Genomic DNA, 69,409 nt, shown 5'->3' on the forward strand with positions numbered 1-69,409 from the left:
AAAAGCTTGTTCCCAGATGTCCTGGATAAAGCCATCTCCTTCAGCAGAGGAAGGACTGATGGTTTGCAGATATTCCCTGAAATCTAAATTATCTTTTGAGTGAATGGAAAAAGAAATAGAACCATGGAACTGTTCAAGATCCCACCCCTTTTGAACACCTGTTAATATTAAATCAATCTGGGCTGTCAAGATCCAAACTTTTCTAAATGATGAATAGTTCTGATTTCTAGGACCCATCACAAACATAACAATTCTCAGCCAAGCAATGCTCAAACATTCCCCATAGATGACAATGGTGTTGGTTTTATCATCTGTAAAAGCTTCACAAATATTTACGGCTATAATCAGCATTCCTTGGAAGTTACTCATATTTGGTTGTTGTGGGATCTTTTGTGTGAAGGATGAACAAATTCCATTCTCAGATAGCAGAGACTCCATGGTTTGTAGGAAATGCTCTCCACTATCACCATCCATCACAAAAATCCCAACCCAGGTCCATCCAAAGTGTAGAAGCAAATGGACAATTCCTTTGTGTTGATGGGCTTCACTGGTGACCATGCGATAAAACAAAGGGACCTCAGCTGAGGAAATCTCCTCTGGGGCCACAGAGCCATAAGTGAGCTAAAAGAAAGATGGGAATAATAACAAGTAGCTTTCCTTCTTGGAAGGATCATGGCTTGAGAGAAATAGCTGGACCCTAAGCTACGGCTATTCTCCTCTATTGAAATAAATATGATAATGCATGGCAATAGTCAATCTTGATGCCTTTACTTAGCTTAGCATGCAACTGATGACACCTTTTCTGCACAGAGAGGAATAATATTCCAGTTCTCTTTAACCACTGGAGCCTTTCATAGCCACTTCTACAATCAAAGAGAGACTTCAACAACTGTCATGTGAAGTGTCAGTCTAAAAAACCCAGAAGAATGACCCCTGATCTTGAAAAAGCAATCCAGGGCCATGTATGGATAGCACTTTCCGTAGACAGGAGCTCACAAAGAAATCTCAGAGCACAGCAATGACCCACCGCTACACTGATGTGCCCATTCCACCAAGAACTGAGTGTGTGTTCAGGGAGCCTTTCTTTCCACTGGGTCAAAAATATTGTGGGGGATACGAGTCTGACAGATTGAAATAAGCATCTCTGCAATCCTATCATCTATCACCTCAACAGGGGAAATCTTTGACCCATCAGAGGGAACAAAATCTGTATTATGAGCTTTTTTTTCTCCTGTTGGGCCCAATACAGTAAAAGATATTGTTAGAAGAGAAGCGTAGATTCAGGAGATTGAGTGGCTATTCCATCAGAACTTTCTGCTTCTGGATTGAAAAGAGGAGGCTCTTTTTAAACCAAGCTATTTTTATTGGTTGCCTTCCTTTCTCCTGATGCGTACCTTTACAATAAGAATGTCAAGGGGTGAAAGTTATGTCTGAGAAATCTTGGCTTCTTACTTGTGGAATCTTATAAAGACTCAGAATGTCTGCAATATGGTAGGAGGTATCAGTTCCAAGTCCCCCAATGACACCCAGGAGGGTTTTCTTGGTGTCACATTTATAGTTGGGGACAAATCTATCCGAACTGAAGAGCAGGTCCAAAGTGGTCCGATAGGTCATCATTCTATCATAGTAGCTGTCATAAATGTGGAACCCAAGGGTGACGTTGGGCAAGAATCGGGGATTCTCATTGATCTCCTTCACAGCATATACCAAGGCAAGAACATGCTGGTAGAATTTGGTGACTGCTCTGCTGACAAAGAGACTGAGATAAATTACGACTTAAGCAACAGACTTTTAAAAACATTTTGCTTCTGTCTGTTGGCATCATTTCCATCCTGTGGTCCACCGGCAAGTTTAAAATCACTTGTGTGCATCAGTAAATTATTAGTCTCAGAATAAGCCTAAGCATCAAAACCCAAATGCATTTAGTTTTGATGATTTATAGTTTTCATGGGAATCCTTTGGAATGCCTGCAAACCCAGAGCATAGCATCGATTGTTAAAAAGGATACATATTTGCAAAAGATATACCATACAATCCAAGCAATGAGTTGCCTAATAATGTGTGATTCTGTACAATCACTTTGTTCAATGGTCACGTAAGTTTGCCTCAATAGTCCCCACCTCACGGGGAGTACTCCAAAATGAACACAGATCGATAGGATGAATACATACCATAGTGTTATTACTGCCCTCAATATTTTATTACCCAGTTATTTTTTTAAAAAATGTGACTGCCTAACAATTGCCTAATTCTGCATTTTTATTTTCAACACTCTTACCATGAGACTAAGAATTTCTATGTTGCACAGAGGGGAAACCTTACATTGACATCTGAAACAATTTCTGGGAGGGATGCTCCTTAAAAGAAAGTTCTTCAGAATTATAAAGGAACTGAGAAGCAATCCCACCAATGAGGAAGTCACCAGGCTGGTACCACTGATGTGGAACAGGGAAGGGCTGAAGCACATGGCATTGATGGTCATTTCCTTTATAGCACCCAAGAGAGGAGAGAAGCAGCAACGCACAAAACACCCACATCCTGGCAATGAACTCTCCTCTCTTCAGGTAGATTGTGACCATCCATAGCATCTGCCTGACCTCAGGAAGCTGAAACACTACAGCAGATCTCTCTGTTCTTACACATTTTCCTTTCTTTTAGCCACAACAGAGGTGCAACCATCTGCCTAGAAGGCTGGTTATAATTATGAGGATTCCTATTTCAGGCCTGGAGAAAACTGGAAAATGGTGAATTCTGTTAGGCAGAGTCCTTTGGGAACATGATCTTTCTTTCATCTCTCAATAATGCCTGCAATTAGACATAACCACTTGCAGGTTTGGCTCTTCATGGTTTCAGAAAAATGATTAGCCACATGAGACAATGATACGAATTTGGGCAATTGCGTGGTGATAACGACCTCACTTCTGAGACTGAATCATCCTGCGTGACTTGTGGATATACATACAGACAAATATATTTATTAGTGATGTGGATAATTGCTTGGGGAAATAATTACTTTTTCTGAGTTTCAATCACCCCGAGTTACTTTTCGTAAAAAATATGTATGTATGTATGTATGTATGTATGTGTGTGTGTGTGTGTGTGTGTGTATGTGTGTGTGTATGTATGTATGTATGTATGTATGTATGTATATATATATATATATATATATATTGCTGTTTTTTTGGCTTCTGACTACATTGCAAACTACCAGCTATGGTGAAGAAACCCATGGTCCCATGATTCCCAAGAAATAATTCCAAAATTCTAACCTCATGTGAAACCATTATCGTGACTGGGGTCAAAAGGTCATCCTAATTCTTGAAAGCCAAACAAACGTCTCACTGAATTTGTAAGAGGTACTTCTCCTAACACATACAAACTAGCACACACATACATATATAAACCCAAACATAGAAAAAGACATAGATTTTTTTCCCTAAATTTTAATGCCTGCCCAACTATTGTTGTTTGAAGAAATGCGATTTAAGAAATCACACTTTCTCTCTCAGTCCAGTCTATCTAAATGAGTTGCTATTAGAAGGTAAAACGTAAGTAACTAGTTTAGACATGTTTCCCTGAGATCTAAGAGAACAGATTGGATATACAGCCAACAAATGTCAAATGTTCCACTGCTTACAACTCCTAGAATTTCTTCCCCAACATCTTTAGCCCAGCAAAGCCCTCAGAACATCTGACAGGTCCCCTTCTTTCTCTCTTTTAATCCAATCTGTGCTCCTATTTAGCAAGTTACACTTTCAGAATGTAATAGTTAGGGAAAGTCCAAAGTCACTGATAGGATCTTGAGGGGAAGTCCAACATGGAAAGTAGACTTCTCCATGAGGGCCTGCAAGTCTTATGCCATAGGTTTATGAACACAAAGTCATCTTTTCTATGTTGCTCTACAATGGGCAAATTAAAAATAATGACTACAGAAGTGTCTGGGCTGTTCGGATTTCTCCTAAAGCAGCCAATCTCTCTTTCGAACCCTGTTTCTGAGGGTTTCTTTATTGGTCGCCAGGCTTATGCAAATCCCCCCATGAAACGTTCCCCTTTAAAGGGAAGTCTGTCATGGTTTTTTCCAATTCTTGTCCCCAATATGTGTGGTGGAAATTAACAAGGGTAGGATGAATTTCTCGCTCTTTTTCTTTTCTTTGATAGTCCTGCCAAAAGGTGAGTATGCAGTTTTAAAGTATGTGACCATTACTCTCTTGTTGCATTATCTATGGAAGAATTTTATTTCCCCCCTGCTCTTTGAGGGTCCTTCTCTGATGTTCAATTTGTGTCATCTGGGCCAGAAATAGGGGGACCTGGAGAAAGTTTAAACCTACTCTGAAAAGTTACCGGTGTCTCCATCACTAGTAGTAGCTATTCGTGGCACTGGGTCCATCAGGGAAAGGGCTTGAATGGGTGGCCAGAATTGAGCCCTATGATGGGAGAAAATGGTATTTGCTTCTCTTCAAAGCTGCACCAGCATTGCTTTGGACAACTCCAAGAATGAGTCCTTCCTTCAGATGAACATGTCAGCTGCTGACACTGCCTCGAATTATTGTGTCCAACTGTCGTTCTTAACAAAACCAGGAAACTGATTCTGAATGTACATTTCAGTTCCATTCAAAGATTCAGTACTTAAGAGCAGAAAGAGTTTAGTGCTCCAACTATCAAATCATGCACTCGGATGAGTGTTTCTTCGATATTTTTTTTTTGAAAAACAATTATTTCATTTTGCCATTTCACATGCCAGTAAGGTAATGCTCAAGGTCCTGCAAGGTAGACTTCAGCAATTCATGGAGCGAGAATTGCCAGATGTACAAGCTGGGTTTAGAAAAGGCAGAGGAACTAGGGACCAAATTGCCAATATCTGCTGGATAATGGATATATTGTTGTTTATTTGTTCAGTCACTTCCGACTCTTCGTGACTTCATGAACCAGCCCACGCCAGAGCTTCCTGTCAGTCGTCGACACCAACAGCTCCCACAGGGATGAGTCCGTCACCTCTATCATCCATCCACCTTGCCCTTGGTCGGCCCCTCTTCCTTCTGCCTTCCACTCTCCCTAGCATCAGCATCTTCTCCAGGGTTTCTTGGCTTCTCATGATGTGGCCAAAGTATTTCAGTTTTGCCTTTAATATCATTGCCTCAAGTGAGCAGTCTGGCTTTATTTCCTGAGGATGGACTGGTTTGAACTTCCTGCAGTCCAAGGCACTCTCAGAATTTTCCTCCAACACCACACTTTTCTAGCTACAACTGACTTATGTACAGTCAGTACTTGATAGCGGAATAGAATGATATATCAAAATATGCCATTGCTTCTGACCCATCTTCAGAATTTTTGTGACATATATTTAATCCAAGCTGTAGTGATCTGAACTAAGGCAAAATTCCTCTTGACTGATATATATTTCCTGTATGAACTTACCAGTATGACATGGAAAAGGCATTATTTATTTATTTATCACATCCAGCAACCTTGGGCTTGTGTGGAGATAGGTATTCTCCCACAATCTTGTTTTTATTATCTTATTTATCTTATTCTTATTTAGTTTAAAAGTGTTTTAATAGTTGTGATATTGCTTTATGTATTGGTTGTAAGCTGCCCAAAGTCAAGTATAGTGAGATGGGCGGCTATTTAAATGTTTGAAATACATACATACGTACATACATACATACTGTACATAGATAATTCTTTTTATTAGTTGATCCCTATTGTTTATCTCAGGTTTCAGCACAACAATGACAGATTTAAGGAAAATGATACATCCAAGTAGAGCTGCAGTGGAAGCAAAGATGTAGAAGATCTCCACAGCCACCATGGCTTTTCGTTTTACACTCAGATAGGTTGGCACAAAGGAGCCCTACACACTGCAAAAGGCCAACATGCTGAAGGTGATGAGCTTAGCTTCATTGAAGCTGTCAGGTAAATTGTGTTCAAATAAAGCCACAATGATGCTTGTGAAGGCCAGGAGTATATACAGACTAGGACAGAATAAAATGTGAAAGTTGACACTCATTGCATGGTAGAATAATTTCTTGAAGAGCTGAACTCCAGTCTAACTTGGGAAAAGGAGGAGAGTTTGCCAGGAGTATATACAGACTAGGACCATACAAGTGCTTATTTGAAAAAGACAACCAAAAGACTTCCAGTGGAGTCTCTGGGAGAGTGGAGACAACAACCATGGCAAAGACTAACAAACTGGTGAGTAGACCAGTTGTTTGGAACCTCTCTGGACAAGGAGAGGCCAGGAGGTCACCCACATGTGCTACAGATGGCTGCTCCTCATGAAGAGACCACAGGACAGTGGTCCCCTGATGGGTTTGAGTATTGGCAGACAAAGGGATCATCAAGGTCACAAACATGGAGCTTTTTAAAGGACATGAAGTTGGCTAACCTTGCTTCTAATCACTTTCAGAAATTGCTTATCTAAGCATCTTAAAGCTCTCTTTGGAGATCTTTTGAATGACAAGTTTGAAAAACCACCTGGTGAGTCTATCTTCAATTCTGAACAAAAGAAAAATTACCTATGAGCTTAAGAAGTTAAGAATTTGAAAGCAACAGCAAAAAATGAAATAAGATATTGAATGAAGAAAGTAAAACACCAAATAAGGGTCCAGACAAATGTGGAATATTGAAACTTTTCCTAAAAGTCCTTAGAAGTAACTATACAAAAATAAACAGCATTCTGTGGGAACGAAAATTATTTTGTCTACTGTAAGTCATAACAATGATTAGAGATCTTATGATTTAAATTAGACTCTAGGTGGGACTAAAAATTCCAGGCAAAAAGAAGAAGACAGCCAAAAAAGACAAAAGGAAATGCCAGTTTCTTCCCCACCCATGTCCTCATCCTAGATCGTGGTTTGGTGGCCATGTATGCTACAACTCCAGTTTTACACTTTAGCTTTCCTGACACAAGGAGCAGGAGCAGGAGCAGGAGAAGAAGTAGAAGGAGGAGGAGAAGGGAAACTGCAGCACTAACAAGAACTGAAGCAGCGATCTGTTATCTCAAGCAGCAAATGAGTAATGACCGTGGGGGAACAGAATCTGATGACCAGAGGGAAGGGAGGGTTCGGCAATGGCTAAGTGTTGCTCAGCAGGTCACCAATCAAACCAGAACATTTGCATAGGAAGGGTGACTCCCTTTTCCCTTGGAAATCCCTACCTTGAGCTGGCTTTAGCCTACCTCAGCAGCAAGAAGGCAGCAAGATGGACTCTCTGTGTTACTTACTTACAAGGAGAAGGGACTTGTGATCAAAGGGCTGACAGCTCAAAAATCATCCCTCACTGAAGGACATCACTTACTCATATACGTACTGTATATCCAAAGATGATACTCAATTTCTCAGTCATTTCATGGCCTTTATTATGCTAATACTTTGCCACACAGATTGACTATTCCAACAGGAGGATGGAGGGGGAAGTGAGTATTTTAAGCCCACCACTTAATTTCCCATTTCTGCACCTTTTCCTCAAATTGAGAGAGACACTTTTTGCCATGGCTACTCAAAGCAAGAGCTCCATTTTTTATCTAAAGCCAGTTTTGGTTCAAGCCATGCCTCAAAGCAATGCTGTTTTGTATACAACTAGCCTGATTCAGGCTTTCCGTAGACCTAATCCCATCTCTTCAGCCCCCCCCTCCCACCTCTTTCTCTTTCATTTATTTGAACTAAAACTCTTAACATTTTTTTGAAAAATTTGAAGCTGTGAGGTTGGTGAAGAATCTGTTGATCTAGAACTCCCATATTATCTGTACCCCGAGCATAAAAAATGTGACTAGACTAACCCATATTTTTCCACTTGCTCAGACACAAGAAGCAGACGGGACTTTGTTCCCAAACCGCAAAATACTTGCCAGCAAAAAATGTTAACCCTTAAGAATTAACCAACTCCCCCTGGAATTGGTCAAATCCATGTAATTTCTTCAACTAGCCCAAGTCCCAATGGATTTACAAAAGACAGAATAAAGTGGTAAACATTCAGGCAACCAGTCTGAAAGCCTTTATAAATATCATCTGCACAATGGAGATGGGGAAAGAAAGACAGAAGACCACGTCTCTCTCCTTTCAATCTCATGATGCAGATTGAAAGACAGGCTCCTGGCAATCTCTGCTAGATGTCAAGTCCTAGTTTAATAACTCTGATGATACAAGCATTCGTCTTTCCCATCCTCTCAACAAACATTGGACTAAGCCATTGGATACTCTGTGAGTCAGACAACTTTTAATCTACACATTTTTAAAAATCTGTTCAATTGTGTCCGATTCTCGGCAATTGCCTGGACAAGTCCCTGAAGTTTTTGTGGCAAGGGTTTTTAGAAGTGGTTTCTCATTGCATTCTTCGTAAGGCTGAGAGAAAGTGACTGTCCCAGGTTACCCAGCTGGCTTTGTGCCAAGTCAGGGTTAGAACCCAAACTGGCTCTCAAAATCTATACATAGAAAGAATAAGTAAACCTGTTATTCATCAAATGTTATTTCTTCTGATTTCATTGCACCTGTTGCTTCCTATTTGGGGCAAAGAAGCTAATCTGCCGTGCCAAGAGGGCGATGCCTTCCCTGTTCCACATGATTGGTTTCAGCCTGGCGATCTCATCATTGGTGGGATGGTTTCATATACCTTATACTTTTACAATGAAATTTCATTCCAGGAGGATCCTTCCCAGAATCTCTTTGAGGTTCCACAGTAAGACTTTATTTCTACTCACTCCATAAGGTCTCTCATTTTTCAAAGATAAAAAGTATAAGTGATGCATGTTAAATTAAGAAGTTCAAAATATTGACTAGTGTTAGCCTCTAGGACAGTTATGGAGTTTGTTCTCATGTAATGATAAAGAAAATGGGCAAACTCTATTTCAGCAAAAGATGAGCAATGTGTATGTGTCAGCAGACGTACAGAATAGATCTGCCTTAAATGGATTGACAGGGTGGGGTAGGGGGGATGTTCAGATAATTTGAGAAGAATTTGCAATGATATCTCACATAGAATAGAACAATAGGAAGAACATCCATTGATTCTTATCTCTTTGTTTGAAATCTGACAAATCCCTTTTTCAAGTCAGCCGAAATATTAATGGATTCTAAGGCGATCTGAAAATGGTGTGGAGAAAGAGAATCAACCTCCTTTTCCAATAGAGGCACAATGTCCTTATAGCAGACCCTTTCCTTCCTCTTGCCAAGAGAAAGCTGCACGGTTATCCAAACAATTGGAGAGCCCAAATGGCGTTATTTACCCATACCCTAAGTTGTATTTATTGTGGAAAGGAAAGTGTCTGCACAGACACATCCTTGTCAACTTTAAGTTAGAACAGAATCTTGATGGAAAGGTATTGTGCAGTTTGACGTTAACTTCTTAAAGAGACAATTGATTCTATTTCTAGTGTGTTGACAAAGTTCTACCAGCACCTCCTTGTTTTGGCATTTGCTATAGAGGAGGTCAACAAAGATCCCCAGCTCTTGTCCAATACAACCCTTGGCTTCCACATCTATGACAGCTATAATGATGCAAGGATGACCCATCGGACACTTTTGGACCTGCTCTTCAAATCCCAGAGATTTGTGCCCAGCTATAAATGTGATAGGAATAAACATCTCATAGCCATCATTGGAGGACTTGGCTCTGAGACGTCCTCTTCTATCGCCGATATTGCAGGTGTCTATAAGATTCCACAGGTAAGACGCTTCAGAGGGTTGAGAGTGGGGATCTGCTACATTCTAATCAGTCTACGAATACATTTGCAGTCAGAAAGGTGGGGAAAGCCCAGATGTGATTGATCAAAATAAACATGCATAAAATTATATCATATTCACGTATTTCATAAAAGTTATGAATAACTTATTGGAATAAACGAAATGAAATGTTCCTTCATTTAATTTCCTATTTCCGTTCATCCTCACTCATCTTGTACACTGTGCATGACTTTTAGTTCTCCTATGGCTCATCTGTCTCAGAGAAGAACCATAACCCTCGGCTGTTTCCCTTTTACTTCTTGGTTCCCAATGAAGACAATCAATTTGTGGGGATTATCCAACTGCTTCAGTACTTTAGATGGTCATGGATTGGGATTTTTGCTGTTGATAATAACAGTGGAGATCATTTCTTGCAGACTATCGAGCCTTTACTTTCTGAGAAAGGAATGTGTTCAGCCTTCCTGGATCTCAGTTTGAAATGAGCATGATGGGCCACAGCTACAGTATCTATAATGGGGTTTATGCCGTGGCTCATTCCTGGCATGACCTCTCCTTATACAGATCCAGGCACCGAACTACGGTGGGTGATCGTAGGTCTGAACTTCCAGATCTCCAATCCTGGCAGGTAACTTATTCACAACGAACTGATGAGTACACAACCAGAAATCCTTTCAGTCTTCTCTTCGTGATCAGGTGTCGAAATGCAAGTCCTTTTGTAGTGAGATTTGGGGAGATCACAGCACAGCACCTATCTGAAGCTGGAAAAGCTTTTTATATTTCATTGTGACCACTCCTACTCCTAGGTCCAAAAAGCTCTTTGTTCCATTATTATCTGCAGGAAGAAATACTTTTAATGTAAGTTCTTTTCCAATCGTTCAACTCTTCCTTAATTACCTCGTTCTGTATTTTCTTTTCATCAGCTCCACCCATTTGTTCAAGGCATTTCATTTAACAACTCGGCTGGAGAACTTGTGTCCTTTAATGATAAAGGGGAGGTGAAAGGTGGATTTGACCTCATGAACATAGTCACTTTTCCCAACAGCTCCTTCCAGAGAGTGAAAGTGGGAATGCTGGATCCAGGTGCTCCAGGGGGAAAAATTATAATCTTTAATGAAGGTCAGATTGTCTGGCATCGGGATTTTAATCAGGTGGGAGTTTGGGCTTATCTTATTAGATGCCCCTTTTTTACCATCCTTTTTGTTGTACCTGGAAGCTAGAAATGAGGAGGAAAGTTCTAGCACGGTCTACCAGGCAACGCTGCTGTTTCAAGCAGGTTGCCATCTCCAAAATTCCTTCTGGCAAGAGGCCATCAGAAACCAAGTGAAAGGAAAGCCCCTAATGGGAGGGAAATTCTTCTCACCTGTGCGTGGAATTTGGAAATGTGGAACTGGGCTGGGAAGTCTCTGATTCCTATGTCTTTTTTACCCTGTGGAGAAAGAGCCAGCAGGAAAGATTATGATTCTGAGGACTTCCCTATCATGACTGAAAAGGGGCCCACTAGGGAGAGAATCAGGAGATATTATATCAGATCTCTTACTCTTGTGTCAGAGGGTTCTTTCCAACTCAGAGGGAAAGTTCAATATGGACTATGGTACATTCCAAAGTAATACCCTAGAATGGTATTTCATTTCATTTCATTTCATTTCATTTCATTTCATTTCATTTCATTTCATTTCATTTCATTTCATTTCATTTCATTTCATTTCATTTCATTTCATTTCGTGTCCTGCCTTTATTACTTTTATAAATAACTCAAGGTGGTGAACTTATGTAATAATACTCCTTCCTCCTCCTATTTTCCCCACAGCAGCCAACCTGTGAGGTGACCTGGGCTGAGAGAGAGGGACTGGCCCAAGGTCACCCAGCTGGCTTTCAGGCCTAAGGCGGGACTAGAACTCTCCTACTATGCCTGATTGGCTCTTGGGCTGAGAGGGAGGGACTGGCCCAAGGTCACCCAGGTGGCTTTCATGCTTATGGCGGGACTAGAACTCTCAGTCTCCTTGTTCCTAACTCAGCACCTTAAGCACTATACCAAACTGGCTCTCTATTTATTACTTCTTAAAAATATTATCTATATTCTGAAGCTGCTAAGTATAGTCCAAATTTGCTATGTCCCCTAAATAAATTTTCTTTGCTAAGCACCAAGATTCTAGTCCTCTTTATCTGGGTCGAGAAATCAAAATTTTTAGTTTGGAGTGAGACTCCCTCCCTGCCTTTTCAAAATCGTATTGACAGCCCTGCAATAGCATGCAGGAATGACCTTGGGAGACAGGCAGGGAGGAAGTGATGCTTCCTGGGGAATGATCAGATGCTGGGTTGGGGGACCCTTAGCTGCATAAGAGGCAGAGAGAGAAACTCAGAAAGCAAACTCTCAAATATATCAGGTGTTAAAAAGAGATGGTGGGAGACTTGTACTTTCGGATTTGATTTAGCCTTACAGTAAAGTAGAATCAGCTCATCTGGTCCTGTGTTCTGTCCGGTCTCCCTGGGAAGGCTGACACTCCTTTCACATTTATGACTAGGTCCTTCCGTTTTCCCTTTGTAATGCACAATGTCATCCCGGAAATCAGAAGAAAAAAAAGGAGGAGAGAAATTCTGCTGCTATGATTGTGTTCCATGCCCAGAGGGGAAGATTTCTAACACCATGGGTAGGCTATGCTATATACAATTATTTACATAATGTATAGTTTATTAAAACTTTTTCCTAAATTAAAATTAAGAAGAACTGGAATGCAACACTTCAGCAAAGGATCGTTACCTTGTCGTGGTGCTGGACCTGAGCACCTCAATGATGCCATGAGCTAAACCGTGAAGGGCCACCCAAGATGGGAAGGTCATGACAGAGAGGTCAGACTAAATGCGATCCCTGGGGAAGGTAATGGCAACCCAGCCCGGTATTCTTGCCATGAAAACTAAATGGATAGGTAGAACCAGAGATATGTCGGTATACCATGGGAAGATGAGACCCCCAGGTCGGAAGATGGAGAGAATGTACTGGGGAGGAACAGAGGGTGAGTTCAAACAGCCCCAGACGTGATGACGCAGCTAGCTCAAAGCTGAAAGGACAGCTAGTGGCCGACGGTGCTGGTGGTGAATGTCGAATCCAATGTTCTAAGGATCAACACACCTTTGGACCTGGGATGTAAGATCTATGAGCCAGGGCAAACTGGATGTGCTTATTGGTGAGATGTCAAGATTAAAGATAGACATTTTGGGTGACAGTGAACTGAAATGGACTGGAATGGGCCACTTCACTCCAGATGACCACCAGATCTCCTACTGTGGACAAGACCACAGAAGAAATGGAGTAGCCTTCATAATTAATAGTCAAGTGGCTAAAGCAGTGCTTGTATACAATCCAAGAAATGATAGAATGATCCCAATTCGAATTCAGGGCAAGCCATCTAACATCACAGTGATCTAAATATATGCCCCAACCACAGATGCTGAAGAAGCTGAAGTAGAGCAGTTCTATGAGGATCTGCAGCACCTACTGGACAACACGCCTAAAAGAGATGTTATTTTCATCACAGGAGACTGGAATGCTAAGGTGGGCAGTCAAATGACACCTGGAATTACAGGTAAGCATGGCCTGGGAGAACAAAATGAAGCAGGACATAGGCTGGTAGAATTTTGCCAAGACAACTCACTCTGCATAACAAACACTCTCTTCCAACAACTTATGAGATGGCTTTATACATGGACTTCACCAGATGGACAATATCAAAATCCAATTGACTACGTCCTTTGTAGCCAAAGGTGGTGGACATCTATACAGTCGCTAAAAACAAGACCTGGAGCTGACTGTAGTTCAGATCACGAACTTCTTCTTGCACAATTTATAATCAGACTAAAGAGATTAGGGAAGACCCACAGATCAGCTAGATATGAGCTCACTAATATTCCTAAGGAATATGCAGTGGAGGTGAAGAATCGATTTAAGGGACTGGACTTAGTAGATAGGGTCCTGGAAGAACTCTGGACAGAAGGTCGCAACATTGTTCAGGGGGCGGCAACAAAATACATCCCAGAGAAAGAGAAAGCAATGAAGGCAAAATGGCTGTCTGCTGAGACACTAGAAGTAGCCCAAGAAAGAAGGAAAGCAAAAGGCAACAGTGATAGGGGGAGATATGCCCAATTAAATGCAACAAAATTCCAGAGGTCAGCCAGAAGAGATAAGACATTATTTTTAAACAAGCAATGCGTGGAAGTGGAAGAAGACAATGGAATAGGAAGGAGAAGAGATCTCTTACAGAAAATTAGAAACATTGGAGGTAAATTCCAGGCAAAAATGGGTATGATGGCAAGGACCTAACAGAAAAAGAAGGGATCAAGAAAAGGTGGCAGGAATATACAGAAGACCTGTATAGGAAGGATAACAATATCGGGGATAGCTTTGACGGTGTGGTCAGTGAGCTAGAGCCAGACATCCTGAAGAGTGAGGTTGGCTGGGCCTTAAGAAGCATTGCTAATAACAAGGCAGCAGGAGACGACGGCATCCCAGCTGAACTGTTCAAAACCTTGCAAGATGATGCTGTCAAGGTAATGCATGCGATATGCCAGCGAATTTGGAAAACACAAGAATGGCCATCAGAGTGGAAAACAATCAACTTATATCCCCATAGTGAAAAAGGGAAACACTAAAGAATGTTCAAACTATCGAACAGTGGCACTCATTTCGCATGCCAGTAAGGTAATGCTCAAGATCCTGCAAGGTAGACTCCAGCAATTCATGGAGCAAGAATTGCCAGATGTCCAAGCTGGGCTTAGAAAAGGCAGAGGAACTAGGGACCAAATTGCAAAAACCGCTTGATAATGGAAAAAGCCAGGGAGTTTAAGAAAAACATCTATTTCTGTTTTTTTGACTATTCCCAGAGCCTTTGACTATGTGGACCATAACAAATTGCGGCACGTTTTTAGTGGTATGGGGATACCACGTCATCTTGTATGCCTCCTGATGAATCTGTATAAGAACCAGGTAGCAACAGTAAGAACAGACCACGGAAAAACGGACCGGTTTAAGATTGGGAAAGGAGTACGGCAGGGCTATATACTCTCACCCGACCGGTTCGACATGTACGCAAAACACATGCGTACATGTGGGCTTGAGGAATCCAAGGCTGTATTTATAATGGCTGGAAGAAATATTAAGAATCTCAGATATGCAGATGATACCACTTTGATGGCTGAAAGAGAAGAGGAACTGAGGAGCCTTATGATGAAGGTGAAAGAAGAAAGTGCAAAAGCTGGCTTGCAGCTAAACCTGAAAAAAACCAAGCTGATGGCAACCGGCTTGATTGATAACTGGCAAATAGAGGGAGAAAACATAGAGGCAGTGAAAGACATTGGATTTCTAGTTGCGAAGATCACAGCAGATGCTGTCTGCAGTCAGGAAATCAGAAGATGTTTAATCCTTGGGAGAAGAGCAGTGACAAATCTTGATGAAATAGTTAAGAGCAGAGACATAATACTGACAACAAAGGTCCGCATAGTTAAAGCAATGGTGTTCTCCGTAGTAACATATGGCTGCGAGAGCTGGACCATAAGGAAGGCTGAGAGAAGGAAGATCGATGCTTTTGAACTGTGGTGTTGGAGGAAAATTCTGAGAGTGCCTTGGACTGCAAGAAGATCAAACCAGTCCATCCTCCAGGAAATAAAGGCAGACTGCTCATTTGAGGGAATGATATTAAAGGCAAAACTGAAATACTTTGGCCACATCATGAGAAGACAGGACACCCTGGAGAAGATGCTGATGCTAGGGAGAGTGGAAGGCAAAAGGAAGAGGGGCCGACCAAGGGCAAGGTGGACGGATGATATTCTATTGGTGACGGACTCGTCCCTGGGGGAGCTGGGGGTGTTGACGACAGACAGGAAGCTCTGGCGTGGGCTGGTCCATGAAGTCACGAAGAGTCGGAAGCAACTGAACCAATAAAAAACAACAGCAAAAGAATGCAATAAATCCCCTATAATAATTTAGCCACTTAAATTAAATTAAATAATTAAATTAAATAAGCAAAAACAGAAGCTATTTGTTTCTGGACACAGTATAAGTACATTTGTCTATTATGAAATTTATGCTAATGCTACATATTTCATTTGATTACACTTTTCTTATTGGAGCACTGTTCTGTGTCATATGGGTAGAAATGCAGAAGGAGTGAGTGGGTTTTCCATTTACAAAGAGAATTTTTTCGATTATCCATTCCTTAATGGGCCATGCGGCGTGAGTGTCCTGAAGTTGGATAAGGGATTACCGAATGAAATCTATCACTGCAATATTCAGGACAATCGTAGATTACTTTCAGGAAGATGCCATACATGTATGTATGTATGTATGTGTGTGTGTGTGTGTGTGTGTGTGTGTATGTGTGTATACATACACACGCATGCACACATACAGACACAAACACACAGGAATAGCCCAGGTCGTATTTCGGTGCTAATAGGCTTTCCCCCATTCACGTTTCATGAATATAAATGTATTACCCTTGACCACACTTTGAACTCTTAGCTCCTTACATCTTCATTTGAAGGGGCTTGTGAAAAATGAGAGTAGACATCAAAAGGTTATCTCTATTTTTCAGATGTGGATGACTGTTTCCAATGCCCTGATGATCAATATGCAAACAAGGACCAAGATAGATGTATCCCTAAAACGATAACTTTCCTATCATGTGCCGAACCTCTGGGCATCGCATTACCTTCCATTTCCCTTTCCTTCTCATTGATCACCACCTTTGTCTTTTGGTCCTTTATTAAACACAGAGACAGTCCCATCATCAAAGCCAACAACCGGGATCTCACCTACATTCTTCTTCTCTCCATCCTGCTCTGCTTCCTCACCTCTTTACTCTTCCTGGTGCAACCTGGAAAAGTGACCTGCTTTCTCAGACAATCTGCTTTTGGGATCATCTTCTCATTTGCTGTTTCGTGTGTGTTAGCCAAAACCATACTAGTTTCTCTCGCATTCATGGCTACAAAACCTGGATCCAGGATGCGGAGATGGGTGGGGAAAAGTCTGGCCTTTTGCATTGTCTTTTCCTGCTCTCTCCTCCAAGCCAGCATTTGTACGGTGTGGTTGTCAACCTCTCCCCCCTTTCCTGAGTTAGACATGCACTCAGTCACTGAAGAAATCCTCCTCCAATGCAATGAAGGGTCGTCCTTCATGTTCTATTGTGTCCTGGTCTACATGGGTCTCCTGGCCCTCACCAGCTTCATCGTGGCCTTCCTTGCCCGCAAATTACCAGACACTTTCAATGAAGCCAAGTTCATCACCTTCATCATGTTGGCCTTCTGCAGTGTCTGGGTCTCCTTTGTTCCAACCTATCTGAGCACCAGAGGAAAAGCCGTGGTGGCTGTGGAGGTCTTCTCCATCTTGTCTTCTGGTGCTGGGTTACTGTGCTGTATTTTTTCCCCCAAATGCTACATCATCATGCTGAGGCCTGAGTTAAGCAAGAGGAAGTTATTACTAAGAGGCAAGGAGTAATGAAATTATGACATTTTCTTCTCTAAGCAAATATTTGCAGCTCAGGGTTGAACTGTGGAGTCCTTGGTGCCCTCTGAGCCTTCTTGTTTTCTTGCAGACATTTCATTGCCAGACTAGGCAACATCTTCAGTGCAAAGAGGGAGTGGACCTTGCCCTCGGTCTAGATACCGTGGCTTGCCCTGCTTCTGTTGGTGGGGGTGTTGTTCTCTCCTTACGAGTGCTTTGATTGGGCTGTTGTTTGCTGCTTGGTTGATTGCCTGAGTTAGTGGTGCCTTGGTTAGGGTGTATTGTGCCCTTTGATGGTTCCTCTGGTGTTAACCCTAGTGTTGATTTTTGCATATCTGGGTGTTGATTGCTGGCAAGGGAGTGTCCTGGTCTTTTGGCTTTTCTATTGTCTCTTTTGAATGGTGTGTAAATTTGGTTGACCTCTATGTGTCTGTTGATGGCTGCTTTGTTTGAGTGCCAGGCTTCTAGGAATTCTCTGGCATTTTTGGTTTTGGCTTGGTCTAGGATGCTCATAGTTTCCCAGTTGAAACTGTGGTTGAGTCTGTCCATGTGTTGTGAGATTAAGGAGTTCTCTTCATGTCTTCTGACTGCTAGCTGGTGTTTGTGGATGCGCTCTGCTATTCTGCTGCCTGTCTGTCCTACATAGTGGCTGTTACAGTCTTTGCATTGTATGATGTTAAGAACTCCTGTTTTTTCTTCTTGGGCTATTTGGTCTTTTGGCTTGCTTAATATGTTTTGAAGAGGTTTAGTTGGTTTATGTGTTACAATGATGCCATGTGGTTGTAACAGTCTGTTGGCGGTTTCTGATATGTTTCTGATGTATGGCAGTGTTATCCTTTACGTAGTTTCCCTGGGTTGGGTGGTGAGGCACTTTTTGATAAAGTTGAGCGGGTATCCATTTTGTTGGAAGACGCTGTACAGATTATCTTTTTCTTCTTTCTGGTGTTCTGGGTTGCTACAGTGTGTAAGTGCTCGTCCGAATAATGTTCTTACACAGCTTGACTTGTGGGAGGTTGGACTGTTACTGTGGTAATGGAGCACTTGGTTGGTGTGGGTAGCTTTCGTGTAGACTTGTGTTTCTAACTTACCGTCATTTCCTCTACTGATGAGGATGTCCAGGAATGGGAGTGAGTGGTTGTTTTCTTCCTGCCTTGTGAATTGTATTCCATTAAAGATGTGACTGATGGTTTTGTGGGCTTCTTCCAGCTGTTTCTTTTGTATTATGACAAAAGTGTCATCTACATACTGGATCCATACTTTGGGCTGTATGTTTGGGAGTGCTATCCTTTCCAGATGCTGCATTAGGGTAAGGGTTAAGGTTAGGGTTCATATTTAAAATATTAAAAAACTGCAAAAACCTCAGCTCCTGCAGTCTACAGACCTATCTCTGCCATAATGTTGTCCTTGCACCTTCAGGGATGTCTATCTTGCCATGTCCTCACCAGAAGTTCCATTCTACTTTTTATCCAGAGTGAAAGTGGGTCCACCCAACTATCAGTCTCCCATGCTTTGTGGGAATAAAGCACCAAGTGCTTAAAAGAGTCTCTAAAGAGGTCAATGAATATTTGATACATAGATAGAGACTAGATAGAGCAGTGGTTCTCAAACTTTCTGTTCCCTTGACATTCTTAAAATGATGGAGGACCCAATGAGCTTTGGTTTATGTTGGTTGCATTTATTGATATTTCCTCTATTAGACATTAAAATGGAGACAATGTGAATATTTATTTATTTGTTTGACTTCATGGATGCCCTGAAAGGGTCTCAGTGATCTCCAGGGGTCCCCAGACCACACTTGGAGAAATGCTGTCAAGGACTATCAAGCATAGTTGGTTTGAATCATTCTTATACTTCCTTTTATTTCAGGATCAGGTTTAATTCCTTGTCTCATATCTGTTCATCGCTCTTGCATTCCTTTGCTAAAACTGTCTCTGCCTCCCTCTACAAGAGATAGTATTGGGTTCATTGGATTCAGAATCCAAAATACTAAAAAGGTGTGGATTCCCAAAGTGCTGCTCCTCCTGGGCAGATGATGGTCATAGTCATGTAGCAACCAGGTGGGGGGCTGCACTCAGAGAGACAGTTCCAGACAAGGAGCTAAAATTAATAATAAATCCTACAGTGAGATTTAGTATTAGAGAATTATTTTATTCTTACATACTGAGTTCTGGTGAAGATGCCTACCAAGATGTCATCAAAATGATAACACATTTTTGGTGATGTCAAGACTCAAATTCCACCCTTATGGTTCTCCATCTGATGCAGATACTGAATTTGCAAGATTCACATCTGTATGCCATGACACATATTATATCAGGAACCTCCCTTGCCTGTCCTCCTCTGGCTGATCGTTGATTGTAATGAATTGAAATTGAGTTACCTGTGCCCCTGCTGATGCCTACAATGGGGAGGTTCCATGCTTTTCTTTTTAATCTGCAAATGAATTGCTTCCAAGAAGGTGGCATCACTCCCTTCAAAACTGCAATAGACTGAGTCTGCTGTGCTGGTTACATTCAAGAAGCTCACCCCACAACAGAGCTGCAGAGAAGAAGGCACCAAAGAACCAGAAACCAGAAACACACAAGGCAGAACGGAGGTGCCAAGAAAATACACTATGCTATTATTACTGGCTATCGAGAACATGTGTTTTTCAATTCAGGTGTACCTTGCTGGGTTTTCCCCAAACAATGCCCTGGCCCAAATTAGAAGCAGTTGCAAAGCCCTGCAGGTGTCTCTTTTCCATATGGCTTCACATTCTTTGTTTCAAGGGGGTTGCCCTCCTTCCTCCCATCCCACCCTGAATTCTTAGAAAACCAGGAGCATCTGTGATGGGGTTTCCTGCCTCATTTAGCTAAAAATCTTTAACATTTGCACTTCAGAATGATCATTTGGATTTCAGAATGTTCTCAGGGAAACACGGGATCACCTTTGTATTTGACTGCAGTGACCACCTTTGACTTGTCTTTCACTGCATGAGCCACAATTTGCTTGGAAATGTCTCAGCTGAGATGATTTTCCTCACAGCTAATTTAATGGCTGTTTCTGGAATCTCCTCCCAAGGCAATATAGCTCATGGACAGTGCTGCAAAGAAAGGCCCTTTGTGGGGGATGTACTGCATATCACCGTTCTTCCCTAGCATCTACTACTGAGTGCCCTGCAGCTAATGTTGCTATAAAGGAGCTGACCTGATTGGACAAGGTGTAGTAATGAATATCATCTGCTTTGTATGACCATCCCTTCCACTTCAGATGCTGATTCTTAGGAGTCCGGGATGAGAAATAGGGTGGACGGCTCTTTGGAATTGGGGAGAAGCGATTTCTGTGAGCTTCACCGTGGATATAGCTTGCTGGAAAGGCATTGGTTGTGTCACTACTTTATGAAGTGTAACAGATGTCTTAAACATAGATTAGGGGGAAACTCCATCTTCTGTCCACCTGTCATTCAAATTACCCTCAGCAGCTTTTAAGGGGAAGTTTATTCCCTTCCCCTTCCCGCTCCCTCCCTCCTCCCTCCCCTCCATCTATCCATCGATCCTGAATTCTGGCAATTGCCTGGGCAAGTCAAAGCAGTTTTCTTGGCAACATTTTTGGAAGTGGTTTGCCTTCCCATTTTCTCAGGGCTAAGAGGAAGGGATTGGCCCAAAGGTAGCACTAGAACTGATGGGGACTAGAACTCATGAGAGAGAGTTTGGTCTGGGGGAGAAGGTGCTGGCCTAGAAACCAGGAGATGGTGAGTTCTTGGCCTCCATTAGGTGTGAAAGCCAGCTGGGTGGCTTTGGGCCAGTCTTTCCCTCTCAGCCCAACCCACCTCACAGCATTTTGGTAGGGAAAATAGGAGGCAGGAATTGAGCAAATTAAAAAAAAAGTGTGATAACAATCTGATGGTGGTGGTGGTGGTGATGATAACCACTACAGCCAGCTGCTTTGTTTTGTTTTTAAATGGGCTTTTATGCTGTCACAATGCTTTGCATATGCAAGTCCAAACAGGCTTAATAAAAACCCATGAGCAAAGCCTGCAGTGAGTTTGGAGAGATGGATCTAGTCATCTGTCGGAACCATCTGCCAATCACAGCCATGTTATGTAAATCTATTTTTTTTTCTTGTTTGGGGAGGGAGGTGTCACCTTACTTATCATGAATTAATGGAGGGGTCGCGGTATGGCAAAATGTGAGAATCACCAGTCATTTTCGACCATCTGCTAGCGTCATCCAAACATTGCATGTTCCAAAATATCATCCCTGTGGGTGGGAGACACGAGAAGACTTGCTAAATCAGTCCTGAGGAAAACCTCCACTTCATGCAACATTTCTTCTCTGATTGCATTTCCTCCTCTTTCTCTGGCCTCTGATGGTAGAAGAGACATACCTGCATTTTTTCCTGTCAGCCTGCAGCCGTTACAGGACTTGTGCCTTCAGTGTTATGCCTGATGCCTGCATAATGCATGATAAAGACATTCACTGTAGGTCCCTTTGGAGGTCAGTGAAATGTTGGGGGTGAAAACTCTGATTCTTCTTCGAGATGGTGGGAGAGTCCAGAGTTGTGCCATGTGCAGCTCTTGCAGCAGCAGGAGACAGGGCCATCCAGGGACGCAGGGGCCAAACCGTTTCCCCTGACGAGACCTGGAGGCTTCCGAAGAGCTTCCCTCAGTACTTTAAAGTACTTTATTTGCAGATACTGCAAATCTCGCTGCAAGGTTGTTATTTGCGTCCCTACTTGCTTCTCAGGTATCTCGTGATTTCAGTCTGCACATGAAACTCACATTTCCGCCATGTCCTTCGCAATCTAATTTCTGATTTTGTTAAAATGAAAAATTATTGATCAGAACCTTCAAAATACTATTAACTCCTGTAACTGCCTGGAGAAGTCCCTGCAGTTTTATTGTTTTATTCACGGCTTTATCACACATTGGCCTTAGAGCAAATAGAGGACCTACGTGGCATTCTCAGAAATAAAGCTAATGCTAAATGCTGGGGCTTTGCGTTTTATCTTATCTTATTCTTTTTTCATTCCATTCCATTCCAGTCCAGATTTCACTTCACTTCACTTCACTTCACTTCACTTCACTTCACTTCACTTCACTATTTCTATTTCTATTTCTATTTCTATTTCTATTTCTATTTCTATTTCTATTTCTATTTCTATTTCTATTTCTATTTCTATTTCTATTTCTATTTCTATTTCTATTTCATAATAAATGTTCCAACATACAACACCTTTGCCTAATATAGAGTGGAGGGGAGCTGTGTCAATTTGTCAGTCTCAGGTTCACAAAATAGCATTAAATGATCCAGGAACCTGTTTTAAGAAAACATTCCACATGGTTTCGGTTTGAATTCATCTAGCATGTGTGAATTGGTTTGAATTTTCTCCATGCTTTGCGTTTTGACATGTCTGTTTTTCATCTTGGGACATGCACTCCAAAAATACGGGGATGAAATTCAAATCCTTGCAATGTAGTCATAGAGAGGATTCTTTAAAAAAAAAAGAAAAGAAAAGAAAAGAACAGAATCAGGAGCAAAGATCGATAATTGCCTCAACAGAAATTCTAGATGTGAGGAAGGGGGAGATTGGGAGAACTACCAAGGGGGCCTTCCAGCCTTTCTTCGTCAGCCTTTCCTCTGGGAATGCTAATAACTCTATCATTAAGTCAGGTTACGGTGTGTAATTTCAACACGGAAAGCCGGTCTGGCTGGCGGCAATTCTGCTAGGACGTGTGCCAATTGTTTGGTTGATAGGCCTAGAAATAGGACTCTTCAGGTCTGCTGGCCGGAAGGGTAAACACAGGAGTATAACTGAGGCACAGTGCTACAGACATCTTATGACGCTGTTGTCTCTTTCCCAGGAGAATGGCCCTGTAATCTGGCTTAGATGTTTCCTCAGCCTCAGCTTTGAAAGCAAGAACGCTTCCAGGCTTTGACAGTTGGACTCCCCAAGAGACCTTCTCACAAAGTCCTCTTTTCACAGCTGAGAAACTCTGAACCTTCTCCTGCACTTCCTGCCATGTTAACAGAATTGCTTCAATAACATTAGAGTGGATCATAGAAATCAACAAACACACACACAAACACAAATACACACAGACATTTGATTTATATCTCTGGAATCACAACTGACTTTTTCCTGCTGCTGAAAATGTGTATCTGTAGCTAGGACTGGCACTCCCAGCATTGCATAATAGAAAGTGGGATGAAATAATAATAATAATAATAATAATAATAATAATAATAATAATAGTAATAGTAATAGTAATAGTAATAATAATAATAATTAAAAAAATGGTGTTGAAAGATTTAATGGTTAAATCTTTGAACACCATTTTCTGAGGTGTTCAAAGATTTAAGTGGAAGTATTAAACCTTGCCAGTGTGAAGAAATGCACAGTTTTAAAGATAACACACACACACACACACACACATATACATTTATAAATTTAACCTTCAAAATATGTCTGTCTATGTATGTCTATATGCTTCTCTGTGTGTGTGTGTGTGTGTATTTATAGTATCAACATCTGTTTGTGCATGTGTGTACCTAGCTTTGTAGAGTACATGTGTGAACATACACACACACATATACTCTAAAAAGCCTTTCATCTATGTACATTCATAAAGAAGTGGTACCATTTTGGTTCCTATACGGTTATCCAGTTCAGCAAGTTGTCAAAACAACATAACTGTAGCCACCTCTTCACCTGTACTTCACCTGCAGAATTCTGGGTAAATTAAGGAAGTTGATCGACGTGGCATGAGGAAGCTACGGCTCGCCCCATTCCTAATGTGCAGCCACATCTGGGCAGCCAATCTGAAGAATCTAACTCACCACCTAGAACGCATGCAGTATATAGACACCCATTTAGAATACCTATTTTTAACTTTCGATTACTCCATAGGATGTGCTGATCCTATAGTTACCTCTTCTCTGTTAATACCTTCCAATATACTCTTGTGGGTATCATTGGAAGAAGGAAAAGGAGAAGGAGAATATAGAAATGATTCATTTAATTTTGTCCTCTCTTATAGCTTTGGCAACTTAGTGTAATGCTGGAAGCTGGATTCCAAATAACGGGTGGAGCTAAGACAGAAACTAAATGTGGATTGATTTCAATTAAATTTATACACTAGATTCATTTTGGATTATGTATGTAAATAAATTTCATTAAAATCACGTCTACTTCTTGGAAGCAGAAGAATGAACAATCCTGTACATGAAGAATCATATTTAACTGCATATATTTAAAGTTGGTTTAAATTGAAACAATCCTACATGTATGACATGAAGGGGGGGGCTGGCACCATAATATGGCCCCGGGGAATTTGAATATCTTCCATCTTGGGTTTTAGCTTTCTACATTATATATTTTATAATAATGATATATTTTTAGAGTCTATATTGCATATTTATATTTTAAAATTTTTAAAATTGATATGAACCATTGTTATTTTAATGTATTGTAAGGCACCCAGAGTCGTGTTTGAGATGGGCAGTGGAAAAATCTGCTAAATAAATAAAAATAAATAAAAATAAATTACTTAGATACTCATCTTCTTAATTTGAACAGAAAAAGATATTTCCACGATTTAATACCTTTTTATTAATCTCTCCCTGTTGTTCATTTTGGGCCTCAGCACAATGATGTAGCATTTGGGGAAAAAGATACATCCCAGTAAGGCAGCACTGGAGGACAAGATGGAGAAGATCTCCACAGCCACCATGGCTTTCCCTGTCGTGCTCAGGTAGCTTGGCACAAAGGACACCCAGACGCTGCAAAAAGCCAACATGCTGAAGGTGATGAACTTGGCTTCATTAAAGCTGTCAGGCAAATTACGTGCAAAGTAGGACACAATGAAGCTGGCAAGAGCCAAGAAGCCAAGGTAGCCCAGGACAAAATAGAACATGAGGATGTTGCCTTCATTGCACTGCAAAAGCATGGTTTCCATAAAGGAGTGCATGTCTAACTCAGGGAATGGAGGAGAGGTCGCCAACCACACAGAACAAAGGATGGCTTGGAAAAGAGAGCAGGAAAGAAGAATCAAAAGGGCCAGTCTTTTCCCTACCCATTTCCTCATCTGAGATCCTGGCTTGGTGGCCATGAAAGCCACAACCACAGTGATGGTTTTGGCCAGGACACAAGAAATAGCCACCGAGAAGATGAGGCCAAAAGTTGGTTGCTGGAGGAGGCAGGTCACTTTCCCAGGTTGGCTGAGGAAGAAAAAGGGAGAGAGAAAGCAGAGCAAAAGAGACACCAGGAGGATGTAGGTGAGGTCCCGGTTGTTGGCTTTCACTATGGGGGTGTCCTTGTGCTTAATAAAAGTTCCAAGTATCCAGGCTGTTATCAAGCAAAAAGCAACAGCAGCTGATGCCAAGGAGATCCCTAAAGATTCTTCAAAAGACAGGAAACTTGTGCTTTTGGTGATGCAATGATCTTGCTCCTTGCTGGGATACTGATCTTCAGGACATTTGAAACAATCTTCCATCTCTACATTAGAAATCAAAAGAAATCTCAGTCATTGACCAACCAAGTCAAACTGTAGTATCTTTGGTGTTCATTCTGTCTACAATCTATCTCCATATTGCAATATGATACTGAAATATAATATTTACACAATATCATCCTATGGGACCAAAGGGGGAAAGGGGATTTGTACTGTTAAGGACAGTGAGTATTCACAATGCAGACTTCTGAGATTTCAAAATGTTAACAGTACTCTGAATGTCCAGAACTGGGGTGGGGGGGGGGGAATTGGCAGATTGAACAGTGGAATTTAGGAGCAGCAGCAGCAGATGTTGGTAGTGTTGACTGTGAGGGGATAAACTAGTATGCTTCATCAAAACCCTTTGAATTTTGTACATGTGGAAGAGTAAGTTAGCATAAAGCCTTAAATTTATAAATTCTTAGTAAAAATAAGATATTACTATTCAAAGAACATTTCCCCCTCATGTTCATTTTCTACTGTTTTGCTCGTCTTAGACCTAAATGTATCATTTCTGGCAAACTCATGGAGTATGCCCATCCCTGAATCCTAAACTAGGCTTCCAGAAGGCTTCTTCTGAAATGTTGGGCACAAATGCCAACTCATCAGGAATACCTGTGAGAATACCAGAATTTTGCAACTTAACATAGCCTTTCTATATTTTTCAGATCATTTGTCAGGGAGATTCACATGGCTCCCTGGATTTCATCTGAGGAAACATGTCCTTACTAATACAATACTGTAGTTATATGCCCATCATATAGTGACTTTCCTTAGCTTTGAGGGAAACTTTTTTTTAAGCCCTTGTCATGATCAAATGGAGAACTTCACAACTGACCCATCTTATCTGAAATCTTTCCCTCTGGACATGGAACACAGTCATAGCAGCAGGATGGTCTCCCTTCCACCCTTCTCTTCCAGGTTCCTGGGTAACAGTACTCATTACAGAGAGAAATGGGAAGAACCTGCTGACAACATGAAACAGAGCTCAGAAGGAGATCCCATGCTTGTTGTTCTTATGTACATGAGAACTAGGTTAAAGCTTTAAAACATTTTAACTATTTATTCAATAAAAAGTGATAAGACAAGTAGGAATGTTTGGGCAAAAAACGAATTATAGTTTTAAAGGAACATATAACAAAGACATATGTTCTAGTATAATTATCTATCATAGTTTTTCAAAAGATTATTACAGTGTTACAGAATGACACCATTTTTGAGACAGATGAATGTTGGCATGATCATGTGGAAAGTTTTGTTTTTTGTTTTTAAAAAAGACAACTCTGAGTTGGTCCGTCCCAAAAGAGGATTTCTTGAGATTTTCTTGACCATACCTGGTTGAAACCGGGGTGCCAGAGAAGCCTATTTTCATCAATGACCATTTTTTTTCCTTTTGCAGCATTAGGATCCAGCCTTCCAACTTTAACTCTCTGAAAGGACCTGTTAGGAAAAGTGATCATGTTGATAACATCAAATCCTCCTGTCACTTCCCTTTTGTCATTAAAGAAGACTCTCTCTCCAGCTGAGTTGTTAAAAGAAATGCCTTGGAGAAATGGGTGGAGCTGTTTGGAAAAAGAAAGTGAGGTGGGGGGAGACAGAGAAGAAAATAACATGGTCATACTTGGAGGAAAGAGTTCAGTACAGGTTACTCTGGATTCATTTGGCTGGGTGTACAAACTGGGTAAGAACAATGTTTTCACCCTAGCTCCTTGAAGCATACCTACCTAGTGCTGAAATATCTTAGCCAATTTTGCCATCCTAATCAAGTTGTACTAAATTCTTCATGGAAAGGAAAGTGTAGAGAGGTTACCTGCCAAGCCTGGAGATATCTGGTGCATACATATCTAGTGTTTAATCCTAGCCTATTTTGCCATCCTAATCAAGTTGTGAGAGCCAGTTTGGTGCATCAAGTTAGAAATCAGGAGACCGAGTTCTAGTCCCACCTTTGGCACAAAGCCGGCAGGGTGACCTTGAGCCATTCACTTTCTCGCAGCCATAGGAAGGACGAAATTGCAAACAACTTCCAAAAACTTTGCCAAGAATATTGCAGGGACTTCTCCAGGGAGTCTCCGAGAATCCGACACAATTGAATGGATTAAAAAAAAAAAATACAAACAACAATTTGTACTAACTTCTTCACAGAGAGGAAAGTGTAGAGAGGTTACCTGCCAAGGCTCGGGAACTGTGAGTCGAACCATGTTTCCCAGCTTTCTTTTGCCCTGGTTTAATCCCTTTGAGAGTAAGGCCTGCAAAGAATGAGCCACAGCGAAGACACCATTGTAGATACTATAACTATGACCAGTCATTTGCATTTCAAAGAGAGGTCCAGGAAGACTCTCCAGGGTCTCCTCCCCAGTGCATTGTCCAATGTCCATTGCTGGCAATCCTGAATTAGGAAAGAAACAGTCAAATGCTTGCTCCCAAAATTCCTTTATAAATCCATCTCTGTGCCTCAAAGAAGGTTTTATGGACTGAACAAATGCCTTGAATCCCAGAACCTCATTTGATGGAATTTGAAAGGAAATGGCCCCATTGAACAACTGGAGATTCCAAGACTTTTGAAATCCTGTTAGGATAAAATCAAATTGACTAGTCATGATCCAAACCTTTCTAAAAGATATATTTTCTTTAAATGTAGTGTCCAGCATAAATATGACACCTGAGAGCCATACAAGCAACACAGATTCTCCATAGATGACAAATGTCTTTGTCCTGCTGTCTTCGTAATGTCTATAAAGAGTAAACAGTATACCACTCTGTTTATCCAAGTCATCAATATTGGGTATTCCTGGGACTTGTTGTAGGAAAGCTGAACAGATTCCATTCTCTGAAAGCAAAAGCTGCATTTTCTGCAAAAATTGTTTTCCGCTCTCACTCTCAGAAGCCAACAGCCCAACCCACTTCCATCCAAAATGCTGTAACAATTGGAGAATCCCAACATACAGCGGAGCCTCATTTGGGGCCATGGAGTAAAGTGATGAGAACCGACTGGTATAAAATTCTTCTGGTGGATATGAACCATATGTAAGCTGAGAGAAAATTAAAATATGTTAAAGTGATAAGTTAGGCTAAGTGCCCTTCTCTCTGTACCTCTTTAGGGTACTGTTGAAAAAGAAGAAGATTGCTACTGCACTCCCAGTTCCTCTGTTTATCAGAAGATAATGCAATTACTGGGGTACTCACTCATTTAGAGAATCTATTAGGAAAGACCTCTGATTGGAACCAGGGAAAGTAGGATTCAGATCCATCATCGCTCATGCAATCATGATTTACAGTTACTCAATAAATTTTCTTCCTAGGACTGACAGAGGGACTGGCCCAAGTTCAGCCAGCTTCAAAGTAGCATTGAAATGCATGATCCTTATGCTGGTTGAGTGGTTTTCAGGTACTCCCTAAGTCTTGTTTTGGTGATAGTGAGTGAGCGCATGTGTATGCTTTTGAGTCAGTGTTTACTGCTGAAGACTGCCTGGACTGGTCTGTGAAGGTTTCCTGGCAAGATTGCAGAAGTGGTTTGCCATTGCCTTCTTCTTCCCAGGGCTGAGAGAGAGGGACTGACCCAAGGCCACCCAACTGGTCTTCTGCCTAAGATGGAACTAGAAAACAGGGTCTCCCACTTTCAAGCCTGATGCCTTAACCACTACACCAAACTGGCTCTCCCTTTGGCAATAGTTATGGGGGATAAAAAAAAAGAACTCCATCTATATTCTTTGGGCTTTAAGTATAAACAGAAGAGTTGGTTAATTTTCCCCACACAGAGACCAACCTGAGGAATCTTGTAGACATCTATAATGCCTGCAATATGGGAAGAGGTATCACATCCAAGTCCTCCAATGATGGCCATGAGGTTCTTAGGGATGCCACATTCATAGTTGGGGAGAAATCTATTTGATTTGAAAAGCAGGTCCAGGGTGGTCCGATAGGTCATTCTTGGATCATAGTAGCTGTCTGATACATGGAGACCAAGTGTGACATTGGCCAGGAGTTGTGGATTCCCATTGATCTCCTTTAGAGCAAATTCTAAGGAGAGGACATGCTGGTAGAATTTTGTGATCATGCTGCAAATAAAGAAAGCCTTTGAGAAAGCAAGTCTACAGTGAATGAAGTAGTGTCATATAAAACATAATGATACTTTCTCCCTGTGAATGGAAGGTCTACTTCTTGTGTCATGCTGATATTTGAGAATTACATAGCATAACACAACACTAAATGGTAAGTCTGTTTTGGGAAGTAGCCATTCTATTATTCCTTCCATGAGATCTGAAAATTTCCTCATAAAACATACAACTTCATAAATGGTTGGGTTTTAAGGCAAAAATGAACGGACCAGATATTGCCCTGTTTCTACTGAGTGGAACCTAATGTTTCCTTGGAGATTATTTTTCTTTCAGCTTTGCTCAGTCCTGACCCATTCTGTTCTGAATGCACAACTGGATAGTCTTGATTTTGGGTGTCTCAATAGAGGATGATTTAAAATTGCATTTTTGTGCTGTTTCCTGCAGATGCTTCTCAATCTTCCATAAAAAATGGGATTGGTTAAATGGATTTTCACTGTATCATTCTTATTTTATATAGTAGAGGAACATCACGGTTGAACATTTTCACATCTATCCATCCATCCCTATCTGTGCTTTCTTCATGATCCAACTAATCTTTAGGAATTCTAAAGAAGTTTCATATTTAACTTTATCTAGTGGAGACAGAGAAGCAATTCTTGCTTATTTTTTCCAGTTATTTCTTGTGTTCATGATGAGTGGGCTAAAATTCTGCAAAGAAAATTGAAGCAGGGTTGTAACTTTAGCTGAAAAGAAGGACTATTGAGAGAAATCTATGAGGTAGGAAGAAAATCCTAGCACCTAGCAAGATGCATCCTACTAGGAGGTGAAGCAAGAAGAGGGTATATGCTTGTGGGACAAAGACAGAAAGGATGAGCCTAAGACTGCTCATGAAAATGTATTAAAAATCAGAGGATAGAAGGGATCAGTATAGAACCCACAGGAATTCCAGATGCCCTTTCTGTAGCCTACAGCCTTTGTGATCTGTTCACCTGAAATCTTCAACCATGTCTTCATAATCTAGCTACTGTATTTATTAGCAAAGCTAAAACAGGTTTCTAAATTGCTCCTCACAGTTTCATGACATCTTTTTAAAATAAAAGGATCATTTATAGTGGGAGAGCAGCATTCACACATGGTAGAGCATTAGAACTAATGCAGAAACTGAGGAAAAAGAGTGGCTAAGAAGCTTCTCATCTGCTTGGATCATTTGGTTACTCACAGAAACAAGGGTTGTGATTTGTAAGAGCCAAGGAGGGACAAAGTCCCATTAGATGAGTCTGGATATTTGCTTACTTTGTAATCTCAAATATCCTATGTGATGGGTATTCATCAAACCAATGTTCATTGGAAATATGTAGAATCTGAGAAACCATCCCTCCAATTAAGAGATCCGCTGGCTGGTGCCATTCATGCAGAACTGGGAAAGGATTAGCCACCAAGCAATTCAGCGTATTCACTTTGATCACGGGAAACATCAGAAGGAAGAACATATCTGCAGCACAAAGAGTAGAAGTTGGGACAGTCTACTGGATTTCAAAAATGGATGATTCCAGATGCACCTTTTGAGATAAAAGCATCTATCTAAACTGAACTTCAACAGGGAAACAATGGCATGTTTCAATACTGACTAAGAAAATCTGAAATCTGAAGTGTTTTCTGATTAAGAGCAGCACAAGACAGCAGAAGAAACAAACCTGAATAGCCGTGTTGGTCTCTCCTTACTATCCCAGATCTCCACAGAACTGGGTTTAGATTTTGACTCATTCCAGACTTGCTTTCTGTTTTTCACATCTTTCTGTAAAGCCTTCAGAGGCTTGAGTAGGTGAACAAATTATAGTGATTTGCCCAATTCCAGGAAGTCTAAATTGTCCATTCTATTTTTTTTAATCCAGAATTCAAAACAACATTCATTTCCCATGAAAGAATTATTTTAATTAATTCCAATATCTTACTTCAAATCCATCTGGACTGTTACTCTGTTTTTAACTTTGTAACTAGAATTAAAGTTGGTCCACCTAACTATCAGTCTCCCAAGCTTTGTGGGAATATTAAGTATCAAGTGGTTAAAAGAGTCTCTAAATATGTCAATGGATAGATAGATAGATAGATAGATAGATAGATAGATAGATAGATAGATAGATAGATAGTGTCATGAGTGCCGTTGAGCTGAAGTCATCAGCGCAATGGCACACATGACAATAGCAAGGAAACAGGGGAAGGGGCTCAAGATAAGTAGCCATCAACTCACAACGACTGAAGGTCAAGAAACAATAGCTAAACGGATCGCCGAGCACACCCAAGCCATTAGCGCTAATACAACGGAGATCGCCCAGCTGACAGCAATCACCGGAGGAATAGAGAAACCGATGATGGGCGATCCCGGAACGCCAGCGGGGCCTCGCAACCTCTCACCCACCGGCAAATCAACGTATTGGACAAAGGGGGGTGACGTGACCGCGAGTGAGGGGGCGCTGACCGGCGCGGGGTATTTAAACCCCGCACCAGCGCGCTCCTGTCACTCTCAGCTTTTTTCCGATGCTGTACCTGCGCTGTGAATAAACCAGAGCCTGTTCCACCGAACCAGTGTCTGAGCATTATTCAGAGGTAGGCAGCGCCTGACAGATAGATAGATAGATAGATAGATAGATAGATAGATAGATAGATAGATAGATAGACAGACTGACTGACTGACTGACTGACTGACAGACAGACAGACAGACAGACAGACTGACAGACAGACAGACAGACATAGATGATAGATAGAGAACTGACATGCAATAGAGAGACAGATGGATGTCAGCCTTTCAGGGTAGGCTAAGCCAGGAAAGAGACTTTTAGAACTCTATTTTATTGTTGCAAGGTTTAATGACAGAATCTTGAAATCCTGCCAGAATTTCCTTTGTCCTCTCTTTTACCATAGGGCAGTGGCTCCCAAACATTTTGGTCCTTGACATTTTTATAAATGACTGAGGACCCCAAAGAGGTTTCCTTTATGTTGGTTGTATCTATCAATACTTCCTGTATTAGAAATTGAATTGGAAACATTATAAATATTTATTTATTTGACTTCATGGATCCGCTGAAAGGGTCTCAGGGATCCACAGGTGTCCTCAGACCACATGTTGAGAACTGCTGCCATAGAGGATCAATCATGCTGGTTTTGAGTCTTTCTTATACCTCCTTCTTTGTCAGAATGAGGTTTCTTAGTTGTCTCATAATTGCTCCTGCATTCCTTTGCTATCACGAACTCTGCCTCCCTCCACAAGAGCTAGTATTGGGTTCCTTGGATTCGGAATCCAAAATACTACAAAGGTGTGGATTCCCAAAGTACAGCTCCTGGGCATATGATGGCCATAGTCATCTAGCAACCAGGTAGAAGACTGCACTCAGAAAGACAGTTTCAGAAAAAGAACGTTACAGGAATCCTACCCTGAGATTTCCAGCAGAGGATCTGTCACCAGCTAGTCTGAATTCTAGCCATTTAGATATTCCAGGTCTTGACCCAAAACCATTTTCTTCATCATCTGCATTAAAATATTAGGAGCTGGATTAGGCCAAAGTCAACAAGCTTCCAGTGCTGGACATGTTTGCAAGGCTGAGGGCCTTATTTGGACGCTCTCACAAAATTGATACGATGAAGGGACTTTCACATTCATAGATTGTTTCTCCAGATGGTCCTATCTGGACAAAAAACATCCATTTAAATAAATGCAAATTGTTGATCATCTTCTCCCCATCAACCACTATAGAGACCAAGGTAGTACTGAATATTCTTCAGCACTTTTCCTTTTGGTTGATAAGACGAGATGCTCTATTTCTAAACATGCCTTGGGCCATGAAAACATTCTGTTTTCAGGAAAAATCTGTGAAGATAAAGGCCAATGCTAAGGTTTTCAGCTTGCCAGCTCCTACCTACCTACCTACCTACCTACCTACCTACCTACCTAAATATGTATCATAAATCCTACATGACATAAACCTAATGTGAAAATTATTTAATGAGTTAAATAATCTTTGAGCGTATTTTGAAAAGCAGGAATGATAAGGTGGGAGTACAACTGGGAAGAGATTTTAAACCACAATCTAGGAATGAGGCATGATTTTTTATAAATTAATTTTAAAAAAAAGACTTTAGTAGGTCAGGAGGTTTTTACGGGTTGGAATCTGATGTGATGTTTGGAAGTCGAATTGAGACCCAGAACGCATGAGCATTGCACTGTACCTGTGTTTCAAAATAAAAAATAAAATACTGGGATTAATCTTAAAAGACAAACAAAGTAAAATTATCCCAAAGTGCTCCTCCTGGACATACAGTTTCTCTCTTTGTGTGTGTGTCTATGTGTGTGCATGATTTAATTATTTTGTTTTATTAGTTGGTGCCTGCTGTTAAGTTCTGGCCTCAGCACAATGAAGAAGCTTTTTGGGAAGAAGATGCATCCCAGTAAGGCAGCACTGGAGGATTTATTTATTTATTGGCCACCTCCCTCCCTTTTCCAGAGACAAAAATTGACACTCAGAATGACTATTGGATTTGTCAACATCATAACCCATATCCTACCTGGGGAAGTTTGTATAGACTTACGATGTCTGCAGTATGGAAGGAGGTGTCAGTCACAAGTCCCCCAATGACACCCAGGAGGGTTTTCCTGGTGTCACATTTATATCTGGGGACAAATTTTTGAGAATTGAAGAGAAGGTCCAAAGTGGTTCGATAGGTCATCCTTGGATTGTGCTAATTGTCACAGATGTGGAAGCCAAGTATGACATTGGGCAATGTGTGTGGATTCTCACTGACCTCCTTCACAGCATATACTGAGGCAAGAACATGCTGCTAGGATTTTGTCACCATTCTGCCAATGGAGTTAATTAATTATTTTGCAGAAAATGCTGGAATAGATGAAACTATCATACCATGTGGTACTTTCTTCTGGAAAGACCATCTGATTTTTTTTTTTCTTTGTATCTTTTTTTATATACTTGTGCAGAGTTTCATGCTATGGAAAATATTCTTGATAGTCAGGGTCTCACAATGATTTCAGCAATGTAATTGATTAAAAAAATAACTCTTCTATGGTTTACAATTTTAGAACAAATTATTTCTATAGAAATAAAGGCCAAATTTGCATCTTCTCAATATATGTACATACAAAAATGCCTTTTTCTAACTTTGGAACAGTTTTCTGCTTTAAAAATGCATAAAGGATATTTATTAGGTCAATTGCATGCAAAAAAGCATAAATTAAAGAAAAAACATTCCCCAAAACATATCTAGGTGAAAGTAGGCACACTTACGTTAGGTGAAGTTGTTTGCAAACATCTCTTTTGGAAAATCTGCACACAAATTGCATTTATTGCAACATATTAGCAAGAATAACTTATTTTTCATGCAGTTTTTTTTTAATTCCAGGCACAATTTTAAATTCATACACACAGAGAAACAGTTATTAAATTGCATTAGTAAATGAGTAAAATTTCCACACTTCAATCCAGGAAAAATTACATTGATGTGATCAGGTTCTCAGCATAGAAAGATCAGAGTAAAGACAGACCCACAGAAATCGTTTTAGAAGAATATATCGCATGGTGGATGAGAGAGAGAAAGAGAGAGAGAGAGAGAGAGAGAGAGAGATGGAACCATAGAAGTATTGTGCACTTTTTAATGAATTTTGTGAGAAGAAAATCTAACATGACTGAAAGGAATAGAGGATGATCATTAGAGGGAAAAACAAATCGTATAGGGATATTCAGAAGGTAAGTTTAGAAGCATAGGAATATACTACAGAAGTATTCAGGCATAGGCATCATACCGAAGCATTCAAGCGGAGACAATGTATAAAATAACTAATTGGATGATAAGTGCCTGGGAGAAAAGTACAGGTTTATGGAGAAATCCAGAAATTGACTAGGGTTTCAAAAAAAGAAAGAAAGAAAGAAAGAAAGAAAAGAAAGAAAGAAAGAAAGAAAGAAAGAAAGAAAGAAAGAAAGAAAGAAGATACACAATAGATAGGTATAGATAGATAGACACTGTGGATAGATAGATAGATATAATAATATTCTCTTGAAAGACAGAAATGCAAGGATTTATCCAGTTAGGCATTGTTCGAAATCTTTCCCTGAATGTGATGAATGGAAGAAATTAAACAAGGAGGAAGAAGGCCTTTATAGACCAGTCACAATCCAAATGAAGATTGTTTCTGAAATCTAAAGTATGTTGGCCTTCAAGGAGATGATACAATCATTTTTCTTGCGTTGTTGTTGATAACTTTTGTATACCTGCCTACCCCCCACCAAACAAACAAACAGACAGACACATGCAGCGTAAGGATTTCTTTTATTTCTCCTATCTTAAAGAGGAAAAAAAATAGCTCAGACAATTTCCACATTTGGGCTCCCATGGTGTGGCTCATGAAGAAGACCTATCAGATGTCTTTTGGTCAGAAAGGTGGATGCAGCTCAAATTAATAAAGCCTTACCTTGCTGAAAATTGTGTGTCCTTTTCTGAACTGACTGAACTGACAATTTATAGATTTAGGGAATAAAAAGGGTTAAAGAGGGAGGGGAAAGAGTAAGATGGTAATTACTCAATAGCAAGAAGGGTGGAAGTCATCATGCTATCTTTTCTTTCTTTCTTTCACTTCTTTCTTCTTTCTTTTCTTTTCTTTTTTTCATTTTTTATGCTTTTATTGTATTGTAAAATTATAATACAAATATTTTTTTTTTAAAAAAAGAAACTGCTTGCCCCAAATCACAAAGAAATACTGTGATATTGATGATGAGATATTTTGAGTTTATATACATACGTTCTCTCGCAAATCCTGTCTGAACAGGGGCTTTGACTAAATTACCTCTGTGGTCCAATACATATTAATTATTATTATTGTTAGTTACAGAAAGCCAAGAGAACTTCGGTTTTCCACTTAAAACCTAAGAACATCCCTCTTAACAGACATTTTCTGGGACAAATGAAGGAGTCCCTTTGAGATTCAACCTGACGATAGATAGATAGATAGATAGATAGATAGATAGATAGATAGATAGATAGATAGATAGATAGATTTCATTTATTTACTTATTTATTTATCTAATTTGTCCCCGCCCACCTCCTCCCGTCAGGGGACTCTGGGCGGTTTACAACAATCAATTAAAAACAATTAGATAGATAGATGATAGATACATAGAGAGATATAGATAGATATTTTTCTATGCTTTGTTACAAGTCAGTTCCATCTCATGGGCTTGGATGCACCACGTTTCCACTCATTCTGCAATTTGATTTAGGTTTCACTTGGTATCTAGTAGGCTGTTGCTTCTTCTCTGTTAATTTCTCCATTTTGTCTTTGAAATCTGTTAGGTATTGTTTTACTGGTGATGCTGAATGGCTCATATCAGTACTGATAAGAACTTGGAGAAGCCCACGCACTGAATCGTCCCATCTCTGCATTCAGTATGTATATTAGCATGTGCCAAATGTTCCTTGCAGAGCTACTGTATTTTCTAGATGGAACAGCTGGCTTGGAGCAGTCCTTGTATGGGTGACATTCAAAAGCACGTTCCTGGCCCAAATCAGAACACACACGTCCCAGCAGAAGAGTTTTGGGGGGAGAGCAGGGGGCCAAAGTAGGACAGTGGAGAGTGTGCAATACTAACATCTAAGGGGAAGTAGGTGCTAAGCAAATCAAGACAGATATCCACCACTGGGGCCTACACACCAATGCCCATCACAATTATTGTGTCCCTTCTGCAGCTGGAAACTGCTGACCCAGCCCCTCTTAATCCCCCTTCCCCTGCCTTAGGGGCTGCAGTAAGGGGCCAGAAACCATAAAGGCTCACCGCCCCCCCACCTCCAAGATCTTCATCCAGGGGGGTTCTGGCACCAGGGCCTAAAGTCCAAAACACTCATTGCCCCCTGTCATCAGCCACTCCACTGCTGGGGCCCACAGCCCAGAGAAGACGCCAAGTCTGCTGCTCCTCACCGCAAGGGTGCCGTGTTGCTGAGCTGACTCGGCTATGCTGGAGTTTGCTGAGTTCTGCCGAGCCACCAGGGGTCAGGGAACCGTTAGGCTGCTCCTCCACACCACCAGGGCCGTCGTGTTGCCATCCAGTCTGCCAAGGCCCCCAGAATTCACAAAGTATATCCCCAGACCTGCTGGACCTACCAGGATCCACCAAAAGCATGGAGCACCTCAACTGCTCCATCCCAGGGACTCCGTCCACCAAAGATATCAGCAAGGAAAGGATGGGACCTGGAAGACCAGCCCATATTGCAGGCAGGTGAGAAAAGAACAAAGGATACTAGCCTTGCCTACTCACCCCAGGGGGTAGTAAGTAGTAAGACACTTCTGGACTCAGAACATCCAAAATGTTCTGGCTTTTAGTTCTGCTAAACTACAGCCTACCAGGAACAGTTCCAAAAAAAAAAAAAAAGTCTAAAGTGCAGTGTGTTTGAGGAGGGATTTTTCCCATTTGATATATACCCCTTAATAGTTACAGCACCCATAGCAGCATATTACCCTGAATTATTGATGTTTGTGGAGTTCTTGGTGCTCTCTGAGCTTGATTGTTTAACTGCAAATGTTTCATTATTCAACTAGAGAACATCATTAGTGAGAGTGGGTGTGAGGTTTCCTGCCTTTTTTGCTTCAATTTTATAAATAGGGATAATTTATTATTGGTTTAATAAATAAATAGATTTTTTTTAATGAATAAACTCATACTTACGTATTTCGTAAATGCGTACTTTACACCAAAACCCAAGATAAGCTCAGAATCTGTGACTGAATACTCAATTCACTGAAACATCAATACGATGACAAATTGTAATATTTATTTTAATGGCGCCTTTCCCTGTCATGCAACAATACAATTACAAGAGAAAACAGAGACTAGATTATTTTCTCCTAATTAATAGTTCTCTGTCATTCAAATGAGGTTTCAGCACAATGATGTAGCATTTAGGGAAAAAGATGAAAGCCAGTAACCCAGCACTGGAGGTCAAAATGGAGAAGACCTCCACGGCCACCATGTCTTTCCCCTTGGAGCTCAAGTAGGTGGGAAGAAAGGATATCCAGACGCTGCAAAACACTAACATGCTGAAGGTGATGAACTTGGCTTCATTGAAACTGTCAGGTAATTTTCGGGCATGGAAGGCAACAATGAAGCTGGCAGTAGCCAAGAGGCCCATGTAGCCCAAGACAAGATAAAACATGGCGGGAGACCTTTCATTACACTGCAGAATGGCTTCCTCAATAACTGAGTCCATATCTAAATCAGGGAATGGGGGAGAACTTGCCAACCAAAACAGACAAATGCCTATTTGAATGACAGAGCCAGAAAAGACAATGGAAAGGGCCAATTTTTTCCCTATCCATTTCTTTGCGGTTGACCCGGGTTTTGTGGCCATGAAGGCGAGAGAGACAAGGATGGTTTTAGCTAACACACAGGAAATAGCCAGAGAGAAGACCATCCCAAAAACTGGTTGTTGGAGAAGGCAGGTGCCTTCCCTTGGTTGGCCAAGGAACAGCAGAGGGCAGAGGAAGCAGAAGAGTAGAGAGATGAGGAGAGTGTAGGTGAGGTCTCGGTTGTTGGCTTTGACAAGGGGGGTCTCTCTCTGCTTTATGAAAATTCCTAACACTGCAGCATTGATGAGGGACAAGACAACTGCAAGTGAAGTGAAAGTGACGCCTAAGCCTTCTCCATATGACAGAAAGTTTCTTCTTTTGGGAAGACATCGATCTTGCTCCTTGCTTGGGTATTTTTCTTCTGAGCATTGAAAACAGTTGTTCATATCTGGTAACAATGATAAAAAAGAAAGAAAGAAGGGAATTCAGATTCTTATCATTATACCTGTTTTACAAAAAGTGCCCATTCTGTGGCACTTCCATAATGGCAACCTTTTCTTTTTTTCTTTTCTCATCCTACAGATCAGATATGGTGATGTAGGAAATGTAGGAAACCTTTCAATAACCTTTGAGATAGGTGTCATCCTGAAATGGAAAACCATCCAATCTTTTCTTTCTTTGTCTTCTGTGAACACTGAAATTTATCTTAATATGATAGAAAAATGGACGTCCCTACCCTTCTGGTTTGATATCTTGCCTTCCGGGCAGGGAACACAATCATAGCAACAAAATTTTTCGCCTTCTCTCCCTTTTTTCTGATTTCCCTGATAGCAATGTTCATTGCACACTGAAAGGGGCAGGACCTATGCAGAAACAAGAAAAGCATTTAGTATGGAGGATTAAATTAATAAATACATCTTTCATATGGAGAAATTGAACCTACAATCATTTATAGAGAAATAATCAACAGCTGGCTTCTGAAAAGAAATGCCAACGTATTTAAGTAACTAATCAATCATACTTATTTTTCATTAAGTTTAGAAATTATGAAACCATAATTTATGAAATCAATTTATGAAGTTATGAAACCATCATTTATGTAATTATGAAACCATCAGCATTTTTCCTGAAAAGAAATAAGCCACATAGAACATGATAAAAACAGTCCTGCAGGACATCGGCATCCATGGAGAGGTGGGGCACTGTGCATCGTGCCCAGCCTTCTTTGTTATCCAGTGGCCAACTGGATCCATTTGAAGAAGCTCTCCAACCTGGGCAATCAGCAGGAGTCACTTTCCACTCCTACTTCCTAATAACCACTAATGAAGGTCTTATTCCTGGGATTCAGGAGGTAGCCAACAGCCATATAATGTTAGTGGCTCATGATGACCATGTCTTACATGAATTCCTCCAGTCCCTTTTGAAATCCTCCATAACGGCTGCAAGAGTCAGCTAGTAAGCTGACATCAGCGTTAATGCCCACGTCAACCTGTTCTATCCTCTTCTTAAAGATGTATTTTCTTCTGCTGCTCCCTTAATAATTCTGAACATTCTTTCAGTGGATCATCTCAAATTCTAACCTAATGAATGAGGGAGAAACCTAACCTCTCTCTTCCTATGCTAGCTGGGCAATGCATGATATTTGCCCAACTTTATCCCAAGCAGAGGGTCCTCAATCGTAAGACTTTTTTTTCCCTCCCAAGTGGAGGTGCTGCAGAATTCTCATCCCTGAACCTGCCCAGTTTGGCAAATTTTCTTTTCTTTTCTAATTTTCTTTTAATTATTTTTTTTACAGTTGCTGTACAACGCACTAACATTTCATCAAGCTGTCCACTGTCACCTTATTTGCCATTCAATATGCCCTACGTTTCATAACAGTTCATACCATTTTCCCCAGAAAGCTGTCTGAGGAGGATGGGAAAAAGGGACTTTCCAGAAAGACACAGACATAAAGAGATAGTTCTCTTTTACATTAAAAGGAAGTTTATTCCTCCAGTGCTTTCCGAGTACATTATTTGCCCTTATTTCGAGAACACAGCATGGCTTTACCCTATCAAGCTAACTAGTTTACAATTCCTTTATCAACTTCTTTTTAAAAACAGAGGTCACATTAAGTTCAGTCCTTGGCAAGAGAAGTCAATGCTAATGAGAAGTTGGACATTTTTTGGTGAGATCAAGAGTTTTATATTTTTGAACTTGAGAACTTTGAGGAAGACATAGCCAGGGCCCATGGATAGGGATCAATTTCCTGTTGTCAGTTCAATGCCTAATTTCATCTCTCTTGATACCTATTGATCACTGTTTACTGTCTAGTATTATTTCTATTGCTTGTTCTGATCTTAAACTCTGTATCCATTTTCATACCTCATTAAATCCCCTGTGCCACATAATCAAGTTTTCATTAATCAGGAGCTCTTTTCCTTCTGGAACATCTGGGTCCAGCTTTCCCACTTTCACTCTCTGGAAGGATGTATTTGGGAATGTGACCATGTTAAGGATGTCGAATCCAGTCTCTATTTCCCTTTCCTTACTGAAAGACACACTTTCTCCAGCCGAGTTGTTAAACAAAATACCTTGAAGAATCGGATGGAACTAGACAAAAAGGAAACAGGGAAAAGTGAGGGGGAGTAAAAGCAAAGTACTCTATGTGTGTTTAAGATAACATATGAGAAATTTCATATGACTCTTTCAACACTTGATTTTCCTTTGGAATTTCGAGCAATGTGTCATCTGTATGTTTTCATTTCTGCTGTAGATCATGTTATGATTATTCAGATGTGGTGTTCTGAACTAAGAAAGCCTGTTGTTGGCTCAGCCCATGTCCAGATCACCCTCTAGTCTGGAGGAGCACCATTCCAAAACCCATAATCCATGAAATAGTTGATATTGTTTTGTCCAGAGGGGAAAAGCAACATTCTAGAATTCTGTCAGAACCTTATTTTCCAAGGACAATAGTTCTTTACATCCCTAGTAAATTCCAGTAATGTTGATGTTGAAAATTGATCTGTATGTTAATCATTAAAAGGTCTTAAATACTTTAAAAATATTTATATTAGGGATGGGGCCTTTTCCCACCCATCCCCACCAAGTCATATATAGGGATTGGGTGGAGTGAGGGCTACCCAAAAAGCATCTACCCAATTCTCACCATCTGAGATCCAGGGATCAAGGGGAATATCCCAGCAATTTTTGAGGACCACAAGGTGAAATCCCATCCAATCTGTTATCCATGTAAAATAAACAAAACCATTGGATAGGAAATCCATTAATATTACAATATGTACATCAAAATAATTTCCATCTGGTTGTGGACACATTACCTGCCAAGGATGGAACTGCTGGTATTCAGTATATTTCTGTTTCATCTTTCGGTTAATGTTCAATCTCTGGGAGTTCATGACATGCAAAGAATGAGCTAATATATAGACAGCATTATAGATACTGTAACTATGACCAGTCATGTCCAATTCAAATTGAGGTGTAGGGAGATTTTCCAGCCTCTCTTCTCCAGTGCACCTTTCATGTTTTTTTCTTTGCTGTCTGGAATTGGGCAAAATGCAGTCAAAAGCTTGTTCCCAGATGTCCTGGATAAAGCCATCTCCTTCAGCAGAGGAAGGACTGATGGTTTGCAGATATTCCCTGAAATCCAGATTATCTTTTGAGTGAATGGAAAAAGAAATAGAACCATGGAACTGTTCAAGATCCCACCCCTTTTGAACACCTGTTAATATTAAATCAACCTGGGCTGTCAAGATCCAAACTTTTCTAAATGATGAATAGTTCTGATTTCTAGGACCCATCACAAACATAACAATTCTCAGCCAAGCAATGCTCAAACATTCCCCATAGATGACAATGGTGTTGGTTTTATCATCTGTAAAAGCTTCACAAATATTTACGGCTATAATCAGCATGCCTTGGAAGTTACTCATATTTGGTTGTTGTGGGATCTTTTGTGTGAAGGATGAACAAATTCCATTCTCAGATAGCAGAGACTCCATGGTTTGTAGGAAATGCTCTCCACTATCACCATCCATCACAAAAATCCCAACCCAGGTCCATCCAAAGTGTAGAAGCAAATGGACAATTCCTTTGTGTTGATGGGCTTCACTGGTGACCATGCGATAAAACAAAGGGACCTCAGCTGAGGAAATCTCCTCTGGGGCCACAGAGCCATAAGTGAGCTAAAAGAAAGATGGGAATAATAACAAGTAGCTTTCCTTCCTGGAAGGATCATGGCTTGAGAGAAAAAGCTGGACCCTAAGCTTCGGCTATTCTCCTCTATTGAAATAAATATTATAATGCATGGCAATAGTCAATCTTGATGCCTTTACTTAGCTTAGCATGCAACTGATGACACCTTTTCTGCACAGAGAGGAATAATATTCCAGTTCTCTTTAACCACTGGAGCCTTTCATAGCCACTTCTACAATCAAAGAGAGACTTCAACAACTGTCATGTGAAGTGTCAGTCTAAAAAACCCAGAAGAATGACCCCTGATCTTGAAAAAGCAATCCAGGGCCATGTATGGATAGCACTTTCCGTAGACAGGAGCTCACAAAGAAATCTCAGAGCACAGCAATGACCCACCGCTACACTGATGTGCCCATTCCACCAAGAACTGAGTGTGAGTTCAGGGAGCCTTTCTTTCCACTGGGTCAAAAATATTGTGGGGGATACGAGTCTGACAGATTGAAATAAGCATCTCTGCAATCCTATCATCTATCACCTCAATAGGGGAAATCTTTGACCCATCACAGGGAACAAAATCTGTATTATGAGCTTTTTTTTCTCCTGTTGGGCCCAATACAGTAAAAGATATTGTTAGAAGAGAAGCGTAGATTCAGGAGATTGAGTGGCTATTCCATCAGAACTTTCTGCTTCTGGATTGAAAAGAGGAGGCTCTTTTTAAACCAAGCTATTTTTATTGGTTGCCTTCCTTTCTCCTGATGCGTACCTTTACAATAAGAATGTCAAGGGGTGAAAGTTATGTCTGAGAAATCTTGGCTTCTTACTTGTGGAATCTTATAAAGACTCAGAATGTCTGCAATATGGTAGGAGGTATCAGTTCCAAGTCCCCCAATGACACCCAGGAGGGTTTTCTTGGTGTCACATTTATAGTTGGGGACAAATCTATCCGAACTGAAGAGCAGGTCCAAAGTGGTCCGATAGGTCATCATTCTATCATAGTAGCTGTCATAAATGTGGAACCCAAGGGTGACGTTGGGCAAGAATCGGGGATTCTCATTGATCTCCTTCACAGCATATGCCAAGGCAAGAACATGCTGGTAGAATTTGGTGACTGCTCTGCTGACAAAGAGACTGAGATAAATTACGACTTAAGCAACAGACTTTTAAAAACATTTTGCTTCTGTCTGTTGGCATCATTTCCATCCTGTGGTCCACCGGCAAGTTTAAAATCACTTGTGTGCATCAGTAAATTATTAGTCTCAGAATAAGCCTAAGCATCAAAACCCAAATGCATTTAGTTTTGATGATTTATAGTTTTCATGGGAATCCTTTGGAATGCCTGCAAAACCAGAGCATAGCATCGATTGTTAAAAAGGATACATATTTGCAAAAGATATGCCATACAATCCAAGCAATGAGTTGCCTAATAATGTGTGATTCTGTACAATCACTTTGTTCAATGGTCACGTAAGTTTGCCTCAATAGTCCCCACCTCACGGGGAGTACTCCAAAATGAACACAGATCGATAGGATGAATACCTACCATAGTGTTATTACTGCCCTCAATATTTTATTACCCGGTTATTTTTTTAAAATATGTGACTGCCTAACAATTGCCTAATTCTGCATTTTTATTTTCAACACTCTTACCATGAGACTAAGAATTTCTATGTTGCACAGAGGGGAAACCTTACATTGACATCTGAAACAATTTCTGGGAGGGATGCTCCTTAAAAGAAAGTTCTTCAGAATTATAAAGGAACTGAGAAGCAATCCCACCAATGAGGAAGTCACCAGGCTGGTACCACTGATGTGGAACAGGGAAGGGCTGAAGCACATGGCATTGATGGTCATTTCCTTTATAGCACCCAAGAGAGGAGAGAAGCAGCAACGCACAAAACACCCACATCCTGGCAATGAACTCTCCTCTCTTCAGGTAGATTGTGACCATCCATAGCATCTGCCTGACCTCAGGAAGCTGAAACACTACAGCAGATCTCTCTGTTCTTACACATTTTCCTTTCTTTTAGCCACAACAGAGGTGCAACCATCTGCCTAGAAGGCTGGTTATAATTATGAGAATTACTATTTCAGGCCTGGAGAAAACTGGAAAATGGTGAATTCTGTTAGGCAGAGTCCTTTGGGAACATGATCTTTCTTTCATCTCTCAATAATGCCTGCAATTAGACATAACCACTTGCAGGTTTGGCTCTTCATGGTTTCAGAAAAATGATTAGCCACATGAGACAATGATACGAATTTGGGCAATTGCGTGGCGATAACGACCTCACTTCTGAGACTGAATCATCCTGCGTGACTTGTGGATATACATACAGACAAATATATTTATTAGTGATGTGGATAATTGCTTGGGGAAATAATTACTTTTTCTGAGTTTCAATCACCCCGAGTTACTTTTCGTAAAAAATATGTATGTATGTATGTGTGTGTGTGTGTGTGTGTGTGTGTGTGTATATATATATATATATATATTGCTGTTTTCTTGGCTTCTGACTACATTGCAAACTACCAGCTATGGTGAAGAAACCCATGGTCCCATGATTCCCAAGAAAGAATTCCAAAATTCCAACCTCATGTGAAACCATTATTGTGACTGGGGTCAAAAGGTCATCCTAATTCTTGAAAGCCAAACAAACGTCTCACTGAATTTGTAAGAGGTACTTCTCCTAACACATACAAACTAGCACACACATACATATATAAACCCAAACATAGAAAAAGACATAGATTTTTTCCCTAAATTTTAATGCCTGCCCAACTATTGTTGTTTGAAGAAACGCGATTTAAGAAATCACACTTTCTCTCTCAGTCCAGTCTATCTAAATGAGTTGCTATTAGAAGGTAAAACGTAAGTAACTAGTTTAGACATGTTTCCCTGAGATCTAAGAGAACAGATTGGATCTACAGCCAACAAATGTCAAATGTTCCACTGCTTACAACTCCTAGAATTTCTTCCCCAACATCTTTAGCCCAGCAAAGCCCTCAGAACATCTGACAGGCCCCCTTCTTTCTCTCTTTTAATCCAATCTGTGCTCCTATTTAGCAAGTTACACTTTCAGAATGTAATAGTTAGGTAAAGTCCAAAGTCACTGATAGGATCTTGAGGGGAAGTCCAACATGGAAAGTAGACTTCTCCATGAGGGCCTGCAAGTCTTATGCCATAGGTTTATGAACACAAAGTCATCTTTTCTATGTTGCTCTACAATGGGCAAATTAAAAATAATGACTACAGAAGTGTCTGGGCTGTTCGGATTTCTCCTAAAGCATCCAATCTCTCTTTCGAACCCTGTTTCTGAGGGTTTCTTTATTGGTCGCCAGGCTTATGCAAATCCCCCCATGAAACGTTCCCTTTTAAAGGGAAGTCTGTCATGGTTTTTTCCAATCCTTGTCCCCAATATGTGTGGTGGAAATTAACAAGGGTAGGATGAATTTCTCGCTCTTTTTCTTTTCTTTGATAGTCCTGCCAAAAGGTGAGTATGCAGTTTTAAAGTATGTGACCATTACTCTCTTGTTGCATTATCTACTGTATGAATCTTATTTCCCCCCTGCTCTTTGAGGGTCCTTCTCTGATGTTCAATTTGTGTCATCTGGGCCAGAAATAGGGGGACCTGGAGAAAGTTTAAACCTACTCTTAAAAGTTACCGGTGTCTCCATCACTAGTAGTAGCTATTCGTGGCACTGGGTCCATCAGGGAAAGGGCTTGAATGGGTGGCCAGAATTGAGCCCTATGATGGGAGAAAATGGTATTCGCCTTCTCTTCAAAGCTGCACCAGCATTGCTTTGGACAACCCCAAGAATGAGTCCTTCCTTCAGATGAACATGTCAGCTGCTGACACTGCCTCGAATTATTGTGTCCGACTGTCGTTCTTAACAAAACCAGGAAACTGATTCTGAATGTACATTTCAGTTCCATTCAAAGATTCAGTACTTAAGAGCAGAAAGAGTTTAGTGCTCCAACTATCAAATCATGCACTCGGATGAGTGTTTCTTCAATATTTTTTTTTTGAAAAACGATTATTTCATTTTGCCATTTCACATGCCAGTAAGGTAATGCTCAAGGTCCTGCAAGGTAGACTTCAGCAATTCATGGAGCGAGAATTGCCAGATGTACAAGCTGGGTTTAGAAAAGGCAGAGGAACTAGGGACCAAATTGCCAATATCTGCTGGATAATGGATATATTGTTGTTTATTTGTTCAGTCACTTCCGACTCTTCGTGACTTCATGAACCAGCCCACGCCAGAGCTTCCTGTCAGTCGTCAACACCAACAGCTCCCACAGGGATGAGTCCGTCACCTCTAGAATATCATCCATCCACCTTGCCCTTGGTCGGCCCCTCTTCCTTCTGCCTTCCACTCTCCCTAGCATCAGCATCTTCTCCAGGGTTTCTTGGCTTCTCATGATGTGGCCAAAGTATTTCAGTTTTGCTTTTAATATCATTCCCTCAAGTGAGCAGTCTGGCTTTATTTCCTGGAGTATGGACTGGTTTGAACTTCCTGCAATCCAAGGCACTCTCAGAATTTTCCTCTGGGAGAGTGGAGACAACAACCATGGCAAAGACTAATAAACTGGTGAGTAAACTAGTTGTTTGGAATCTCTCTGGACAAGGAGAGGCCAGGAGGTCACCCACATGTGCTACAGATGGCTGCTCCTCATGAAGAGACCACAGGACAGTGGTCCCCTGATGGGTTTGAATATTGGCAGGCAAAGGGATCATCAAGGTCACAAACATGGAGCTTTTTAAAGGACACAAAGTTTGCTAACCTTGCTTCTAATCACTTTCAGAAATTGCTTATCGAACCATCTTAAAGCTCTCTTTGGAGATCTTTGAAATGACAAGTTTGAAAAACCACCTGGTGAGTCTATCTTCATTTCTGAACAAAAGAAAATTACCTATGAGCTTAAGAAGTTAAGACTTTGAAATCAACAGCAAAAAATGAAATAAGATATTGAATGAAGAAAGTAAAGCACCAAATAAGGGTCCAGACAAATATGGAATATTGAAACTTTTCCTAAAAGTTCTTAGCAGTAAGCATACAAAATAAACAGCATTCTGTGGGAACCAATTTTATTTTGTCTACTGTAAGTGAAAACAATGAGTAGAGATCTTATGATTTAAATTAGACTCTAGGTGGGACTAAAAATTCCAGGCAAAAAGAAGAAGACAGCCAAAAAAGACAAAAGGAAATGCCAGTTTCTTCCCCAACCATGTCCTCATCCTAGATCGTGGTTTGGTGGCCAGGTATGCTACAACTCCAGTTTTACACTTTAGCTTTCCTGACACAAGGAGCAGGAGCAGGAGCAGGAGAAGAAGTAGAAGGAGGAGGAGAAGGGAAACTGCAGCACGAACAAGAACTGAAGCAGTGATCTGTTTTCTCAAGCAGCAAATGAGAAATGACCATGGGGGAACAGAATCTGATGACCAGAGGGAAGGGATGGTTCTGCAATGGCTAAATGTTGCTCAGCAGGTCACCAATCAGCCAGAACATTTGCATAGGAAGGGTGACTCCCTTTTCCCTTGGAAATCCCTACCTTGAGCTGGCTTCAGCCTACCTCAGCAGCAAGAAGGCAGCAAGATGGACACTTTGTGTTACTTACGTACAAGGAGAAGGGACTTGTGATCAGAGGGCCGAAGGCTCCAAAATCATCCCTCACTGAAGGACATCACTTACTCATATACGTGCCATATATCCAAAGATGATACTCAATTTCTCAGTCAATTCCTGGGCTTTATCATGCTAATACCTTGCCACAAAGATTGACTATTCCAACAGGAGGATGGAGGGGGAAGTGAGTACTTTAAGCCCACCACTTAATTTCCCATTTCTGCACTTTTTCCTCAAATTGAGAGAGACACTTCTTGCCATGGCTACTCAAAGCAAGAGCTCAATTTTTTATCTAAAGCCAGTTTTGGTTCAAGCCATGCCTCAAAGCAATGCTGTTTTGTATACAACTAGCCTGATTCAGGCTTTCCATAGACCTAATCCCATCTCTTCAGCCTCCCCCCCCCACCTCTTTCTCTTTCATTTATTTGAACTAAAACTCTTAACATTTGTTTGAAAAATTTGAAGCTGTGAGGTTGGTGAAGAATCTGTTGATCTAGAACTCCCACATTATCTGTACCCCGAGCATAAAAAATGTGACTAGACTAACCCATATTTTTCTACTTGCTCAGACACAAGAAGCAGATGGGACTTTGTTCCCAAACCTCAAAATATTTACCAGCAAAGAATGTTAAGCCTTAAGAATTAACCAACTGCCCCTGGAATTGGTCAAATCCATGTAAATTCAAGTAGCCCAAGTCCCAATGGATTTACAAAAGACAGAATAAAGTGGTAAACATTCAGGGCACCAGTCTGGAGCCTTTATAAATATCAACTGCACAATGGAGATGGGGAAAGAAAGAGAGAAGGCCATTTCTCTCTCCTTTCAATCTCATGATGCAGATTGAAAGACAGGCTGCTGGCAATCTCTGCTAGATGTCAAGTCCTAGTTTAATAACCCTGATGATACAAGCATTCGTCTTTCCCATCCTCTTGACAAACATCGGACTAAGCCATTGGATACTCTGTGAGTCAGACAACTTTTAATCTACACATTTTTTAAAATCCGTTCAATTGTGTCCGATTCTCAGAAATTGCTTGGACAAGTCCCTGAGGTTTTTGTGGCAAGGGTTTTTAGAAGTGGTTTGTCATTGCATTCTTCGTAAGGCTGAGAGAAAGTGACTGCCCCAGGTTACCCAGCTGGCTTTGTGCCAAGTCAGGGTTAGAACCCAAACTGGCTCTCAAAATCTATATATAGAAAGAAAAAGTAAACCTGTTATTCATCAAATGTTATTTCTTCTGATTTCATTGCACCCGTTGCTTCCTATTTGGGGCAAAGAAGCTAATCTGCCGTGCCAAGAGGGTAATGCCTTCCCTGTTCCACATGAGTGGTTTCAGCCTGGCGATCTCATCATTGGTGGGATGGTTTCGTATACCTTATACTTTTACAATGAAATTTCATTCCAGGAGCATCCTTCCCAGAATCTCTTTGAGGTTCCACAGTAAGACTTTATTTCTACTCACTCCATATGGTCTCTCATTTTTCAAAGATAAAAAGTATAAGTGATGCATGTTAAATTACGAAGTTCAAAATATTGACTAGTGTTTGCCTCTAGGACAGTTATGGAGTTTGTTCTCATATAATGATAAAGAAAATGGGCAAACTCTATTTCAGCAAAAGATGAGCAATGTGTATTTACCCATACCCTAAGTTGTATTTACCGTCATTTACCCATACCCTAAGTTGTATTTATTGTGGAAAGGAAAGTGTCTGCACAGACACATCCTTGTCAACTTTAAGTTAGAACAGAATCTTGAAAGAAAGATATTGTGCAGTTTGACGTTAACTTCTTAAAGAGACAATTGATTCTATTTCTAGTGTGTTGACAAAGTTCTACCAGCACCTCCTTGTCTTGGCATTTGCTATAGAGGAGGGCAACAAAGATCCCCAGCTCTTGTCCAATACAACCCTTGGCTTCCACATCTATGACAGCTATAATGATGCAAGGATGACCCATCGGACACTTTTGGACCTGCTCTTCAAATCACAGAGATTTGTGCCCAGCTATAAATGTGATAGGAATAAACATCTCATAGCCATCATTGGAGGACTTGGCTCTGAGACATCCTCTTCTATCGCCGATATTGCAGGTGTCTATAAGATTCCACAGGTAAGACACTTCAGAGGGTGGAGACTGGGGATCCGCTCCATTCTTCTCAGTCTACAAATACATTTGCAGTCAGAAAGGTGGGGAAAGCCCAGATGTGATTGATCAAAATAAACATGCATAAAATTATATCATATTCACGTATTTCATAAAAGTTATGAATAACATATTGGAATAAACGAAATGAAATGTTCCTTCATTTAATTTCCTATTTCTCTTGATCCTCACTCATCTTGTACACTGTGCATGACTTTTAGTTCTCCTATGGCTCATCTGTCTCAGAGAAGAACCATAACCCTCGGCTGTTTTCCTTTTACTCCTTGGTTCCCAATGAAGACAATCAATTTGTGGGGATTATCCAACTGCTTCAGTACTTTAGATGGTCATGGATTGGGATTTTTGCTGTTGATAATAACAGTGGAGATCATTTCTTGCAGACTATCGAGCCTTTACTTTCTGAGAAAGGAATGTGTTCAGCCTTCCTGGATCTCAGTTTGAAATGAGCATGATGGGCCACAGCTACAATATCTATAATGGGGTTTATGCCGTGGCTCATTCCTGGCATGACCTCTCCTTATACAGATCCAGGCACCGAACTACGGTGGGTGATCGTAGGTCTGAACTTCCAGATCTCCAATCCTGGCAGGTAACTTATTCACAACGAACTGATGAGTACACAACCAGAAATCCTTTCAGTCTTCTCTTCGTGATCAGGTGTCGAAATGCAACTCCTTTTGTAGTGAGATTTGGGGAGGTCACAGCACAGCACCTACCTGAAGCTGGAAAAGCTTTTTATATTTCATTGTGACCACTCCTACTCCTAGGTCCAAAAAGCTCTTTGTTCTGTCATGATCAGCAGGAAGAAATACTTTTAATGTAAGTTCTTTTCCAATCCTTCAACTCTTCCTTAATTACCTCGTTCTGCATTTTCTTTTCATCAGCTCCACCCATTTGTTCAAGGCATTTCATTTAACAACTCGGCTGGAGAACTTGTGTCCTTTAATGATAAAGGGGAGGTGAAAGGTGGATTTGACCTCATGAACATAGTCACTTTTCCCAACAGCTCCTTCCAGAGAGTGAAAGTGGGAATGCTGGATCCAGATGCTCCAGGGGGAAAAATTATAATCTTTAATGAAGGTCAGATTGTCTGGCATCAGGATTTCAATCAGGTAGGAGTTTGGGCTTATCTTATTAGATGCCCCTTTTTTTACCATCCTTTTTGTTGTACCTGGAAGCTAGAAATGAGGAGGAAAGTTCTAGCATGGTCTACCAGGCAACGCTGCTGTTTCAAGCAGGTTGCCATCTCCAAAATTCCTTCTGGCAAGAGGCCATCAGAAACCAAGTGAAAGGAAAGCCCCTAATGGGAGGGAAATTCTTCTCACCTGTGCGTGGAATTTGGAAATGTGGAACTGGGCTGGGAAGTCTCTGATTCCTATGTCTTTTTTACCCTGTGGAGAAAGAGCCAGCAGGAAAGATTATGATTCTGAGGACTTCCCTATCATGACTCAAAAGGTGCCCACTAGGGAGAGAATCAGGAGATATTATATCAGATCTCTTACTCTTGTGTCAGATGGTTCTCTCCAACTCAGAGGGAAAGTTCAGTATGGACTATGGTACGTTCCAAAGTAATACCCTAGAATGGTATTTCATTTCATTTCATTTCATTTCATTTCATTTCATTTCATTTCATTTCATTTCATTTCATTTCATTTCATTATTTCATTTCATTTCATTTCATTTCATTTCATTTCATTTCATTTCATTTCATTTCATTTCATTTCTTTTCATTTATTTCATTTCATTTCATTTCGTGTCCTGCCTTTATTACTTTTATAAATAACTCAAGGCGGTGAACTTATGTAATAATACTCCTTCCTCCTCCTATTTTCCCCACAGCAGCAACCCTGTGAGGTGACCTGGGCTGAGAGAGAGGGACTGGCCCAAGGTCACCCAGCTGGCTTTCAGGCCTAAGGCGGGACTAGAACTCTCCTACTATGCCTGATTGGCTCTTGGGCTGAGAGGGAGGGACTGGCCCAAGGTCACCCAGGTGGCTTTCATGCTTATGGCGGGACTAGAACTCTCAGTCTCCTTGTTCCTAACTCAGCACCTTAAGCACTATACCAAACTGGCTCTCTATTTATTACTTCTTAAAAATATTATCTATATTCTGAAGCTGCTAAGTATAGTCCAAATTTGCTATGTCCCCTAAATAAATTTTCTTTGCTAAGCACCAAGATTCTAGTCCTCTTTATCTGGGTCAAGAAATCAAATGTAATGATTGCCTATTCCAATAAAAGGAGTCTCATCAGTAATTACTAGAGAAAACTAATTTATTGAATGAATAGTATGCAAAGTACGAAGAAAGCTGAGAATGAGCAAAAGCGCGCCAATTACAAACTTAAAAAGCCTTGCTCCCGTTGCGAACCCTCCCCTCAGGCTAGCATAGCAACCACCCACCCCAGATGCTAGCAACCGTTAGAATCGGCCTGAGAAAGTAACCTTGAACAGCAGAGATAACCCAAACATACATTCCAGAAGATCACAAGTCAGCACAAAGGAAATTTACCAGCGTGGCCAGGCAGGCACGCAACTGCAGATATGACATGTGAAACGTTACGAGGAACCATAAACATCGGAACGGGAACATGACATACCGCCCCCCCACAAAGAAAAAAACTTAATTGTTAAGGCGCAGGTTTATCAGGGTAAGCAGCATGAAACTGAGCAACCAAGTGGGGAGAGCGCACATGTTGTGCAGGGACCCACTCTGGATGAGAGAAATGCTTCCAGCGAATCAGATATTGCAGAGTGGAATGGAAACATCTAGAGTCTAGTATTTCCTTGACTTCGAAATGTTGTTGACCATCAATCATTATGGGGGGAGGTGCAGGCGGCTCAGGATGCCAATGGGTAGACTCCACAAATGGTTTAAGCAAACTGCAATGAAAAACAGGGTGTAAGCGCTTGAGATTGTGAGGTAAGTCCAACTTAAAGGTAACAGGATTAATCTGAGCAACAATAGGAAATGGACCTATGAACTTGGGCGCCAGTTTTTTGGATGGTTGAGGGGATTTGATGTATTTGGTGGAAAGGTATACTCTATCCCCTATTTGAAAAAGAGGTTGTGGTGCCCTTTTTTCGTTGGCATGTCGTTGATAAGTGGCTTGAGCATCGGCTAAAGCTTGCTGTAGTTTTGGCCAGGAATCTGCCAGTTGTGAGGCCCAATCGGTCGGGGAGGTGGGCGAAGTAGACGGTGGAGGCAATTCAGGAATAGGGACAAAGTCATGGCCAAATACAGTACGAAAGGGCACCGCCCCAGTACTTTGATGCACAGCATTATTGTAAGCAACTTCAGCAAATGGCAGGAGGTCTACCCAGTTGTCTTGTTGATAATTAACAAAAGCACGTAAATATTGCTCCAACGTGGCATTAACCGCCTCAGTATTCCCATCTGTTTGGGGATGAAAAGCCGTGGATAGCGCCTGTTTAGTGCCCAATAGTTTCATAAATTCCCGCCAAAAGCGTGAAGTAAATTGTGTTCCTCTGTCAGTCACCAAGCGGGCGGGGCTACCATGTAATCTGTACACGTGAACTAGAAAGAGGCGTGCCAGCTGTTGTGCAGATGGTAGAGATGCACAAGGGACGAAATGAGCTTGCTTCGAGAAAAAATCCTTAACAACCCAAATGACAGTCTTTCTCTGGCTAGGAGGTAGATCCACAATAAAATCCATAGAGCTTTCCTCCCAGGGGTGGGAGGGATTGGCCACTGGCTGCACAAAGCCCTGGGGTTTCCCCCCTTTTCGTTTTGCAGTAGCACAGACAGGGCAAGACTTGACATAGGCTTTTACATCTCGCCGGAGGGTTGGCCACCAGAACTGTTGACGCACTAGATGAATAGTTTTTGTAAAGCCAAAATGCCCAGCTGTTTTATCGTCATGAGACCTGAATAGCACGGTTTTGTGCAAGGTTACAGGCACATAGAGGCAATCATCTTTCCATGCCAAACCTTGCTTCAAAGTAACCGCGCTCTGATTGTTTTGCAACCAAGTATCCGATTTCAACTCTGCCATAAACCTTTGTTGCAAATCTGCAGGAACGGATACATGTATCGCGCTAGGACCGGCAGGGGTGTCAGGTTGCTGCGCTCGCGTCTGACTGCGAGTGACTGCTGCTAGTGCCATTTGGGAATCTGTCCAGAGGGTTCCCACCACATCTGGGGCTGTTCCTGAATCCTGGGGTTGGCGCGACAGTGCATCAGCTAAAAAGTTTTTCTTTCCCGGAATGAATCTGAGTTTAAAATCAAAGCGGCTGAAGTACTGAGCCCATCGCACTTGCTTAGGGCTGAGCTTACGAGAGGCAGTAAGGGACTCCAAGTTTTTATGATCAGTCCACACTTCAAAAGGGTGTGCCGCCCCCTCCAATAGATGCCTCCAATTCTCCAAAGCGGCTTTCACCGCAAAAGCCTCCTTCTCCCAAACATGCCAGTGTCTCTCTGTCTCAGAGAATTTACGTGACAGATAAGCACAAGGCTTTAATTGTCCTTGCTCATTGCCTTGCAATAAGAGGGCACCAATAGAAAAGTCTGAGGCATCGACTTGCACCACAAATGGTTTGTCAGGATCAGGGTGTTGCAAGATTGGTTCAGAGGTAAACAGTCGCTTGAGTTGGTCAAACGCCTGTTGACAAGCAGGCGTCCATTTTAGGAGTGCCCCTGGATTCTTTGATTTGCGGGTGTCTCCCACACCCTTTGTTTTGAGTAATTCGGTTAGGGGTAAGGCAATCTCAGCAAATTTTTTCCAAAAATGGACGATAAAAATTCGCAAATCCGAGAAACGATTGCAGCTGTTTGCGTGTGCGTGGGGGCTCCCATACTAAAATAGCCTCAATTTTGGCAGGATCCATTTCAATGCCTTTATCTGAAATCCTATACCCCAAATAATCAATTTGTGTTTGATGAAATGCACATTTGGATAGCTTGGCATACAAGTCAGCCTTTCTCAACTTGGTTAACACTTGTCTAACCAATTGCACATGTTCCCTCATGGTTTTTGAATATATTAACACATCATCTAAATAAACCAAAACCCCATTGAACAAGTGGTCGTGCAAGACCTCATTTATCAACTGCATAAAAACCCCAGGTGCCCCAGCCAATCCAAACGGTAACACTTTATACTGAAAAGCCCCAAATGCACAATTAAAAGCTGTTTTCCATTCATCCCCCTCCCGAATGCGAATGCAATAATACGCCTCCCTTAAGTCCAATTTAGAGAAGATTTTCCCCCCCGCCAAGTGGGCTAACATTTCCTTGATGACCAGGAGGGGAGATTTGTTTAATAGGGAGACTGCATTTAACCCACGGAAATCCGTGCATAGTCTTAAAGTTCCGTCTTTCTTTGATCTAAAGAGTACTGGAGCACCCACTGGTGAATTGGCTGGTTCTATGAAGCCCCGCTGTAAGTTTTTGTCTATGAATTCACGAAGAGTAGCCAATTCCTTTGGGGTCATTGCATATACCCTTGGTTTGGGCAACTTGGCATTGGGAAGAATTTCAATGGCACAGTCAGTTTTCCGATGAGGCGGCAGCCGATCTGCCTCCTTCTCCCCAAACACATCGGCAAAGTCCTGGTATTGGTCCGGTAGCCCTTCCAATGGTACAGCGAGGGTATGCAGCGTTGACAGTGCTGCCCTCCCCACATTGGTATCCTCCTCCTCATCATCCCCAGGAGGGGCTTTATAGAACCCATCTGCAAAAGTAACAGTTCGGTGTACCCAGTTTATACTAGGGTTCTGTTGAACAAACCAAGGCATCCCCAGAATGAACAAGGGACCACCCACCGGTGCAACTACAAAGGGCAACTTTTCCCAGTGGCGACCCAGTTGCAAAGCCACTAACGCTGTAGACTGGGTGACTGGTTTTCCCCCCGATATAGATCCATCCAATTGGGTGAAAATCATGGGACGTTTCAACGGGAAGGTGGGTAACTCCAAAGCAGCTACTACATCAGGATGCATTAAGGAACGTGAGCATCCAGAATCAATCATAGCCCATAGTTCCACAGTTTTTGTAGGGGAACCGAGCTTAAGTCTCACGGTTAACGTTGGGAAATTTCCACTCACCGAGACATGATCGCGCCCCTCTTCTTCCACCTGCTCTTTGGTGCTTTTTAGAGCAGGTGGCTGGAGTTTTCCGCTGGTTGGGAGGCTTCTTTTTCGTCTTGCCCACCATAAAACAAGTCTGCATCCTCCACCAGCTCTGCTACTGTCGCTTTCAGCTTCCTCGGTGCCACTGGTGATTTCCCAACGTTAACCGAACATGACATCAAAATGTTTAGTTTGGAGTGAGACTCCCTCCCTCCCTCCCTTTTCAAAATCCTATTGACAGCCCTGCAATGGCATGCAGGAATGACCTTGGGAGACAGGCAGGGAGGAAGTGATGCTTCCTGGGGAATGATCAGATGCTGGGTTGGGGGACCCTGAGCTGCATAAGAGGCAGAGAGAGAAACTCAGAAAGCAAACTCTCAAATATATCAGGTGTTAAAAAGAGATGGTGGGAGACTTGCACTTTCGGATTTGATGTAGCCTTACAGTAAAGTAGAATCAGCTCATCTGGTCCTGTGTTCTGTCCGGTCTCCCTGGGAAGGCTGACACTCCTTTCACATTTATGACTAGGTCCTTCCGTTTTCTCTTTGTAATGCACACTGTCATCCCAGAAATCAGAAGAAAAAAAAGGAAGGAGAGAAATTCTGCTGCTATGATTGTGTTCCAGGCCCAGAGGGGAAGATTTCTAACACCATGGGTAGGCTATGCTATATACAATTATTTACATCATGTATAGTTTATTAAAACTTTTTCCTAAATTAAAATTAAGAAGAACTGGAATGCAACACTTCAGCAAAGGATCGTTACCTTGTCGTGGTGCTGGAGCTTCTGCACCTCAATGATGCCATGAGCTAAACTGTAAAGGGCCACCCAAGATGGGAAGGTCATGACAGAGAGGTCAGACTAAATGCGATCCCTGGGGAAGGTAATGGCAACCCAGCCTGGTATTCTTGCCATGAAAACTAAATGGATAGGTAGAACCAGAGATATGTCGGTATACCATCGGAAGATGAGACCCCCAGGTCGGAAGATGGAGAGAATGTACTGGGGAGGAACAGAGGATGAGTTCAAACAGCCCCAGACGTGATGACGCAGCTAGCTCAAAGCTGAAAGGACGGCTAGTGGCTGACGGTGCTGGTGGTGAATGTCGAATCCAATGTTCTAAGGATCAACACACCTTTGGAACCTGGGATGTAAGATCTATGAGCCAGGGCAAACTGGATGTGCTTATTGGTGAGATGCCAAGATTAAAGATAGACATTTTGGGTGACAGTGAACTGAAATGGACTGGAATGAGCCACTTCACTCCAGATGACCACCAGATCTACTACTGTGGACAAGACCACAGAAGAAATGGAGTAGCCTTCATAATTAATAGTCAAGTGGCTAAAGCAGTGCTTGTATACAATCCAAGAAATGATAGAATGATCTAAATTCGAATTCAGGGCAAGCCATCTAACATCACAGTGATCTAAATATATGCCCCAACCACAGATGCTGAAGAAGCTGAAGTAGAGCAGTTCTATGAGGATCTGCAGCACCTACTGGACAACACACCTAAAAGAGATGTTATTTTCATCACAGGAGACTGGAATGCTAAGGTGGGCAGTCAAATGACACCTGGAATTACAGGTAAGCATGGCCTGGGAGAACAAAATGAAGCAGGACATAGGCTGATAGAATTTTGCCAAGACAACTCACTCTGCATAACAAACATTCTCTTCCAACAACTTATGAGATGGCTTTATACATGGACTTCACCAGATGGACAATATCAAAATCCAATTGACTACGTCCTTTGTAGCCAAAGGTGGTGGACATCTATACAGTTGCTAAAAACAAGACCTGGAGCTGACTGTAGTTCAGATCACGAACTTCTTCTTGCACAATTTATAATCAGACTAAAGAGATTAGGGAAGACCCACAGATCAGCTAGATATGAGCTCACTAATATTCCTAAGGAATATGCAGTGGAGGTGAAGAATCGATTTAAGGGACTGGACTTAGTAGATAGGGTCCCGGAAGAACTCTGGACAGAAGGTCGCAACATTGTTCAGGGGGCGGCAACAAAATACATCCCAGAGAAAGAGAAAGCAATGAAGGCAAAATGGCTGTCTGCTGAGACACTAGAAGTAGCCCAAGAAAGAAGGAAAGCAAAAGGCAACAGTGATAGGGGGAGATATGCCCAATTAAATGCAACAAAATTCCAGAGGTCAGCCAGAAGAGATAAGACATTATTTTTAAACAAGCAAGGCGTGGAAGTGGAAGAAGACAATGGAATAGGAAGGAGAAGAGATCTCTTCCAGAAAATTTGAAACATTGGAGGTAAATTCCAGGCAAAAATGGGTATGATGGCAAGGACCTAACAGAAAAAGAAGGGATCAAGAAAAGGTGGCAGGAATATACAGAAGACCTGTATAGGAAGGATAACAATATCCTTTCTTAAGGCCCATCCAATATCCAAAGCTATGGGGATAGCTTTGACGGTGTGGTCAGTGAGCTAGAGCCAGACATCCTGAAGACTGAGGTTGGATGGGCCTTAAGAAGCATTGCTAATAACAAGGCAGCAGGAGACGACGGCATCCCAGCTGAACTGTTCAAAACCTTGCAAGATGATGCTGTCAAGGTAATGCATGCGATATGCCAGCGAATTTGGAAAACACAAGAATGGCCATCAGAGTGGAAAACAATCAACTTATATCCCCATAGTGAAAAAGGGAAACACTAAAGAATGTTCAAACTATCGAACAGTGGCACTCATTTCGCATGCCAGTAAGGTAATCCTGCAAGGGGAGATTACCTCAAGATCCTGCAAGGTAGACTCCAGCAATTCATGGAGCAAGAATTGCCAGATGTCCAAGCTGGGCTTAGAAAAGGCAGAGGAACTAGGGACCAAATTGCAAAAACCGCTTGATAATGGAAAAAGCCAGGGAGTTTAAGAAAAGCATCTATTTCTGTTTTTTTGACTATCCCCAGAGCCTTTGACTATGTGGACCATAACAAATTGCGGCACGTTTTTAGTGGTATGGGGATACCACGTCATCTTGTATGCCTCCTGATGAATCTGTATAACAACCAGGTAGCAACAGTAAGAACAGACCACGGAAAAACGGACCGGTTTAAGATTGGGAAAGGAGTACGGCAGGGCTATATACTCTCACCCGACCGGTTCGACATGTACGCAAAACACATCATGCGTCATGCTGGGCTTGAGGAATCCAAGGCTGTATTTATAATGGCTGGAAGAAACATTAAGAATCTCAGATATGCAGATGATACCACTTTGATGGCTGAAAGCGAAGAGGAACTGAGGAGCCTTATGATGAAGGTGAAAGAAGAAAGTGCAAAAGCTGGCTTGCAGCTAAACCTCAAAAAAACCAAGATGATGGCAACCAGCTTGATTGATAACTGGCAAATAGAGGGAGAAAACATAGAGGCAGTGAAAGACATTGGATTTCTAGTTGCGAAGATCACAGCAGATGCTGTCTGCAGTCAGGAAATCAGAAGACGCTTAATCCTTGGGAGAAGAGCAGTGACAAATCTTGATGAAATAGTTAAGAGCAGAGACATCACACTGACAACAAAGGTCCGCATAGTTAAAGCAATGGTGTTCCCTGTAGGAACATATGGCTGCGAGAGCTGGACCATAAGGAAGGCTGAGAGAAGGAAGATCGATGCTTTGGAACTGTGGTGTTGGAGGAAAATCCTGAGAGTGCCTTGGACTGCAAGAAGATCAAACCAGTCCATCCTCCAGGAAATAAAGCCAGGTTGCTCATTTGAGGGAATGATATTAAAGGCAAAACTGAAATACTTTGGCCACATAAGGAGAAGACAGGGGACCCTGGAGAAGATGCTGATGCTAGGGAGAGTGGATGGCAAAAGGAAGAGGGGCCGACCAAGGGCAAGGTGGACGGTTGATATTCTATTGGTGACGGACTCGTCCCTGGGGGAGCTGGGGGTGTTGACGACTGACAGGAAGCTCTGGCGTGGGCTGGTCCATGAATTCACGAAGAGTCGGAAGCAACTGAACCAATAAAACACAACAGCAAAAGAATGCAATAAATCCCCTATAATAATTTAGCCACTTCAATTAAATTAAATTAAATAATTAAATTAAATAAGCAAAAACAGAAGCTATTTGTTTCTGGACACAGTATAAGTACATTTGTTTATTATGAAATTTATGCTAATGCTACATATTTCATTTGATTACACTTTTCTTATTGGAGCACTGTTCTGTGTCATATGGGTAGAAATGCAGAAGGAGTGAGTGGGTTTTCCATTTACAAAGAGAATTTGTTCGATTATCCTTTCCTTAATGGGCCATCCAGCGTGAGTGGCCTGAACTCGGATAAGGGATTACCGAAAGAAATCTATCACTGCAATATTCAGGACAATCGTAGATTACTTTCAGGAAGATGCCATACATGTATGTATGTATGTATGTGTGTGTGTGTGTGTGTGTGTGTGTATGTGTGTATACATACACACGCATGCACACATACAGACACAAACACACAGGAATAGCCCAGGTCGTATTTCGGTGCTAATAGGCTTTCCCCCATTCACGTTTCATGAATATAAATGTATTACCCTTGACCACACTTTGAACTCTTAGCTCCTTACATCTTCATTTGAAGGGGCTTGTGAAAAATGAGAGTAGACATCAAAAGGTTATCTCTATTTTTCAGATGTGGATGACTGTTTCCAATGCCCTGATGATCAATATGCAAACAAGGACCAAGATAAATGTATCCCTAAAACGATAACTTTCCTATCGTGTGCCGAACCTCTGGGCATCGCATTACCTTCCATTTCCCTTTCCTTCTCATTGATCACCACCTTTGTCTTTTGGTCCTTTATTAAACACAGAGACAGTCCCATCATCAAAGCCAACAACCGGGATCTCACCTACATTCTTCTTCTCTCCATCCTGCTCTGCTTCCTCACCTCTTTACTCTTCCTGGTGCGACCTGGAAAAGTGACCTGCTTTCTCAGACAATCTGCTTTTGGGATCATCTTCTCATTTGCTGTTTCTTGTGTGTTAGCCAAAACCATACTAGTTTCTCTCGCATTCATGGCTACAAAACCTGGATCCAGGATGCGGAGATGGGTGGGGAAAAGACTGGCCTTTTGCATTGTCTTTTCCTGCTCTCTCCTCCAAGCCAGCACATGTACGGTGTGGTTGTCAACCTCTCCCCCCTTTCCAGAGTTAGACATGCACTCAGTCACTGAAGAAATCCTCCCCCAATGCAATGAAGGGTCGTCCTCCATGTTCTATTGTGTCCTGGTCTACATGGGTCTCCTGGCCCTCACCAGCTTCATCGTGGCCTTCCTTGCCCACAAATTACCAGACACTTTCAATGAAGCCAAGTTCATCACCTTCAGCATGTTGGCCTTCTGCAGTGTCTGGGTCTCCTTTGTTCCAACCTATCTGAGCACCAGAGGAAAAGCCATGGTGGCTGTGGAGGTCTTCTCCATCTTGTCTTCTGGTGCTGAGTTATTGTGCTGTATTTTTTTCCCCAAATGCTACATCATCATGCTGAGGCCTGAGTTAAGCAAGAGGAAGTTATTACTAAGAGGCAAGGAGTAATGAAATTATGACATTTTCTTCTCTAAGCAAATATTTGCAGCTCAGGGTTGAACTGTGGAGTCCTTGGTGCCCTCTGAGCCTTCTTGTTTTCTTGCAGACATTTCATTGCCAGACTAGGCAACATCTTCAGTGCAAAGAGGGAGTGGACCTTGCCCTTGGTCTAGATACCGTGGCTTGCCCTGCTTCTGTTGGTGAGGGTGTTGTTCTCTCCTTACGAGTGCTTTGATTGGGCTGTTGTTTGCTGCTTGGTTGATTGCCTGAGTTAGTGGTGCCTTGGTTAGGGTATATTGTGCCCTTTGATGGTTCCTCTGGTGTTAACCCTAGTGTTGATTTTTGCATATCTGGGTGTTGATTGCTGGCAAGGGAGTGTCCTGGTCTTTTGGCTTTTCTATTGTCTCTTTTGAATGGTGTGTAAATTTGGTTGACCTCTATGTGTCTGTTGATGGCTGCTTTGTTTGAGTGCCAGGCTTCTAGGAATTCTCTGGCATTTTTGGTTTTGGCTTGGTCTAGGATGCTCATAGTTTCCCAGTTGAAACTGTGGTTGAGTCTGTCCATGTGTTGTGAGATTAAGGAGTTCTCATCATGTCTTCTGACTGCTAGCTGGTGTTTGTGGATGCGCTCTGCTATTCTGCCGCCTGTCTGTCCTACATAGTGGCTGTTACAGTCTTTGCATTGTATGATGTTAAGAACTCCTGTTTTTTCTTCTTGGGCTATTTGGTCTTTTGGCTTGCTTAATATGTTTTGAAGAGGTTTAGTTGGTTTATGTGTTACAATGATGCCATGTGGTTGTAACAGTCTGTTGGCGGTTTCTGATACGTTTCTGATGTATGGCAGTGTTATCCTTTACGTAGTTTCCCTGGGTTGGGTGGTGAGGCACTTTTTGATAAAGTTGAGCGGGTATCCATTTTGTTGGAAGACGCTGTACAGATTATCTTTTTCTTCTTTCTGGTGTTCTGGGTTGCTACAGTGTGTAAGTGCTCGTCCGAATAATGTTCTTACACAGCTTGACTTGTGGGAGGTTGGACTGTTACTGTGGTAATGGAGCACTTGGTTGGTGTGGGTAGCTTTCGTGTAGACTTGTTTTTCTAACTTACCGTCATTTCCTCTACTGATGAGGATGTCCAGGAATGGGAGTGAGTGGTTGTTTTCTTCCTGCCTTGTGAATTGTATTCCATTAAAGATGTGACTGATGGTTTTGTGGGCTTCTTCCAGCTGTTTCTTTTGTATTATGACAAAAGTGTCATCTACATACTGGATCCATACTTTGGGCTGTATGTTTGGGAGTGCTATCCTTTCCAGATGCTGCATTAGGGTAAGGGTTAAGGTTAGGGTTCATATTTAAAATATTAAAAAACTGCAAAAACCTCAGCTCCTGCTGTCTACACACCTATCTCTGCCATCATGTTGTCCTCGCTCCTTCAGGGATGTCTATCTTGCCATGTCCTCACCAGAAGTTCCATTCTACTTTTCATCCAGAGTGAAAGTGGGTCCACCCAACTATCAGTCTCCCATGCTTTGTGGGAATAAAGCACCAAGTGGTTAAAAGAGTCTCTAAAGAGGTCAATGAATATTTGATACATAGATAGAGACTAGATAGAGCAGTGGTTCTCAAACTTTCTGTTCCCTTGACATTCTTAAAATGATGGAGGACCCAACGAGCTTTGGTTTATGTTGGTTGCATTTATTGATATTTCCTCTATTAGACATTAAAATGGAGACATTGTGAATATTTATTTATTTGTTTGACTTCATGGATGCCCTGAAAGGGTCTCTGGGATCTCCAGGGGTCCCCAGACCACACTTGGAGAAATGCTGTCAAGGACTATCAAGCATAGTTGGTTTGAATCATTCTTATACTTCCTTTTATTTCAGGATCAGGTTTAATTCCTTGTCTCATATCTGTTCATCGCTCTTGCATTCCTTTGCTAAAACTGTCTCTGCCTCCCTCTACAAGAGATAGTATTGGGTTCATTGGATTCAGAATCCAAAATACTAAAAAGGTGTGGATTCCCAAAGTGCTGCTCCTCCTGGGCAGATGATGGTCATAGTCATGTAGCAACCAGGTGGGGGCTGCACTCAGAGAGACAGTTCCAGAGAAGGAGCTAAAATTAATAATAAATCTTACAGTGAGATTTAGTATTAGAGAATTATTTTATTCTTACATACTGAGTTCTGGTGAAGATGCCTACCAAGATGTCATCAAAATGATAACACATTTTTGATGATGTCAAGACTCAAATTCCACCCTTATGGTTCTCCATCTGATTCAGATACTGAATTTGCAAGATTCACATCTGTATGCCATGACACATATTATATCAGAACCTCCCTTGCCTGTCCTCCTCTGGCTGATCGTTGATTGTAATGAATTGAAATTGAGTTTCCTGTCCCCCTGCTGATGCCTACAATGGGGAGGTTCCATGCTTTTCTTTTTAATCTGCAAATGAATTGCTTCCAAGAAGGTGGCATCACTCCCTTCAAAACTGCAATAGACTGATTCTGCTGTGCTGGTTACATTCAAGAAGCTCACCCCACAACAGAGCTGCAGAGAAGAAGGCACCAAAGAACCAGAAACCAGAAACACACAAGGCAGAACGGAGGTGCCAAGAAAATACACTATGCTATTATGACTGGCTATCGAGAACATGTGTTTTTCAATTCAGTTGTACCTTGCTGGGTTTTCCCCAAAAATGCCCTGGCCCAAACTAGAAGCAGTCCCAAAGCCCTGCAGGTGCCTCTTTTCCATATGGCTTCACATTCTTTGATTCAAGGCGGTTGCCCTCCTTCCTCCCATCCCACCCTGAATTCTTAGAAAACCAGAAGCATCTGTGATGGGGTTTCCAGTGTCATTCAGCTAAAAATCTTTAACATTTGCACCTCAGAATGATCATTTGGATTTCAGAATGTTCTCAGGGAAACACGGGATCACCTTGGTATTTGACTGCAGTGACCACCTTTGACTGTTGTCTTTCACTGCATGAGCCACAATTTGCTTGGAAATGTCTCAGCTGAGATGATTTTCCTCACAGCTAATTTAATGGCTGTTTCTAGAATCTCCTCCCAAGGCAATATAGCTCATGGACAGTGCTGCAAAGAAAGGCCCTTTGTGGGGGATATACTGTACAACACCGTTCTTCCATAGCATCTACTACTAAGTGCCCTGCAGCTAATGTTGCTGTAAAGTAGCTGACCTGATTGGACAAGATGTAGTAATGAATATCATCTGCTTTGTATGACCATCCCTTCCACTTCAGATGCTGATTCTTAGGATTCAGGGATGAGAAATAGGGTGGACGGCTCTTTGGAATTGGGGAGAAGCGATTTCTGTGAGCTTCACCGTGGATATAGCTTGCTGGAAAGGCATTGGTTGTGTCACTACTTTATGAAGTGTAACAGATGTCTTAAACATAGATTAGGGGGAAACTCCATCTTCTGTCCACCTGTCATTCAAATTACCCTCAGCAGCTTTTAAGGGGAAGTTTATTCCCTTCCCCTTCCCGCTCCCTCCCTCCTCCCTCCCATCCATCTATCCATTGATCCTGAATTTTGGCAATTGCCTGGGCAAGTCAAAGCAATTTTCTTGGCAACATTTTTGGAAGTGGTTTGCCTTCCCATTTTCTCAGGGCTAAGAGGAAGGGATTGGCCCAAAGGTAGCACTAGAACTGATGGGGACTAGAACTCATGAGAGAGAGTTTGGTCTGGGGGAGAAGGTGCTGGCCTAGAAACCAGGAGATGGTGAGTTCTAGGCCTCCATTAGGTATGAAAGCCAGCTGGGTGGCTTTGGGCCAGTCTTTCCCTCTCAGCCCAACCCACCTCACAGCATTTTGGTGGTGAGAATAGGCGGCAGGAGTTGAGCAAATTAAAAAAAAAGTGTGATAACAATCTGATGATGGTGGTGGTGGTGATGATGATAACCACTACAGCCAGCTGCTTTGTTTTGTTTTTAAATGGGCTTTTATGGTGTCACAATGCTTTGCATATGCAAGTCCAAACTGGCTTAATAAAAACCCATGAGCAAAGCCTGCAGTGAGTTTGGAGAGATGGATCTAGTCATCTGTCAAAACCGTCTTCCAATCACAGCCATGTTATGTAAATCTATTTTTTTTCTTGTTTGGGGAGGGAGGTGTCACATAAATTACCATGAATTAATGGAGGGGTCGCGGTATGGCAAAATGTGAGAATCACCAGTCATTTTCGACCATCTCCTAGAGTCGTCCAAACATTGCGTGTTCGAATATATCATCCCTGTGGGTGGGAGACACGAGAAGACCTGCTAAATGAGTCTTGTGCCTTAAGAGTTATGCCTGATGCCTGCATAATGCATGATAAAGACGTTCACTGTAGGTCCCTTTGGAGGTCAGCAAAATGTTGGGGGTGAAAACTCTGATTCTTCTTCAAGATGGTGGGAGAGTCCAGAGTTGTGCCAGGTGCAGCTCTTGCAGCTGCAGGAGACAGGGCCATCCAGGGACGCAGGGGCCAAACCGTTTCCCCTGACGAGACCTGGAGGCTTCCGAAGAGCTTCCCTCAGTACTTTAAAGTACTTTATTTGCAGATACTGCAAATCTTGCTGCAAGGTGGTTAATTTGCGTCCCTACTTGATTCTCAGGTATCTCGTGATTTCAGTCTGCACATGAAACTCACTTTTCCGCCATCTCCTTCGCAATCTAATTTCTGATTTTGTTAAAACAAAAAATTATTGATCAGGACCTTCAAAATACTATGAACTCCTGTAACTGCCTGGAGAAGTCCCTGCAGTTTTATTGTTTTATTCACGGCTTTATCACACATTGGCCTTAGAGCAAATAGAGGACCTACGTGGCATTCTCAGAAATAAAGCTAATGCTAAATGCTGGGGCTTTGCGTTTTATCTTATCTTATTCTTTTTTCATTCCATTCCATTCCATTCCAGATTTCACTTCACTTCACTTCACTATTTCTATTTATTTCTATTTCTATTTCTATTTCTATTTCTATTTCTATTTCTATTTCTATTTCTATTTCTATTTCTATTTCTATTTCTATTTATATTTATATTTATATTTATATTTATATTTATATTATTTCTATTTCTATTTTATAATAAATGTTCCAACATAGAACACCTTTGCCTAATATAGAGTGGAGGGGAGCTGTGTCAATTTGTCAGTCTCAGGTTCACATAATAGCATTAAATGACCCAGGAATCTGTGTTAAGAAAACATTCCACATGGTTTCGGTTTGAATTCATCTAGCATGTGTGAATTGGTTTGAATTTTCTCCATGCTTTGCGTTTTGACATGTCTGTTTTTCAACTTGGGACATGCACTCCAAAAATACGGGGATGAAATTCAAATCCTTGCAATGTAGTCATAGAGAGGATTCTTTAAAAAAAAAAAGAAAAAAAAGAACAGAAACAGGACCAAAGATCGATAATTGCCTCATCAGAAATGGTAGATGTGAGGAAGGGGGAGATTAGGAGAACTACCAAGGGGGCCTTCCAGCCTTTCTTCGTCAGCCATTCCTCTGGGAATGCTAATAACTCTATCATTCAGTCACGTTACGGTGTGTAATTTCAACGCGGAAAGCCGGTCTGGCTGGCGGCAATTCTGCTAGGACGTGTGCCAATTGTTTGGTTGATAGGCCTAGAAATAGGAATCTTCAGGTCTGCTGGCCGGAAGGGTAAACACAGGAGTATAACTGAGGCACAGTGCTACAGACATCTTATGACGCTGTTGTCTCTTTCCCAGGAGAATGGCCCTGTAATCTGGCTTTAGATGTTTCCTCAGCCTCAGCTTTGAAAGCAAGAACGCTTCCAGGCTTTGACAGTTGGACTCCCCAAGAGACCTTCTCACAAAGTCCTCTTTTCACAGCTGAGAAACTCTGAACCTCCTCCTGTACTTCCTGACATGTTAACAGAATTGCTTCAATAACATTAGAGTGGCTCATAGAAATCAACAAACATACACACACAAACACAAATACACACAAACATTTGATTTATATCTCTGGAATCACAACTGACTTTTCCTGCTGCTGAAAATGTACATCTGTAGCTAGGACTGGCACTCCCAGCATTGCATAATAGAAAGTGGGATGAAATAATAATAATAATAATAATAATAATAATAATAATAATAATAATAAAAATGGTGTTGAAAGATTTAATGGTTAAATCTTTGAACACCGTTTTCTGAGGTGTTCAAAGATTTAAGTGGAAGTATTAAATCAAAACCTTGCCAGTGTGAAGAAATGCAGTGTTAAAGATAACACACACACACAAACAGATACATATACATTTATAAATTTAACCTTCAAAATATTTCTGTCTATGTATGTCTATATGCTTCTCTCTCCCTGTGTGTGTTGTGTGTGTATTTATAGTATAAACATCTGTTTGTGCATGTGTGTACCTAGCTTTGTAGAGTACATGTGTGAACATACACACACACATATACTCTAAAAAGCCAGGTCCTTTCATCTACATACATTCATAAAGAAGTGGTACCATTTTGGTTCCTATACGGTTATCCAGTTCAGCAAGTTGTCAAAACAACATCACTGTAGCCACCTCTTCACCTGTACTTCACCTGCAGAATTCTGGGTAAATTACGGAAGTTGATCGATGTGGCATGAGGAAGCTACGGCTTGCCCCATTCCTAATGTGCAGCCACATCTGGGCAGCCAATCTGAAGAATCTAACTCACCCCCTAGAATGCATGCAGTATATAGACACTCATTTAGAATACCTATTTTTAACTTTCTATTACTCCATAGGATGGGCT

General features: G+C 41.5%; 2 protein-coding genes across 2 annotated transcripts; both read right to left on the reverse strand.

Moving 5' to 3' along the window:
* Positions 1–1,410: 1,410 nt before the first annotated feature.
* On the reverse strand, positions 1,411–28,605 carry LOC134497204 (vomeronasal type-2 receptor 26-like). Its single transcript, XM_063302878.1, has 8 exons — positions 27,805–28,605; positions 26,974–27,201; positions 26,478–26,604; positions 24,753–25,644; positions 18,273–18,315; positions 11,038–11,103; positions 2,323–2,435; positions 1,411–1,744 (listed from the first exon to the last, which is right to left on the reverse strand). Exons 1-8 carry the CDS (start codon positions 28,603–28,605, stop codon positions 1,411–1,413), a joined length of 2,604 nt encoding a protein of 867 aa, XP_063158948.1.
* An 8,985-nt stretch (positions 28,606–37,590) lies between these two features.
* LOC134497205 (vomeronasal type-2 receptor 26-like) lies at positions 37,591–50,513 on the reverse strand. Its single transcript, XM_063302879.1, has 6 exons — positions 50,508–50,513; positions 44,918–45,030; positions 44,048–44,339; positions 41,606–41,624; positions 38,633–39,480; positions 37,591–37,797 (listed from the first exon to the last, which is right to left on the reverse strand). Exons 1-6 carry the CDS (start codon positions 50,511–50,513, stop codon positions 37,591–37,593), a joined length of 1,485 nt encoding a protein of 494 aa, XP_063158949.1.
* Between the last annotated feature and the right edge of the window lie 18,896 nt (positions 50,514–69,409).

Source organism: Candoia aspera, chromosome 4 (genome assembly GCF_035149785.1).
Source record: "Candoia aspera isolate rCanAsp1 chromosome 4, rCanAsp1.hap2, whole genome shotgun sequence".
Taxonomy (NCBI): Eukaryota; Metazoa; Chordata; class Lepidosauria; order Squamata; family Boidae; genus Candoia; species Candoia aspera.

Coding starts and splice junctions, on each gene's coding strand:
- LOC134497204 (XM_063302878.1), bottom strand. CDS start 28,605: ATGGCCCCAAATGAGGCTCCGCTGTATGTTGGGATTCTCCAATTGTTA. Junction 25,645..26,477: donor AAAGATTTCAGATAAGATGG/GTCAGTTGTGAA, acceptor TTTCTAATGTAG/AGATGGAAGATTGTTTCAAA. Junction 2,436..11,037: donor TTTCCAAATTCCACGCACAG/GTGAGAAGAATT, acceptor GTTCCACATCAG/TGGTACCAGCCTGGTGACTT.
- LOC134497205 (XM_063302879.1), bottom strand. Junction 44,340..44,917: donor AAATTGTTTCAGATGTCAAT/GTAAGGTTTCCC, acceptor CTTTGTCAGCAG/AGCAGTCACCAAATTCTACC. Junction 37,798..38,632: donor TCCCTAAATGCTACATCATT/GTGCTGAAACCT, acceptor GGGCCTTGGCAG/ACTGGATGGCAACACGACGG.